This window comes from Orbicella faveolata, unplaced genomic scaffold, assembly GCF_042242905.1.
Source record: "Orbicella faveolata isolate gen_17 unplaced genomic scaffold, um_ofav_v1 contig_1, whole genome shotgun sequence".
In the NCBI taxonomy this organism is placed as follows: Eukaryota; Metazoa; Cnidaria; class Anthozoa; order Scleractinia; family Merulinidae; genus Orbicella; species Orbicella faveolata.
Window position 1 is genome coordinate 35,603,040 of NW_028301536.1, and position 72,089 is coordinate 35,675,128.

General features: G+C 38.9%; 1 long non-coding RNA gene and 6 pseudogenes across 4 annotated transcripts; 5 read left to right on the plus strand and 2 right to left on the minus strand.

The window, feature by feature from the left end:
* Positions 1-2,662: 2,662 nt before the first annotated feature.
* LOC149118890 (uncharacterized) lies at positions 2,663-3,385 on the minus strand (annotated as a pseudogene).
* A 723-nt stretch (positions 3,386-4,108) lies between these two features.
* On the plus strand, positions 4,109-4,900 carry LOC149118891 (uncharacterized; annotated as a pseudogene).
* Positions 4,901-11,602: 6,702 nt separating this feature from the next.
* LOC149118892 (uncharacterized) lies at positions 11,603-12,394 on the plus strand (annotated as a pseudogene).
* Positions 12,395-16,083: 3,689 nt separating this feature from the next.
* LOC149118893 (uncharacterized) lies at positions 16,084-24,115 on the plus strand. Of its 4 annotated transcripts, none has more exons than XR_016202255.1 (5): positions 16,084-17,580; positions 19,750-19,833; positions 20,222-20,345; positions 22,144-22,271; positions 22,712-24,115. It is a non-coding gene; the product is annotated as an uncharacterized LOC149118893 (long non-coding RNA). The 4 variants fall into 4 exon arrangements; XR_016202265.1 differs by having other exon boundaries at positions 20,222-20,319; positions 22,144-22,931; positions 23,245-24,115; XR_016202264.1 differs by having other exon boundaries at positions 20,222-20,319; positions 22,144-24,115.
* Positions 24,116-39,572: 15,457 nt separating this feature from the next.
* Positions 39,573-40,303, minus strand: LOC149118894 (uncharacterized; annotated as a pseudogene).
* A 653-nt stretch (positions 40,304-40,956) lies between these two features.
* On the plus strand, positions 40,957-41,748 carry LOC149118895 (uncharacterized; annotated as a pseudogene).
* Positions 41,749-56,421: 14,673 nt separating this feature from the next.
* LOC149118896 (uncharacterized) lies at positions 56,422-57,213 on the plus strand (annotated as a pseudogene).
* Positions 57,214-72,089: the final 14,876 nt, after the last annotated feature.

Consider the following 72,089-nt stretch of genomic DNA (forward strand, 5'->3'; position numbering starts at 1 on the left):
CTGAAAATTGGTTTGTGCATTTGAAATATCATGCCCTGCTCAAGGAATATGGATACCCCGTTTAAGATCAAGGGTACCAAAATCACAACCCGCCCCTAGGACGGCACATAGCAATATAGGAACTTCATAGGAGTACCCCTCACGTGCACCCCTAGAACAGCAAGTTATAGCTACAATACTCTATATTAATACGTTTCAACTACTGACTACGAGAAAAAAATTATCCGTCAGCGATTGAAGCATGCAAATATTTCTATTTTTGTCCGAGTAGTAGTTACATTATTTCTACCCAGTAACGTCAGCAATGTTGAGGGAACACTATGTTGAAACTAACAGTCCTTTTTCTCGAAATTCTTAGAGATCTTACTCTTTCATGGTCACCTGACTCTAAGAGAAGTTATTTGCTTCCCGTTCACCTGATATGCGACATTACAGTTCGTATAATAGTCAAGGCTTAATTACTTTGATATAAGAAGAAGATACGCAAAGTAAAGAAGTGAAGAAGCGTACAGTGAAGTAATGAGTATTAACATCATGGTTATCAGTTTATGAAAGTTTATTCTGTCCTGACAGGACTCCTCTAACACTGCCGTGACCTTACTCTGATTATTTTTCCCGTGGAAAAAAACAAAAACAAAAAAAAACAAGTTCAACAGCAAAAGCTCTACATACTAACGGATGGTTAGAAAAGGTTTACTTGTAAATTCTGGAGAAATTATGACATTTGAGCCTCTACATTTCAACCGTTAGTACGTTGCGACCTGTTTCATTCGGCTCGGCAACATTGCTCCTAATTTTCGTTTGCATTAAAACTGGACTGAGATAATGGTTTTGTTTAGTGAAAAAACAGACTATGTTCGTCAACTAAGTACTGTCATCAGAACTGACTGGAGGAAATGGTGTATTTTAACATTTGATTAGCCTCGTCTCCAAGCCATCCTTTGCCACGAGATAGGATTAACCGTTATTTTCATGGCTGATGGAAGCGTACCAGTTAGCGTACAGATGCGTCAACCTATTATTACATGTGATCAAAAACCCTCGGAAGTAACTGCTGTAACTGGTTTCCATACAAGTATCTTTCGTGAAATGATTTTAATAGGGACGATAAATTATAACAGTTATGCAAGTAGTTGAATGGCCGATGCGCATGCAACCTGCGGCGAGAAATAATCATATAGAATGATTCCTTATTTCAGCACTTTGACAATCGCAAAATCAGTTGAAAAATTTAATCCTAGGAAATGGCAGGCAACATTGTTCTTTTACTAAGAGAGCAAATTATATATAAATGACTTCGATATACGTTCACTTTATTAAGACAATAAACAAAGTAAAGAAGTGAGCAAGCGTACACTGCAGTAATGAGTATTAATACCATGTTTATTAGTTTATGAAAGTTAATTCTGTCCTGACAGGACTTCTCCAACATTGCAATGACCTCAGTCTGATTATTGTTTTCCCGTGCGAAAAATACAACAAAAGCTCTACATACTAAAGGATGGTTTAGCAAACGTTTAGCTGTAAATTCTAGAGAAATTATGACTTTTTTGGGACAATTATAATAATTAAACTAGTAGTAATCAAAGATTATGGGCGCTTTCCATTCGATCAAAACTTACGGTGTGAATTTCCTGGAATGTCCATGGATGAATGGTAAAGACTCTCCAGTGTGGAAAACGATAAGCCGCACAGTTTTATTCGCTTGGAAATTTTCAATGACTTCGAGGTGTAAATCGCAAATATAGAAGCAAACAGATCACTGATAAGTCGACATCGTGACTTTTTATAGACCACGGCAGCAGGGACCTTATACAAACCACAACGGCAGCGAAAACAAAGAGTTTGAATAATGAGTCATACAATGGTTCTGCAAGCGTCATAAATCTTTCGTACATTTCCTAGCCAACCTATGCAAAAGAAAGGACCCGTCAACACGTATCCGAATATTTTTGAATCCGCAACTTTTTAATTTCTTTCCGGATACGGCTTCCGTCCACACGCATCCGGCGAATTCGGCAGCGAATCCGGATATTCTCGAATCTGCTCTCCAGAGTCACGGTGATAACGATAACGTGTGGACGGTGAATCCATACCATCGGATGCGTGGAGACAGGCGAAATCGATTTGAATACGCTACGTGTGGACGGGGAAATTTTTGTATCTCGGGAGGAAAAAAGTTGCGGATTCAAAAATATCCCGATAAGTGTGGACGGGGGCAAACAAGTACACCACGGGAGCACTATTTCAATAAAACGCTTTCTTGACGAATTTAGCTGTAGCTAATATTTATCGACATATAAGTGGAAAGGTTCTAAAGTAAAATATTAATCCATTTTCGAATATGCGTCGCCGTCATCCTTGCTTGAGATCTCCACCTTGCTATGATCGCGGTCAAAAGAACTAGCGCTGAATAGAAAATTGCGAATTTGCACCATTTCCGAAAAAGAGGACAACCTCGTGAGGTATACTCAAATATTGAACATTTTTACCTGGAAATTTCCGTTCCATTTGATTTTCAGAAGTAAAGGCTTTTTTAAAACAATTTGAAGTAAAAACTAATGGTAAAAGCGCCCGACGTTTCGACCGAACTTCGGTCATTTTTAAGCTTAAAAGTTTTGCATACGTATAAGTATAAAACAACGAAGTAAAAGTATGTAAACTACAAAAATGTAAAAAAGGTTGTTAAGTACAATAAAATCAATGCAAGAATAACATAATTAAAAATAATTAAAAATTTTGCACGATTTGAGCCTGACTGTACATTGAGACTTGGTCTCAGTTCATTAATAAAAAATACATTTCATAAATGAGACAGTCAAACTTTTTCTTGCACTTTTTTTAAGGTAGTAAAATTCTTGGTAAGATCCTTGGGCACATAAGAATGTTTTACACGAAAATGTTTTCCAGTGGAGAAAGACGCATTCTTAAGCTTGTCTACGCGTTGATGCAAATGCTGCCGCGTGTAACCAACATAACCTACATCACACAGGTCAAAATTAAATTGATAAACAAGGGATTGTTGGTTAACAATAGACGGCTTGATTTCGCGCCGTTTCAGATGTTGTTTGATCTTGTGACTAACAAACGTGGGCTGGACAGTCACTTGAATTTTCTGGCTCAGATCTTTGAGTTGTGCTCGTACAATGTCGGCTGAAGCTTGGTCTTTAAATGGCAGAACAACGCGAACAGGATCTAATTTATTGTTAACAGCTGGTATCTCGGGAACAGGTTGATCAGAAGCTTTGACTGCAATAAAACGCGAGATGGTGCAATTAATTAACCTGTCTGGGTAACTCAGTCGAGAAAACTCTATTTTGAGGCTAACACATTCCTCGGAAAAGTAGGACCAGTTGGAAGAGACGCGCAAGGCAAGATCAAGCATAGTTTTTAGTAAGCCGCGCTTGTAGCGATCATCAACATGGCTCTTGTAATGCAGCAGAAAGCCAGTGTTGATAGCTTTGACGTATACTTTGGTTTGGATTTGTATAGGTCTGTTAAGGAGCTGTGTGCCAAGAAGCGGAAGACTGGCACTCTTCGGTTAAGTTCACTAATAATAATAATTAATAATAATAATAATAATAATAATAATAACAAAAACATATTTATACAGGATTGCTGAATCAGTATTAAGGAAAAAACTGCTATCAATGTAGGTCCTGTGTAAAAAATAAATAATAAATAAATAAATAACAACTAAGTAAAACTAGAAAAAAGTTACATTAAAATTAGGTTACAAATAAAGGAATTATTAGATTCATACGAGCAGGCCTGAGCTGTGTTGGAGGAGCGGTTTGACCGTGTAGACATAGTTGAGTCAGCTGCGAAGAAGCGCATAGATCAATTTCCGACCATAGTGAAAGAAGTCAGTGTGCAGATCAGGCCGTATCAAGAAATAGCTTCAAGATTAATAGGCATTTTCAAGGAGTTCAACTTCCTTCATGAGCTTTACTCTAAAGTCCCCGAGGCAACTTAAGCTAAACTTTCTGCACGCCTTTGCGGTAGATGGGCCGAGTTTGATGAAGGAAAACCAAAAATATAAACGTAAAATTCATTTGTAAATTAGCTGGAAAAAGAGGCAAAAATCAGTGAGTCCAAGCAGCGGAGGATGCCGGAGAAGAAGTGGAAGCGTCCAGATACTTCTAAAGGCGATAGGGGTAAGCCAGTAGACAAATCTCAATCTGGGCTATCTGCAGGAGCCACAGGAGAATCTCTAGGCACCAGTTATGCAACAAAGAAGTGCCCAATTCACCAGTCTACTAAACACGCTTAGCAAGAGTGCAAACGTTTTGAGGGAATGTTGCCTAGCAAAAAGGAGAAAGTTGTTGAGAAACACAAACTATACTTATAATGTCTATTACCTGGTCATCGTCTGAGTAAATGTTATAGTAGAAATAAATGAAGAGTTCAGAACTGTGACATGCGTCATCATACCCTCGTACATAAAGTCGACTTGAAATTTATTAAACAAGCAAAAGCAGCCCGTGAATCAGAAAGAGTGCCTGAAGTTGAGAATGATTTAGCACCAGTCCAGTTCTGGAAAGCGAAGACTCCTCACCACGTCAGGCTGTGGAGCCACAGAAGGGGTATCGCCAATCAGCGCACACAGAGTTGTGTGACTGGTGGTCCTACTTTCGTTGAAGTACTTCCCATTTTTGTCTTTCGAGAAAAAGGAAAACAACAGGTGATGGCATTGCGTGACTCAGGCTGTGAGTTGAAGTTATATGCGACAGACGCTAATCCTGCAGATGACATCACCCAAGAGCTAAGTCCTACAGAGCTTGGATTGGGCTTTCGATACAATAATATACCCAATTTCCTGTACAAGTCAGCAGAATTCTGGCCGGAAAATAGAGTCAAAGTATCCTGCGAGAAAGACGACGTGAGTGAGAAGAGGTAGGGAAGATGGGCTGGAGCAGCTCAGGAAAATGAGGTCCTGTTAGAGGTGGATGGAATACTGTTTCAAGCTGTAGCGATCCTGATACCTCTAAACGCATCGACGAAAGAAATCTTAGCCCACCGAAGAAAACTATTTTGGTTCCCACGGCAAAACTATTTTTGAACCCAGCAACAAAATTACCCTCAACCCAGCGATAGGAGAATATAATTCTGGCCGAGCTGCAAAACAGTTCGGAGGGTAGCTAAAATATTTTGAATCTAGGAACCAAAACAACTCGAAGCCTAGCGATTAGCGACAGAAATCAACTTGAATACTATATCACAACAAAGCAATTCCCGACCATACGACAGAAGTCTATTTGAACCTCAACAGCGCGGATAAAACAACTCGGAGTGTAGCGATCAGCCTAGAAAATAACTCAACAAAACAACAGCTCAGAGCGATCAGTGGTCGGCGACAGAAATAATGTTGAATAGCGGTACAGTGACAAATTGAAAAGAGCTCGCCGTGAAGCGACCTGCGACAGAAATAACTTGGACTCCAGCAACAAAACAGCTCGAGGTGGGACGACCATTGACCGTCAGAAATAATTTTGAATACAATAACAAATACCTTAGAGTAGCGCTCAGCGAGAGAAATCATTTTAAATGCCGGCACAGCGATTAAACAACTAGAAGCATGGCGATCATGGGAATGTAGCAACAGAACTAGTTGTGAATACTGATACAGCGACAAAACAACTCCTGTAGCTCGGAGCGAAGCGATAACCGAAAGAAACCCGGGCAGAAATAATTTTGAATTCACAGAGAAACAGAACAACTCACAGCGCGGTAGTGATCAGCGACAGAAACAATTTTTCTGTTCAACGACAAAACAACTCGCATTCAAGCGACAAAAAATGATTTTGTACTAGCGACTAAAGTACATTGAACTGAGCGAAAGGGACAACTTCTTCTGACTGCTTTTCCAACAGAGAAAACCGGAAAAAACGGAGGTGTCATCTTCATTTGATCATGTTCATGCCACGTTTTCTTCACCTTCGGTTAATTTGCACTAATGTAAGCTTTCTCTCTTCGGTGTGGGGAGAAAATCTCATTGTCCTTGCCAACATCAATGTCGAAGTCCATCGGCTTGTAAACTCCATTTGAAAAAGCCACAGTGCATAGTCCATAACAGCAGCCACGACCTTTATAACATGCTCCGCCGGAATGTTTTGTTGACCACTCAGAACTACATTTCCGCTCGTCTGCATGTGCCATTTTATTCCCAAGTAGATATAAAAATATATCTCCCACATTGATTTATCCAGCCAGAAATACCAACCGTCTCTAATGTACCCGTAAAAGGCGCTTCTATCGAAAAAGCGTATTTCCCCGTGGACCGCCGTTACTAAATTGCCTGATCACCTAAAGAATAATGGTATCATGCGGACGTAAAAGGAAATGCACTCCCGCTGTTTTCGGCAACCCTAAAATAACTTTCGTAGAATTGACATATCCCAAGGCCTGGACTGGGAGCCTCCCTCTCTGTCCCTCATTTTCTCTTGTCTGCACGGTTATAAATGACAGTGACGATGAAGCTGTCGACGTATAATTGACTAGTTGAGCAAATAAAGCGAAAATGATCCCTTTTACAAGGTTACCGATTCGGGCATGGAAGCTAAAAGAAAAGTCATTTTCTCCTCACTTAATGTAGTTACAGCTGGAGTTGTTTTGCTTTTTTACATTCAAATCCTATTTGAACATTTGGCTCTTAATCCAAAACTAAATATGGGCATTGTCCCTAGTAAGTGACCCCTCAAACACCCTCCAGTCAGCTACCGAAAGGAAAATTACGTCGAATCTTTACGGTAGTACCATTGAAGATAGAAATTCAACCAAAGGAAACACAAACACTTACAGTACCACCAAGGACGTCAGGTTATCAAATATTCCAGGCGGAAGGCTGCTCAGTTCGTTTTGGTAAAGATCCCTGAAATTCAATGACATTTTTTCATTTTAAAGAAGTAAGCAGTAAACAGTTTCTTAAATACTCGTGATTTTACTAAGACCGCCATGGAATACATGTTACTTAAGTGATAAGTTAATAAGGATGGTGAATTTTAAGCTCGGTAATGAAATGTGAAGGTAAGTTAATCAACATGACACGAGCGTGGGACAAAGAAAAATTCTGAGTCCCTGACAGGAATCGAACCCATGATCTCCTCCCATTCACCTTCACATTTCATTACCGAGCTTAAAATTCACCATCTTTATTAACTTATCACTACTCACGATGACTTCGATAGCGTTGATCCTAGCAGTATGCAGGACACCTGTCATATATGAACTCAGTTAAATGACCTTGCTCTCCATGAGTTCTCGTAGCTCAGTGGATAGAGCGCCCGCCCGGTGTTCGGGAGGTCATGGGTTGGATTCCTGTCGGGGACTCAGAATTTTTCTTTGTCCAACGCTCGTGTCATGTTAAATTAAATCAGCGAGCTAACCTTCTTTACTGCCGATGTCAAGCGTATATAACATAACTTTTCAGATAAATTAAACAAGACCTTACAACTTCAGAACCATTCCCTTTAGCTCTTTACTCACGGAGAGTATTATGGAGTTGTCCGAGTTATACAGTTGAACATTTAAGAATTCTGGTTTAAAGAACGAGTAACTGACTAGAAAAGCCTAGAACAGCAAGTTATAGCTACAATACTTTTTATTAATACGTTTCAACTACTGACTACGAGAAAAAAATTATCCGTCAGCGATTGAAGCATGCAAATATTTCTATTTTAGTCCGAGTAGTAGTTACATTATTTCTACCCAGTAACGTCAGCAATGTTGAGGGAACACTATGTTGAAACTAACAGTCCTTTTTCTCGAAATTCTTAGAGATCTTACTCTTCATGGTCACCTGACTCTAAGAGAAGTTATTTGCTTCCCGTTCACCTAATTTGCGTCATTACAGTTCATATAATAGTCAAGGCTTAATTACTTTGATATAAGAAGAAGATACGCAAAGTGAAGAAGTGAAGAAACGTACAGTGAAGTAATGAGTATTAATATCATGGTTATCAGTTTATGAAAGTTTATTCTGTCCTGACAGGACTCCTCTAACACTGCCGTGACCTTACTCTGATTATTTTTCCCGTGGAAAAAAAAAACAAAACAAAAAAAAAAACAAGTTCCACAACAAAAGCTCTACATACTAACGGATGGTTAGAAAAGGTTTACCTGTAAATTTTGGAGAAATTATGACATTTGGGCCTCTACATTTCAACCGTTAGTAAGTTGCGACCTGTTTTATTCGGCTCGGCAACATTGCTCCTAATTTTCGTTTGCATTAAAACTGGACTGAGATAATGGTTTTGTTTAGTGAAAAAACAGACTATTTTCGTCAACCAACTACTGTCATCAGAACTGACTGGAGGAAATGGTGTATTTTAACGTTTGATTAGCCTCGTCTCCAAGCCATCCTTTGCCACGAGATAGGATTAACCGTTAATTTCATGGCTGATGGAAGCGTATCAGTTAGCGTACAGATGCGTCAACCTATTATTACATGTGATCAAAAACCCTCGGAAGTAACTGCTGTAACTGGTTTCCATACAAGTATCTTTCGTGAAATGATTTTAATAGGGACGATAAATTATAACAATTATGCAAGTAGTTGAACGGCCGATGCGCATGCAACCCGCAGCGAAAAATAATAATATAGAATGATTCCTTATTTCAGCACTTTGACAATCGCAAAATCAGTTGAAAAATTTAATCCTAGGAAATGGCAGGCAACATTGTTTTTTTACTAAGAGAGCACATTATATACAAATGACTTCGATACACGTTCACTTTATTAAGACAATAAACAAAGTAAAGAAGTGAACAAGCGTACACTGCAGTAATGAGTATTAATACCATGTTTATTAGTTTATGAAAGTTAATTTGTCCTGACAGGGCTTCTCCAACATTGCAATAACTTCAGTCTGATTATTGTTTTCCCGTGCGAAAAATACAACAAAAGCTCTACATACTAAAGGATGGTTTAGTAAAGTTTAGCTGCAAATTCTAGAGAAATTATGACTCTTTTTGGGACAATTATAATAATTAAACTAGTAGTAATCAAAGATTATGGGCGCTTACGGTGTGAATTTCCTGGAATGTCCATGGGCGAATGGTACAGACTTTCCAGTGTGGAAAACGATAAGCCGCACAGTTTTATTCGTTTGGAATTTTTCAATGACTTCGAGGTTTAAATCGCAAATATAGAAGCAAACAGATCACTGATAAGTCGACATCGTGACTTTTTATAGACCACGGCAGCAGGGACCTTATACAAACCACAACGGCAGCGAAAACAAAGAGTTTGAATAATGAGTCATACAATGGTTCTGCAAGCGTCATAAATCTTTTGAACATTTCCTAGCCAACCTATGCAAAAGAAAGGACCCGTCAACACGTATCCGAATATTTTTGAATCCGCAACTTTTTAATTTCTTTCCGGATACGGCTTCCGTCCACACGCATCCGACGAATTCGGCAGCGAATCCGGATATTCTCGAATCTGCTCTCCAGAGTCACGGTGATAACGATAACGTGTGGACGGTGAATCCAGATACTTTCGAAATCAGATGACGTAGCAAAATCGTGTCCACCCTCTTACCGAACAGTAAACCAATATGGCGGAACAACGTGTAGGTCTAGTTTCTCTGGATGGAATCCGGACACCATCGGATGCGTGGGGACAGGCGAAATCGATTTGAATACGCTACGTGTGGACGGGGAAATTTGTGCATCTCGGGAGGAAAAAAGTTGCGGATTCAAAAATATTCGGATAAGTGTGGACGGGGGCAAACAAGTACACCACGGGAGCACTATTTCAATAAAACGCTTTCTTGACGAATTTAGCTGTAGCTAATATTTATCGACATATAAGTGGAAAGGTTCTAAAGTAAAATATTAATCCATTTTCGAATATGGGTCGCCGTCATCCTTGCTTGAGATCTCCACCTTGCTATGATCGCGGTCAAAAGAACTAGCGCTGAATAGAAAATTGCGAATTTGCATCATTTCCGAAAAAGAGGACAACCTCGTGAGGTATACTCAAATATTGAACATTTTTTCCTGGAAATTTCCGTTCCATTTGATTTTCAGAAGTAAAGGCTTTTTTAAAACAATTTGAAGTAAAAACTAACGGTAAAAGCGCCCGACGTTTCGACCGAACTTCGGTCATTTTTAAGCTTAAAAGTTTTGCATACGTATAAGTATAAAACAACGAAGTAAAAGTATGTAAACTACAAAAATGTAAAAAAGGCTGTTAAGAACAATAAAATGCGTGCAAGAATAACATAATTAAAAATAATTAGAAAATTTTGCACGATTTGAGCCTGACTGTACATTGAGACTTGGTCTCAGTTCATTAATAAAAAATACACTTCATAAATGAGACAGTCAAACTTCTTCTTGCACATTTTTTAAGGTGGTAACATTCTGGTAAGATCCTTGGTGACATAAGAATGTTTTACACGAAAATGTTTTCCAGTGGAGAAAGACGCATTCTTAAGCTCGTCTACGCGTTGATGCAAATGCCGCCGCGTGCAGCCAACGTAACCTGCATCACACAGGTCACAGTTAAATTGATAAACAAGGGATTGTTGGTTAACAATAGACGGCTTGATTTCGCGCCGTTTTAGATGTTGTTTGATCTTGTGACTAACAAACGTGGGCTGGACAGTCACTTGAATTTTCTGGCTCAGATCTTTGAGTTGTGCTCGTACAATGTCGGCTGAAGCTTGGTCTTTAAATGGCAGAACAACGCGAACAGGATCTAATTCATTGTTAACAGCTGGTAACTCGGGAACAGGTTGATCAGAAGCTTTGACTACAATAAAGCGCGAGATGGTGCAATTAATTAACCTGTCTGGGTAACTCAGTCGAGAAAACTCTATTTTGAGGCTAACACATTCCTCGGGAAAGTAGGACCAGTTGGAAGAGAGGCGGAAGACAAGATCAAGCATAGTTTTTAGTAAGCCGCGCTTGTAGCGATCATCAACATGGCTCTTGTAATGCAACATGGCTCTTGTAATGTTTGGATTTGTAAAGGTCTATTAAGGAGCTGTGTGCCAAGAAGCGGAAGACTGGCACTCTTCGGTTAAGTTCACTAATAATAATAATAATAATAATAATGATGATGATGATGATAATTAAAACATATTTATACAGGATTGCTGAATCAGTATTAAGGAAAAAACTGCTATCAATGCAAGTCCTGTGTAAAAATAAATAAATAAATAAATGAATGAATAAAAACTAAGTAAAACTAGAAAAAAGTTACATTAAAATTAGGTTACATATAAAGGAATTATTAGATTCATACGAGCAGGCCTGAGCTGTGTTCGAGGAGCGGTTTGGCCATATAGACATTGTTGAGTTAGCTGGGATGAAGCGCATAGATCAATTTCCGACCATAGTGAAAGAAGTCAGCGTGCAGATCAGGCCGTATCAAGAAATAGCTTCAAGATTAATAGGCATTTTCAAGGAGTTCAACTTCCTTCATGAGCTTTACTCTAAAGTCCCCGAGGCAACTTTAGCTAAACTTTCTACACGCCTTTGTGGTTTATGGGCCGAGTTTGATGAAGGAAAACCAAAAATATAAACGTAGAATTTATTTGTAAATTAGCTGGAAAAAGAGGCAAAAATCAGTGAGTCCAAGCAGCGGAGGATGCCGGAGAAGAAGTGGAAGCGTCCAGATACTTCTAAAGGCGATAGGGGTAAGCCAGTAGACAAATCTCAATCTGGGCTATCTGCAGGAGCCACAGGAGAATCTCTAGGCACCAGTTATGGAACAAAGAAGTGCCCAATTCACCAGTCTACTAATTACGCTTAGCAAGAGTGCAAACGTTTTGAGGGAATGTTGCCTAGCAAAAAGGAGAAAGTTGTTGAGAAACACAAACTATACTTATAATGTCTATTACCTGGTCATCGTCTGAGTAAATGTTATAGTAGAAATAAATGAAGAGTTCAGAACTGTGACATGCGTCATCATACCCTCGTACATAAAGTCGACTTGAAATTTACTAAACAAGCAAAAGCAATCCGTGAATCAGAAAGAGTGCCTGAAGTTGAGAATGATTTAGCACCAGTCCAGTTCTGGAAAGCGAAGACTCCTCACCACGTCTGGCTGTGGAGCCACAGAAGGGGTATCGCCAATCAGCGCACACAGGGTTTTGTGACTGGTGGTCCTGCTTTCGTTGCAGTACTTCCCATTTTTGTCTTTCGAGAAAAAGGAAACCAACAAGTGATGGCATTGCGTGACTCAGGCTGTGAGTTGGAGTTATATGCGAGAGACGCTAATCCTGCAGATGACATCACCCGAGAGCTAAGTCCTACAGAGCTTGGATTGGGCTTTCGATACAATAATATACCCAATTTCCTGTACAAGTCAGCAGAATTCTGGCCGGAAAATAGAGTCAAAGCATCCTGCGAGAAAGACGACGTGAGTGAGAAGAGGTAGGGAAGATGGGCTGGAGCAGCTCAGGAAAATGAGGTCCTGTTAGAGGTGGATGAAGTATTCGTCACTGATCAAACTAAGACGAATTACAGTTTATGTGATGCGACTCGCACACAATAGAAAAGCTAAGGGGGAACCAAGTCTACTAGGTTTACTTAAGTCGAAAGAAATGAGAACTTCTCAGGATTAAATTGTAAAGAGGGCGCAAGTTGAGTCATTCAGCGAAGAGATACAGTTTCTGGAGATGGGCCACCACTCGCCACCTGAGCCCTTGAGCACAATCAAATTAGGCAAGAGTATTGGATCATCCATGGCCGCCAGGAGGCGCGAAACGCGTCGTTCAAGTGTAACTACTGTTATCGCCAGACAGTAAAGACTCAAGAGCAGCAAATGGGAAGTCTGTGAGAGTGGCAACTTGAGCCAGGAATGGTGTTTAGGAACACTTGAGTTGACTTTTTGGACCTATGTTAGTTAAGGAAAGACGTAGTAAAATTACTTTGTACGGCGTCTTTGTTCACTTGCATGAGTACTAGACCGTGTCACCTTGAACTTGAATTGTGGATGATTTTTCAAAAGATCATTTCATTATGGTATTTAAGAGATTCATTGCTCGACGTGGATGACCGCAGAGCATCCACAGTGGTAATGGAACGAACTTTGTCGGTGCAAATAATGAGTTGCGGAAATGTATTGTATTAAACTATTGTGGGCATAAAAAGACCAAGTGGAAATTTCAGCTGCCTAGCGCCCCGCACTTTGAACGAACATGGGAGGGACTAGGAAAGTGCAAAAAGAAAACGCTGAAAGCCATTCTGAAACACAGGACTGTTTTCAAAGTAGTACTGAGAACTGCACTTGTCGAGACAGAAGGGATACTAAACAGTTCACCGATTATTCAAGTATCCAATGATGCAGAGGACATTGAAGAGTTAACGCCAAGGCATTTTTTTGTTGTTGGGGGCGAATCCGACTTATAAAGATGCTGAAGTTAGTGACAGAGCGATCAACTCGACAAAGATGTGGCGACAGTCCCATGCGCTAGCTATATATAATTTCTTCTGCAGACGTTTTACCGGGGAGTACCTTCCTAGCCTGACAGAAACATGGAAGAAGCGACAACCGATAAAACAGAACCTCAAAGAAGAAAATGTTGTCTTAGTTGCTGAACTAAATTAGCCGTAAGGCGTATAGCCGTTAAGCAGAATCTTGTCCACTCATGCTGGGCAGGATGGGTTGGTTCGGGCAGTTACAGTGCGCACTCAGCACGGGGAGTACAAAAGTCCGATTACGAAACTTTGTTTATTAGAGGAAGCGGAAGAGTAGACTTGTTAATTGTCTCAACAAAGATTATGTCTCTAATAGGGACGGGGATGTGCCTCCCGCTTCTTGAACTTTCATTTTGGGTCGCGTTACTATGTTATAAATGACAGGCCAGCTCGTTGCTAGAAGCCACGTGCGAGCGTGTGAGATGAGTTGAATTGTAAAACATGTGCGGTGTTGTTGTACGTGTGAAGCCCGCGAATAAAGTTGTCAAACTATAATAGCAAATTTTAAACGTCGTCAAGCAACAATAAGTGTCAAGCGTATGTAGCAGTTTAGTATAATTTCAAAGCTGAACAAAGAGTTTCCAGCAATCTGATTGGTCGAGCGATTCCTTATATGACGCTATATTCACCGCTCCAGGCAGTGAATATAATAACATTTTCGAGGCCCGGATTCTAAGCTCGCCAACTTTGCCATCTCGGCAAGTAGACATGGCGGACAGTTGCTGAATCAAATTTTCATTTATTCGAAAGACATCACTTCAAGTCCAGGATATTTGGAAGGAGGGAGAATTTTCAAAATGACTGCTGTCAACCTTCGACCAAAAATCCTTTGAACAACTCGTAATCAAGGAATTTTAAGAATCGCAAACGCAATGGTTACGTTGATCGCCAGCAGATCAGATCGATTGACCGAAATTTATTTTTCTTCAAACTAAACTACTCATTTTTAGACAATGATGACAGCTGTGAATGAGGTCAACAACGATAAAACAAAGGCACGGGATGAATTTACTTCTCGTAGTGTTTCGCTTGTTTGTTTAACTGCCGAACTTGATATGTAAATTGATTCACAATCGATGTAAGCTTACATGTAAGCTTATTATTAAAACTACGGCTCCATGCGTGTATGAAAACGAACAGTCTGTTCTAGTCGTTACTCTGTGTTTCACCCCTGAAAATTATACTAAAACAACTATTCGCCTCAGGCTCGGTGAACATTGGTGAATATTCACCTCGACTTCGTCTCGGTGAATATTTACCAATGTTCACCATCGAGAGAGATCTAAGTTTAAAACAGATAATTACCGAACGCAAATAGATCTGTGGCAAACGGTTTGTTTACCTCTAAAAAGTACTAAATATAGAATTCTCATGGCGTTCGAGGTGTTATCTTTTAAAATCGAACTTTTCGATCGCTCGCCCGATAAGCGAAGCTAGCACGTGCGAGGCTCCTAACTATTATACAAGAAACTAATTGAATATCCAGAGGCTGCTCACCGAGAGGTAGATATTGCAACATTTGGATCGATTTTCCGGAATAGTGTTGCACAAGCTTAGCCTGGAACCGGCGCACAAGCTCGGTGTCAAGTTATGACCCTAAATCATAAAGCGCAGCAACAAGAAAGCAATAGAAAAATTAACTGAGAACGTCAAAATTATTTGCCTTCAAACACCCATTTGGAAGGTAAGCTGTCATCGAAGTATTATCTCAGGTTTACTGGGTAGTTTTAATGGGAAGTGGTAGGGTTTTTCAATGGTTTGCTCAGAAAGCGAGCTAAGGCTAGTCGCATTGTTTACATTTCCTGGTTGAACAAAATCTCTTCGAAAGGTCAAATTGGGTCAACTTGTATAGAGCCGCTCGCCTCAGAAATAAATTTTGCCAAGAAAAAGTTACATCACGTTCAAAACCAGCTCTTGTACTTGCTAGAATTGAATTTTCAAAGAATTCTACATAATACCGAGTGTGTTTTGAGATGTTTGAAAACGGTTTGGAATTTTTGATTTTCAAAGTCTAAAAATTTGGGTTCTCTTTAGTTGCTCTCCAGGAATTCGGAAATACAATAGTAAGTCTAAAATATCATCAAGGCAGCTTAGCAATACCTCCTAAATAAAATTATAAACTACGGAAAGCCAAAATTTGCTATGCGTCTTCACGTGATTTCGATTATTTGATCATAAAATTTGACCTCATTTCTGTGATTTTTTCGGCTTCACGGGTTGTCGGTGGTTTTTCGTAATTTTCTCAAAAATGTAAAAACTCTAGAACCTAAGAGTTATATCACGATTCTTAGCATACCATAGGTTATCTCTGGACGAAATATCAAGGGGTCCATTTTTCCAACCCTGTGCCACATTTTTCCAATCTCACTCGGTCCCTATAAATAGTCGCTCTCAAGTACTTTTGGCAGTTTCATCAGACTCTATTCTGATCCCTTGCAGACGGCCAGCAGAGAAAAAAGTCTTTCAAAAATTGATAGGCAAACATATTGGAGGACTCAACACCCTCCAATGGAAAGTTGAACTTTCGTTGAGGTTCGTTTTCACACAACATGAAATACTACACTTTTGCTAGTGTTTGCTTAGCAAACGGTATCTGCTTAATATGATGTCCTCTTAATTAATGCAGGTTTCAATGTTATACTTTATAGCGGAGCTCCGGCGGCCCGAAGGGCCGCCAAGCGGAGCCCCATACTCATATAGGAGAGAAAAGGAAACCCATGAGTTGATTTTCTCATGGTCATCATGGCTAGCGGTATTGCTCGTGGGCGCGTACGCACGACGGCGACGACGACGACGACGACGACGACGGAGTCGCGCAACATGGCCGCCATACTCCAAATAATAGGTTGACAGAGACATGCAGTCTTGGTTTACCGTGTACTTCTTTGATATTGGACACCCATGTTACGATCAATTGACACCTGTCAAACAAAGGTATCCGCTGACCAGTATCACGTGACCATATCGCGGGCTCAAGTTTACAGCTTATCGAGGTCGCGTGTTTTTTTAAAGTTGACCGCTGACCAAGTGCTGGTTTTCGATTGGATCGCGGGCTCATCTGAGGTTAACTTGTTGAAAACAGGGCAGGACTGTTCGGAAGTCGGTTAACGCTAACCAAGGATTAAAAGTTAACCGAATTATAACTTTTTTTTCTATACAAATGTTTTTTGGCTGCTTTGGTTTGTGTATATAGTGATTATTAAAACTCAAAACAGAAGGCCAAACAATATACAGAAAACCGCGCCGCAAAGCTACAAAACTGAAATCAAAATTCTACCTTTCTCCTGGGTTATTTGACTCTGAACAACGCGGCCCAGGAGCTACGCTTTTAGGCTGGCCTAAATCTATATATTAGCGGAGCTCCGGCGGAGCCCCATACCCATATAGGGGAGAAAAGGAAACCCATGAATTGATTTTCTCATGGTTATCATGGCTAGCGGTATTGCTCGTGGGCGCGTACGCACGACGGCGACGACGACGACGACGGAGTCGCGCAAGATGGCGGCCATAGTCCAGCTAATAGGTTGACAGAGACATGCACCCTCAGTTGGTAGCGGGTGAATGCCATTTTTCTTGGCGGGATTTTTAAAGAAAAACGATAGCGGAGGTTGATTTAATATTTTTAAGACAGGGTTGCGCTGAAGCAAAAGACAGAAAGCAAGAATTAACAGGCAAAGAAGTAGCGAAGAATATCGCGAAAAAGACTGAGCGGGCCAGCGCTGGGGAAGGAGGCGAAACAGTACTGAACAATGCCGTGAATTATAGCTAGTCAAGGGCTAGAGAAAGGAGGTGAAATAATACCGAACAATGCCGTGAACCAAAGCTAACGAGGGCTATAGAAAGGAGGCGAAAGTACCCGACAAATTGATTCAGAAGACTGCCGAACTCCCCATGGCCAAGTTCAAAATTCGCGCGAACGTGATGCTGTGCAGCCGTGCAAGAAAATTCAAAAGTCACCTGATTTGGTCAGGTGATGAACATTAGAGAAATCAAACGTACCCGAGTGTTTTAGAGAAATTGCAGAACACTAAACGTAGCGGAAAGAAGTGGTTGATTCGTTAACTTCAGTTTAGTCTTCACAACTTTTGCTGCAAGTTTCTGCCTGGAAGATTTACACTGGCCGAACTGAATTGCCAACTTGCGGTAAGTGACTTTTGTTGTTGCGTTTGGTATGAAAATTAACAAGTTTCCTCGGCGATATAAGCTTATTTTCAATTGGAATCCATTAAAAGTCTTCCTTATTTGAAGCCATGCTGTAAGAGATTTTAAAAATTGCATCGTTTTAATTTCGCTCGTCTCTAAACAATAACACGTGGGTCGCTTTGGAGGTTGCTGTAAGTTGTAAACAAATTATGTTTTCTATCGATTTTCGTCGTCAATTTAAGCTTATAACCTCACATCTAAAAATAAGCTTAACCAACATCGTACTTGTAAACACGGCCGGGCGAGTTTTGAAGTTTTCTCTGATTTAGTTAGCACTGCCGCTTCGTAGACTGCTAAAATTTGTTCTTCTGTTGTTGAAAACTGAACCAAGAAAGGTCTACAAACCATTTTAAGCCGAAGCGAACAGGATTTGCTAAATTTACTTTTGTTCCTATGTGAATATTTGCATATTGTGATTACAAAGTATGGAGATTTCCTCGTTTTGTTAGTTCAATTTATTCGGTTTGGCGAAATGCTTTTGTGAATTCCGAGGTTAAATTGGGTGAAGACTGGTAAAGCTACTGCCAATGAAATGACTGCATAGCTAAATTAACCCGTCGGCAAAAATACAGACTCTCAGTAATATTCAAATTTAAGCGTGAATAATTTTTCAACTTTAACACCGCAAGCTTAAACGAATTTTCTTTACCCTCTCTTTTATTCGGTCACCGTTCACTGAAAAGGGATTTGCTGTTGATACTCGAGCTCAGATGTAGTGATATGCATCTTGTGTTTATAATGTAGATTTCCTCGTTTTATTTTGTTGTCTGTCCAATTAGTTCGGTTTGGTGAAATGCTTATATAGTCCAAAATGTCGAGTAGACGATTATGCATGGCAATCCTGTCTGCAAATGAAGCTCTGCTTTGATTTTGATTGGCTATTTCATGTTATTTGTGCCATTGCTTTTGGTTGGGGGTACATGGACCGTATTTTGTTAATAAGAGGTTATTCCCCAATGCGGTATTTACACTTAATATGGAAATGTTCCAAAAAAGTGAGATAGTACTAATTGACTCGGTAAATTGAACAGTGTAATAGAAGTTCTTGCCCTGACCATTTCTCAGTAATAAGAAGAACTTTTACATACATATATACACAATTTAGTTGGAGAGAGTGCTCTCCTATCTCCACTCTCTCTCTCTCTTTACTCTCTTCTTCACACTAATTTTTTATTTACTAACTTATTAAATGAATGTCACTGACTGTTTTCTTTGTTGTACATGCATACTTTTTTGCTGGTCGAAGAAAGTTTCAGTTTCTTCCTGGCTGTACAGTTTCCTTTCTCCTGTCCTGTACCAATTTGTTTGTGATATAACTTCGTGAATTCTCTATTCTCCTTAAATTTTATCTCATCAGGTTGATAGAATGCACTCTCAGAGTGTTCCATCATTGTCTTCAGTCGTTACAATTTTCCGGAAAAAAGCAATAGTTTTCTTAATTTCCTTTTACTTTGTGTTAGGACTTTTTAGCCTGCCTGTAATTGGCCCATGGGCATTACGGGAGAATAATTTTCAAGTAAAGAATTACATTCGTTTTAGTGTTGAGTATTTTAAATTGTTATGAATTAGGCATTTCTTTTTATTTTTTATATTTTTTATTTTAGTCCCACGCAATGTTTTATGGTTTTACCGAGGTATACCATGTAAATGTAAATAATGCACTGGAATTGGCGAATCAGAGTGTGCATTATATCGGCTTTAAACACAAACCACATATTATAAATGACTCATGTAAATGATATTTTTATTACAGAGAACTGGACAGGGTAAGAACTTCTCCTTCTTTTGTGAATTTATATATTAATTCCTCTCAGTGCTGTCAAAATGTCTCAGGAACCTTCATTTCTGATAATCTATTATTTTCCACCATACCTACAGCACAGAAGCTCACCAAATCCTAACTGATAACTAACATGTGTGTATCTCTAGCCTTTGCTGTGTGCTACATGTATATTCTGTTATCCTGCCTTAACTGCCAGGAAAAATTTTGGCAGAGCTGTTTCAACAGTTTCACTTAAATTGATTTCCAGTAACAGCGCTACATGTAGCAGTGTTATTGAGTGTGAACTTTATGGGGGATTTTAAATTTTTATTTTTTTATGATTACAGATGACAACAAATATACATGTGTATACATAACCTGATGTTGGTGTTGGTTACAAACTGTAGTTCATAATAGTCATCCTATTACAGGTAAGGCGGAAAAGTTCAGAGAGTTTAGAACATTTCTTCCCCCAGCACACCTTCTGTCTATAGGTGCAATAATTGAGAGGTTATATATATGTACGAAGAGTAATGTAAAGTTACTGTATAAACTTAGCATTAAAATCTGACATTTGAATGCCTCCTTTGCTAAAATTAGTCATGATTTAATTGTTATCACTCCCTGTGAATTCATAGAGATTCCAGAGGCAATTATAACCTAATGTGGAAGTCCTGTCTTCAAGTGACGGAAAATGACACAAAAGAGTTACAATGAAAGTAAAGAGAATTGTGAATGTTGATATGGTGTACATTATACATCTTGTAAAGGCATTTGGTGAGTGCCAAAGGCATAACATTTCATGTATTGCTTTTTCAGGACAAATTATATAACAGTGACGTTTTAAAAGGTGTGATCAGAAAAATAATGAGTACATTGTCCAGGCAGCATCAGTTTATGGACAGCATATGCAGACGGTAAGAGGAACTGTAAGCACTACCATGTAAGTTAGTTTTATGCTTATGACTTCTTGGTCTTGAATTTTGTGTCATTTCATCACAAGAATAGGTAACGAAAGATGCAATAGTTGTTGCAATATATTTTTGAAGGAAAACTTATAAGTCTGCCTATGCTGGATAACAGCCATGTGTAAACCGAATGTGAAGCAAACAATATGTTAAATATGGGGCAACCCTAAAACCCAGAAACCGGAATCTGGAATCTGGAACCAAAAACCGGAATCCAGAAACTGGAAACCGGAATCTGCAAATCAAAGAAAATAAGTTCTTCAAGTATGCAAAAATTGTTTTGCTTAGCTTTTCGACTGTAAAAAGTAAGCTGCCAAGTAAAAAGGACCTCAAACTTAACCTTTTTTGAAACAAAAATTCCCCGTCTGTTGAAATTGTGCAACCGTTATTTTTAGTGAGGGCTATGATTATGAGAATCTCAGTAAAGTGCATCTTAATTTTATTCCAAGCACCTCGAGAGTGTCTAAAATAAGCTTGCTGGTAATTGCCATTTCGTTTAATAAGTGATCTTCAATTTACCGGAAGTATAAATTTATCCTTTATTTCTAGTACATACTGAACAAGATAGAAAATGTCATAGAGAACAGGATATCCATCAGTGGCAGCCCCCTGTACATTGACGGTCACGCCCCCCAATTTCGAAGTCCAAGGGCTAACCCGTCTGGTCTAAATATGAAATTTGATTTTTCCAACAGATACGAGACCAATTCCAGATTAACACAATTTCCACACATACTGTGACAAATCAGCATTTCATATTCTTGGCGGCCATCATATTAAAACAATTTGTAGAAATGTTGCACACTTACTTCCGTCTGCTTCTCACTTGTTAACAGATCAGACCACATGCTGTTCAAAGATGCTAAAAGACTGCCAGAAACTCACTGCAATAGCCTATAATAGCTTGTTGTTAATGTGCTGCTCACCAGTCTTCTCAGAGCAATTTGATCTAGACAAGAACCGGGCTCTCACCAGGGCCAGCTTGAACAAAAGATGGGTAACTTAATTAGTCTATGAGCAGGCTCTCGTGTTTGGGCTGGGGGCGTGAGTGGCAAAACCGCATGAAGGCTCTTGGTGACATGCCAATGCAGAAAAACACCAGACACCTATTTAGCCTGCTCAGACACTAGAGACAGATACTAGAGCCTGCTTGCAGGCTATGAGTAACTCTATCCACCCAAAAAATCAGCAACCCTGACTGGATAGTGATGTACCCAATGAATAGCTTTATGCAGCTTTTGAACGACGGGGCCAGATATATAGCTAAGGGTTGTTCAGAACTAGTCAATAATTTTTTAGCAATTACAGTCTGTGGCTGAAGTAAAGCCAAGAAAATAAATAACAACAAAATGATTTTTGCTCATATTTATTTATTAGACATTGCTGAAGTGAATTATTTCTATCATCATTCATAATATCTGGATTCCAGATTCTGGTTTTTGGTTCCAGATTCTGGATTCCAGATTCTGGATTCCGGATTTCGGTTTCCAAATTCAGTGTTTTAGGGTTGCCCCAGATGATGTATGTGCATATGTTAATCTTGAATAATCTGAAATTTCAGAGAGTTTAAAAATATCATATCATATCTGTGATGGTTCTGAGGTGGAGGGCTGTTACATGTACATGTAAATGTCTCATGCACGATTTTTCACTCATTATGTTTCAGGTGCAAATAGTTTCTGTATCTGTTGATGTGCAACAATCTACACCAATATTTCAACCTAATAATGTACAGTGTATATTAATTAACCAAATTATGCTGTTTGTTTTTAGTTGGCCAGTGCTACTACATAGTAATGTGATGTTGAAGTGCACAAATTTACAAACATGCCCAGTGTCAACTTGTCAAATACATGTATATGAACTGGCCAGACAGTGTAGATTACAAAATTCTCTGAAAGGTAAGATGTTTCTTAAACATTATTTTGTAATTAATGATTTCTCAGACATTGTTTTCTTCAAGAAAAGATTCATACCCCACATGGAGGTTTTTTCTCTATTAGAGCTCTTGATTCCTGATACTTTAATTTGGAATTTCTAAAGACTGGCCGTGAATGGGTGTTGGGTGTGAATATCTTCTGGAACTGCACATTCATTCATTGAGTAAGCAAGAACATCAGTATTTATCCTGACAAACTCTGATTTTCTTCTGGAAGCTGAACTCATATACAGTTGTGCAGTTATATGTACAACCAAACAGCCTGGATGACCCTGTGATTGGGACTGTGCACATTGTTGTAACCATCAATGTTCCAGTTGCTTGTTTGAAGCAAATTGCATTTGCTCTCGAAAGCAAGTGGCGAAGTTCATAACAGTTATGTAAGTTTGCTTTGTATCTCAGGGCAGAGCCTGCCACAGTGAAAGTTGGAGTACCAACCCCTAGCATTTGATTCACTACTAACACTCAGTAAACAGCTAACAATGAAGTACACTGTATATCAAAGAAAGGAATTACATGCCTGTTCCTGTCAGTCAATATATGAACAGGTTACAGATGGGGAGCCTGTATTAACACATCAAAGATTTTCAAAGCAACCATGGCCTGGTGAGATATTTCTGAGGTAATATAAATTTAAGGTCCTTATGATTGCTTATAGGCATTGATTTTTATTGTAAACAATATCTTACTGAGTGTATTTTTCTTGTGTGCTAATTGTTGGAGAACACAGAGGTCACTGTTATGACAGAGATATTAATTTGTGAAAAGTTCTATAAACAAATGCATCTGGGAACAAATTAATTTATCATGGATGCAGCTTCTGGGAGATCCCCAATATTAATGGAACATACACTGTTCATACAGTACATGTAAAAGAGTTTAGTAATTCATTACTTATGATTGTAATGCTTTGTTTGGTTTCTCTGTATTTACAGACAACTTGATGGGATTATAAATTCTGCACCAAGTTCTTTGAATAAACTGACTTGGAGGTTCAGTTCTGCAACCCATCCTGTTTGTAGTAATATTATAGCAGCAACATTGTGACAGATACACTGCATTACATTATTAAGAAACACATATTAACTAATTGTTTTTACGTGCCTGTTAATTTAATCAGTTTTTCTTAGAGATAATTTACTCATGGTTTATTTAAATAATTGGCTTTTTGGCTTTAAAATGATATTTATTGAGCTTTTAAATCAATTTTGTGATAATCTGCATTGGACATGGCATAAATTGATATTTTGCCAACACGAAATGGAGAACTGGGTCTTAAGCAAAGTTGCAGGATTAGCATTTTTGTAGAAAGAAAGGGTTGAGAAATTTGTGACATTCTACAGACAGCCTTGCCATTCGCAATGTCCGATAAGGTTAATTTGTTCTATTCTGTTGTAGAAATAGTGTTCTCTAATTTATAAATTATTTCAATCTGTTGTTTAAACGATTGCCTTATAACCCCATGTCTGGCTTTGGTGCATGTAGGATATTGATGTTTTTTTTATCCATTTTGCTGTAAATTATCTTAATTGATGTGTCAATCAAAACATATCTTGGATATGCTGGGCTCTTCTGACAAATGTACCTATGCCTCATAACCTTTGAGTGCATTTGGCTGTGTAGTGCAAACAAAATACATGTACATAATATAACTTCCTCTTAGCTCACTCATAATTCTTGGTATAATTTAATCATAGCAAAATTAATCAATGGAACCCAATCGCAGCTCTTGTAGTCCACAATGCCAGTCGAGAAAAAGAACAAATCACATTGAAATTGAATAATAAAATTATTATTAGAAGCCCATGCAAGTATTCATGATCAGCAAAAAAAAAACATCGTTATTACCATTCATGCGAGGGTGATTTTGCTTATTGCAAACCCTTCTAGCAGGAGGAGACTCCATACAATAGTGAAGATGGCTAAATGTATCTTTGGGGACAAGTTAGAAAACAAAACTTTCCAACTTTTCACATATGTATACTGTTTTGGTATTTTTGTGAGATTTCATTTGGTAGAGATTCAGGGACTGAGTATATTGTAACCACTACATTTCAATCAGTCCCCACAACGAAAAAATGTGTAAACTTCTTTTGTGTGGGAGTCCCCATGTTAACAAAGGAAGAATATAATGATTAATAACAATGCCTTGTCTTTCTCAATAAGGTAGGAAAGAACAAGAAATGCCACCAAAAAGCACAGAAGACAGTTCTGTTATGTGATCAAGATTTTTGGTAGCTTCCCAGAAATCCTTGAAATCGTGGCTCTATATTTCATAATCACACCATCTTACACCTCGATCTGCTGATGTAATACTAGTTCCAGCTGAAACTATTTTTTTTTTTTTTTCAACATTTTGGGTTATAATACATACAATACAACACAAGACATAACACTAGTTACAATACTTACAATACGTCATAACTACAATAGATTACATACAACAAATTATAATTACTAATCGTAGCCTAATTATACCTAAAGAATATACAATGCGTTGTTTACAATAGTGCAGCTACCCAAATACAGAAAAAAAAAAAAAAAAAAAAAAAAAAAAGAAAGTAAGTTAGTGACATGCTGAGAAGGAGAAATTACAAATTAAGCTCAACTATTATTAAGAGATGGCATTAGTTTTTCCCACTTTTTGTAATGTTTATAAAGTTGGTTATTTTTGGTAGCTATTTTTTTTTCAATGTAATAAACGGTTTTTGTCTTTGCTAAAAATATTGTTAATGTTGGTTTAATTTTATTTAATTTACATTTATAAATAAAAAACTTTCCTAGCAGTATCAAGTGATTCAGGATAATAAAGTCTTCGTTGTTGTTGAACACTCCAAACAATATATTTTCAAATGTCAAAGTGTCCAAAGATACATTCTGGTTTGAAAGCCAAGAAGAAAAAGCCCGCCAGAAGTCTTTTGTTGTATCACAATAAAAGAGCAAATGTTCGAGGGACTCGACCTCTTTCAAACAAAAGGTGCACATTGGTGATTCAATCATTTTAAAACGGAATAACCTCTCATTTGTGAAAATTATATCGTTTAATAATTTATATTGGAACTCTCTAATTTTTGTTTCAAGTGTGACAGTGAATGGTAAAGAATAAATTTTTTTCCAGTCTTCTATAACCTCTGGATATTTGTCCTTCAACTTCCTTTTGGCGGTTGGAGGAGTTTGTTTCTTTGTTTTAAATCCTTTATACAAAAGTTTTGAAGAGGCTTTTAACAGATCCGATTTGGTTTCGTCGATATAAATATACACTGTATCCAAATGCTGTTGAGGATATAGTTGCTGATGTTGAATATGTGATTCTTTGATAATTAATCTCCATTCTTTTGGTATGGCATCTACAATTCCTATTAATTTGAAGTACTGGATTGGAGATAGATTCGCCTCCAACACTTTAGGGCTTTCAAGAAATTTACCCGTATCGGATAACAAGTCACCAATTTTAACAATTCCTTTAGTAAACAAATGTTTTTCAAAAAGAGATTTTCCGTGTATCACAATATTCCTATTATTCCAAATAATTTGGTCTACAACATCCTCATAGGTGGCTACCTTGGATTTCTTTAAATTACGAAATGCCTCTAGACACTCTTTGTAGAATATTGGAAGATGAACCGGTAGTTTACTAGTTTCAAAATCACAGAACAGGATGAGTTTTCCACCTATATTTCCAAAAAAGAAATCATCTAAAATAGTTTTCCAAGTGCTGTTGCTCTCTCCTAGATACTTTTTTAAGATCATCACTCTTTGAGCCGATATCATGGATTCAATATCAAGCATTTTTAGTCCTCCATTTTCAATATCATTGATAAGCGCGGTCCGTTTAATTTTATCGTTACCTTTCCAAATGAAACCGAAAATCAGTCTGTTTATCTCCTTGACAAGATCGTTTGATATTGAGATTGCAGTCGCTTTACTCAAAAATTTTGGAATAATGAAGGTCTTAACTATTTGAATCTTACCAATCAGGGTAAGACCCCTCCACTTCCACATACTCAGTGTTTTTTTAATAGATTTGAATATTGAGTCGAAGTTTGCTTTGTCTCGTGATGGTTTGTGATAGTCAAAAACGGTACCTAATATCTTGATTGATTTTCGCACTTTGTGAGTAAAGTCATTTTGTACTAGTTTATGTGGGCCGATACCAAAAACTTCTGTTTTATCGTCGTTAATTCGGAGACCAGAATGCAATGAAAAAACCTTTAAAGTTGTACAAAGTCGCGAATATGCATTTATGTCTTTTAGAAAACAAGTCATGTCATCTGCAAAAAGCGTGAGTTTGATCTCCACGTTTTTGACCATTATTCCTTGTATGGTTTTATCCTGCCTGATTTGACATGCGAGAACTTCCAAAGCTAAGATGAATAATAAAGGTGATAGAGGGTCACCTTGTCGTACACCACGATGGATACAGAAAAGATCTGTAGTAAAGCCGTTATTTAAGATACAGCTGGATATGTTTGTATAAAATGTTTTTACCCATTGTAAAAAATACGGTCCAAAATTGAATTTTTCCAATACTTTAAATAGATATGTATGGTCCAGAGAATCAAATGCCTTTTCAAAGTCAATTGCCATTAGAATACCTGTTGTATTTGTGAGTTTTGCCAATTCAAGTAAATCATCGATTGTTCTAACTGCATCAAATGTAGACCTTCCTTTGATAAAACCATTTTGATTATGGTGAATAAGTTCTGGCAGGATTGGCTCCAGCCTTCTAGCAAACGCTTTGGATGCAATTTTAACATCTACGTTGATCAGTGAGATAGGTCGCCAGTTCTTTATAAATCGTCTATCTTTATCTTTTTTCTCCAATAGGGTAATCATTGCCTGCTTTTGCGAAGTTGATAGTTGCCCGTGTTGGTGAGAGAAGTTTAGAGACTTTTCGAGATACTTTGCAACCACGTGCCAGAACGCCAAGTAAAATTCCACAGTTAAACCGTCACTTCCAGGTGTTTTGTTTTTCGGAAATGTCTTCAATGCTTCGTACAGTTCGGATCTAGTAAGTTGTTTATCTAAAGTCATTTTCTCTTCATCAGACAATTTTTTAGTATCCACTTCATTAAGGAAACGATCAATTGAATTCTCACCTAAATTATACGAGTCTCTATCATAGAGTTTTTCATAGAAATCATGAATCTCTTTCATTATTTCTTTTGGGTCTGTTATATATGAATCATTATCCACAGATAATTTCCGTATACATGTCTTTTTCTTTTTAGCACTTTCTAAATTTAAAAAATACTTGCTATTCTTTTCGCCCTCTTCATACCAACTCACCCGAGATCTTATGATTGCTCCTTGTGTTATATAATCATAATGGCGTTCGTATTCTGATTTGAGAACTTCTAAATCGCAGAGATTTTCAGCACTTGGATGTTCGTCACATTTTCGCTGACACTCTTTTAGTCTAATTTCCAAATTTACCAGCTCTGACCTTCTCTCTTTTGCTTTCTTTTTACTATAACCAATCGTTTCATAGCGTATTTTATATTTTAAATAATCCCAGGTAACCCGCGGGTCTTCGATTTCTCTACTTTCGTCTACCCATTCACCGATTTTGTTTCTAATTAGATCTACATATTCTTTATCTTCTGACAAACTTGCATTGAATTTCCAAAAAGACGGTCCATAGGTTGAGTTCTCTATACCATTAATGTACAACGTAATGGCGGAATGGTCAGATCTAATAGCAGGGATAATATCGACCTTATCAACCTCTTCCTGTATATTATTTGATATCAACCAATAATCTAACCGCCGTTGAATCATTGGAGTTTTCTGTCTCCAGGAGAAACGTTTTAATTTTGGGTTTCTGATTCTCCAGATGTCTATTAGGTCAAGAGAAAAACATAGATTTTCTATCTTTTTGGACGATTCTTTCAATTTTGGAGATCCTCCCGATCCATCCAAATCTGGGTCGCGGATAACATTAAAGTCACCACCTATTATTATTTTGCAATCAGTGTCAATTTCCAATTTGTCGAATTCGTTCTGTATTTCGTCGTAAAAGATGCATTGTTCGTTAGTCTTATTTGGCGCATAGATATTCAAAAATAAAAAAGATTGACCTTGAACAAGACCTTTTAGAATGATATACCGACCTAAATTATCTTGTTTACATACCTCAAATTTACAGTCAAGCCCTTCTTTGACTAGTGTTAAGACACCTCTGCTGTGTTCAGAACCATGACAAAAAAACAAGTCTCCTCTCCACTGGGATTTCCAGGTGTTTTCCACCTCGGATGTGCTGTAGGTCTCTTGTAGAAAAATTATATCAGCTTTATCCTTCATACACCAATGAAAAAGTGCTTTTCGTTTATCAAAAGATCTTATACCCCGAACATTTAAGGATAGGATACCAAAATTTAAATTAAGTTTTGTAACTTTTTAAGGACATATTTAAGTGAAAAGGCGAGCAGTTGCAGAGAATGAGATAGTAATCTTTAGTAGATGAGCTAATGAAAAAATTTGCATGTCTCTTGAACAAGAAAAAGGTAAAACTAATTAATATTGAAAAGGAAAAAGAAACAAAAGAAAAACATTTATAACACCTACAACTACAATTGAACATGTATGTAAAACAGTAGCCAGCGATAAAAGCTGTTAATTGCGCTACTAATGGAATAGGTCTTGCACGCATTGCGCTAACTAGATGACACGCATGCAGCTCCATTTTTAAGAACAAGTGTGAATGAGGCTTACATGTTATGAATACCTAGATAGAGAGTTTATGTTCCAAAGAAATTAGAAGATTCGTATACCCTCAATAAAAAGTTTGTCCGGCTCTGATCTTTTGAAGAACGCCGATTTTCCGTCTTCTTTTGCTTTTTTGAACTTAGGCATTAATTCCTTTCTGCGGTCCACAATTTCTTTCGGAAGGTCTGGCGATATTCCGAAACCAGTTCCTTTCAGCTTTCTTGCACTTGACATGACTCGCTCTCTGTCGGAGTATCGCAAAAAACGTGCGATTATTGGTCTTGGTTTTTCTTGCGATGGGCCGCGCTTGCCAATGCGGTGCACTCGTTGATACTCAAAAGAATCCGCCTCGCTGATGTTAAGTTCCTTCTGTATAAAGCCAATTAACACCTCTTTGACATTTTCTTCTGAGAGGTGGAAAGATTCAGCAATGCCGTAGAAGCGAAGGTTTTCCCGTCTTTGATACACCTCCATATACAACTTCTCGTTTCTTAAGGCCTCGATCTTTCCCTTGAATTTGTTTTCGGTGTTTACTGTATTTTCTTGGATAGTTTGTTCCAGAAGGTTTACTTTCTTCTTTAAATTTTCTATCTCTGTATTTGCGAACGACATTCCTTCATCTAACACCTTCAGTTTTGTTGTGGCGTCCCTGCTGAAGCTTTCAAACTGCTCAGCTTTATCCTGTAACTTGTTAACCTTTCCATCGACCACTTTCACAAAACCCTCAAGGATGTCCAATTTGCAGAACAAGGTCTAGCTTCGGCATTACAGAATTAGCCAACTCCACGGCAGCGGCGGTTTCGTCTTCTTCGCTCGATTGCACCGTGTCAGACATGTGCAACTTGACTTTGGCTTTCTTCTCCAAGGGTGAAAGGGATTCTTCTTCCGACGAGTTGGATACACTTCTCCAAGTTGGCCCAGTTCTCTCTACATGAGTTTTTCGTCTGAACTTTTCTCCTTTTCCTGCCATGTAGAGGCCTCCATATACGAATTTTGAGCGGAGCTAGCAAAAACACATCTATACTCTACCCATGCTCGGCCCAATCCCCAGCTGAAACTATTAAATCATTCGCAATTTACCTCATACATGTTGGATTATTTTCATTAGCAACAACATTCCGAAAAATAACTGAGGAGCTCCGCTTTTAGGCTGGCCTAAATCTATATATTAAGCACTAGATGTTGCCTATTTCTACGGGCAGTATGGGAACGGGGGAGGCTGGGCCAGAGCAAAAATGGGATAGGTAATCAGTTTTAATTTAAAATTTCTTTATCTTTTTAATATCATGTTCTGCAAATTTAGTGTAAAGAAATTCTCCACAAGTAAATAGAATTCGCTGCTGAAAATTGGTTTTTGTGCATTTGAAATATCATACCCTGCTCAAGGAATATGGATACCCCGTTTAAGATCAAGGATACCAAAATCACAACCCCTAGGACGGCACATAGCGGTGTAGGTACTTCATAGAAGAAGCCCTCACGTGCACCCGTAGGGGCTATCAAGCTCACCTAGAGCTTGGACGGCTAGAACAGCGAGGGAAAATGAAGAGATAATGATCGACGGGATTACTGATTCGTGCGTCGAAGAAGCTGCATCGTAAAGGTTTGCACGATTATAAATGAGAGTGACGATGAAGCTGTCGACGTATAATTGACTAGTTGGGCAAATAAAGCGAAAATGATCCCTTTTACAAGGTTACCGATTCGGGCATGGAAGCTAAAAGAAAAGTCATTTTCTCCTCACTTAATGTAGTTACAGCTGGAGTTGTTTTGCTTTTTTACATTGAAATCCTATTTGAACATTTGGCTCTTAATCCAAAACTAAATATGGGCATTGTTCCTAGTAAGTGACCCCTCAAACACCCTCCAGTCAGCTACCGAAAGAAAAATTACGTCGAATCTTTACGGTAGTACCATTGAAGATAGAAAAACAACCAAAGGAAACACAAACACTTACAGCCATTTCAAGGATGTCAGGTTATCAAATATTCCAGACGGAAGGCTGCTCAGTTCGTTTTGGTGAAGAGCCCTCAAATTCAATGACATTTTTTTCATTTTAAAGAAGTAAGCAGTAAACAGTTTATTAAATACTCGTGATTTTACTAAGACCGCCATGGAATACATGTTACTTAAGTGATAAGTTAATGAGGATGGGGAATTTTAAGCTCGGTAATGAAATGTGAAGGTGAGTGAATCAACATGACAAGAGCGTGGGACAAAGAAAAATTCTGAGTCCACGATAGGAATCGAACCCATGACCTCCTCTCATTCACCTTCACATTTCATTACCGAGCTTAAAATTCACCATCTTTATTAACTTATCACTGCTCACGATGACTTCGATAGCGTTGATCCTAGCACTATGCAGGACACCTGTCATATATGAACTCAGTTAAATGACCTTACTCTCCATGAGTTCTCGTAGCTCAGTGGATAGAGCGCCCGCCCGGTTTTTGGGAGGTCGTGGGTTCGATTCCTTTCGGGGACTCAGAATTTTTCTTTGTCCCACGCTCGTGTCATGTTAAATTAAATCAGCGAGCGAACCTTCTTTACTACCGATGTCAAGCGTATATAACATAACTTTTCAGATAAATTAAACAAGACCTTACAACTTCAGAACCATTCCCTTTAGCTCTTTAGTCACGGAGAGTATTATGGAGTTGTCCGAGTTATACAGTTAAACATTTAAGAATTCTGGTTTAAAGAACGAATAACTGACTAGAAAAGCCTAGAACAGCAAGTTATAGCTACAATACTCTATATTAATACGTTTCAACTACTGACTACGAGAAAAAAATTATCCGTCAGCGATTGAAGCATGCAAATATTTCTATTTTAGTCCGAGTAGTAGTTACATTATTTCTACCCAGTAACGTCAGCAATGTTGAGGGAACACTATGTTGAAACTAACAGTCCTTTTTCTCGAAATTCTTAGAGATCTTACTCTTCATGGTCACCTGACTCTAAGAGAAGTTATTTGCTTCCCGTTCACCTAATTTGCGACATTACAGTTAATATAATAGTCAAGGCTTAATAACTTTGATATAAGAAGAAGATACGCAAAGTAAAGAAGTGAAGAAGCGTACAGTGAAGTAATGACTATTAATATCATGGTTATCAGTTTACGAAAGTTTATTCTGTCCTGGCAGGACTCCTCCAACACTGCCGTGACCTTACTCTGATTATTTTTCCCGTGGAAAAAAACACAACAAAAAAAAACAAGTTCAACAACAAAAGCTCTACATACTAACGCATGGTTAGAAAAGGTTTACCTGTAAATTCTGGAGAAATTATGACATTTGGGCCTCTACATTTCAACCGTTAGTAAGTTGCGACCTGTTTTATTCGGCTCGGCAACATTGCTCCTACTTTTCGTTTGCATTAAAACTGGACTGAGATAATGCTTTTGTTTAGTCCAAAAACAAGTAGCAAGTAGTTGAACGGCCGATGCGCATGCAACCCGCAGCGAGAAACAATAATATAGAATGATTCCTTTTTTCCACACTTTGACAATCGCAAAATCAGTTGACAAATTTAATCCTAGGAAATGGCAGGCAACATTGTGTTTTTATTAAGAGAACACATTATATATTAATGACTTCGATATACATTCACTTTATTAAGACAATAAACAAAGTAAAGAAGTGAACAAGCGTACACTGCAGTAATGAGTATTAATACCATGTTTATTAGTTTTTGAAATTTAATTCTGTCCTGACAGGGCTTCTCCAACATTGCAATAACCTCAGTCTGATTATTGTTTTCCCGTCCGAAAAAAACAACAAAAGCTCTACATACTAAAGGATGGTTTAGTAAACTTTTAGCTGTAAATTCCAGAGAAATTATGACTTTTTTGGGGACAATTATAATAATTAAACTAATAGTAATCAAAGATTATGGGCGCTTTCCATTCGATCAAAAGTTACGGTGTGAATTTCCTGGAATGTCCATGGGCGAATGGTACAGACTTTCCAGTGTGGAAAACGATAAGCCGCACAGTTTTATTCGCTTGGAATTTTTCAATGACTTCGAGGTTTAAATCGCAAATATAGAAGGAAACAGATCACTGATAAGTCGACATTGTGACTTTTTATAGACCACGGCAGCGGGGACCTTATACAAACCACAACGGCGGCGAAAACAAAGAGTTTGAATAATGAGTCATGCAATGGTTCTGGACGCGTCATAAACCTTTTGTACATTTCCTAGCCAACCTATGCAAAAGAAAGGACCCGTCAACACGTATCCGAATATTTTTGAATCCGCAACTTTTTAATTTCTTTCCGGATACGGCTTCCGTCCACACGCATCCGGCGAATTCGGCAGCGAATCCGGATATTCTCGAATCTGCTCTCCAGAGTCACGGTGATAACGATAACGTGTGGACGGTGAATTCGGATACTTTCGAAATCAGATGACGGAGCAAAATCGTGTCTAGCCTCTTACCGAACAGTAAACCAATATGGCGGAACAACGTGTGGGCCTAGTTTCTCTGGATGGAATCCGGACACCATCGGATGCGTGGAGACAGGCGAAATCGATTTGAATACGCTACGTGTGGACGGGGAAATTTTTGTATCTCCGGAGGGAAATTGTTGCGGATTCAAAAATATCCGGATAAGTGTGGACGGGGGCAAACAAGTACACCACGGGAGCACTATTTTAATAAAACGCTTTCTTGACGAATTTAGCTGTAGCTAATATTTATCAACATATAAGTGGAAAGGTTCTAAAGTAAAATAATAATCCATTTTCGAATATGCGCCGCCGTCGTCCTTGCTTGAGATCTCCAGCTTGCTATGATCGCCGTCAAAAGAACTAGCGCTGAATAGAAAATTTCTAAATAAGTCGGCCTCTTTTTGAGATTTTTATTATTTTTCTTTTGTAAACTTAAGATAAAATGATTGACTTAAATTTTGTCAAATTAAAGAAAATACGATGTTTTGTGCCCTTGAAGGTGGGAAGTAACCTTAAAAGAATAGCAGCAATAAGTTGCCCAGACCAAATAGACTACGAAAAGTCCTAACTGTTTTTTCTCACATATGTTTAAATTAGAGATCTCTTCTAGTCAAAAAGCTTACACGTTATAATGAGGTTTATACAATGATTTTCGATTCCTTAGTGTGATTAGTTATATGGAAACATGCAATAGCCAAAGTAGTTTTGATTTGACCTAAATGCATTAGTTTTTATTGAAACTAATAGTATACGGTATCCCCTTAATATGGTGTCCGCTTAATGCAGATTGCACTGTGATACTTTATAGGTTCTAGATGTTGCTCCTGATGTTGCGTATTCTTACAGACAGTAAGGGAGCGGGAGCGCCTGGATCAGAGCAAAAATACCATTGGTCGTCAGCTAAATTTTAACGTTTTTGTCTTTTCTATATCTCGTTCTGGAAATTTCGTTTAAAGACATGGCTACAAATAAATTGAAGTCGCTGCTGAAAATTAGTTTTTGTGTATTAAAATATGACTGCCCTGCTCCAGGAAATATCTCAACATGGATACCCCGTTCTAGATCAAGGGCACCAGAATGGCAACCCCTAGGACACCACAGACCAGTATACGTATTTTATGAGGGCACCTTGCACCTCTGGGGGCTATCCAGCTTCCGTAGAGCTTGGACGGTTAGACTAGCTAGACTAACTGACAAGCCCGACACCCAATCAGTGGTTAACAAGTTAAAAGGAAATAAGATGCTACAGCGACAGAAAACCAGTTTAAAAACAGTATTTAACTTGGCTTTAAGGGCTTAACTTCTAACATGAGCACGATGAACCCCATATTCTTTCAACTTCGAAATTGTCGTAAGCATGATCAGATCAACTCATATGCAAAATTGAAAAAAAGAAATTTGCAAAGTTACTTAGAGCTACTTTAAATTTTGGAAATTTTAGGTGATTCTGAACCTGTGCCCGTGATTTCTTTTAATCTTTTTGGAAAATTTAAATCGTGATATGTAAATTGCAATTCTATAAAATTAGGCACTTAAAAGTTTGCGTGCTGCAAGAGTCTGTAAGTCAACATTTAAGTAGTTTTGGCAGTTTCATCAGACTCTAGTCTGATCCTTTGCAGACGGCCAGCAGAGAAAAAAGGCTTTCGACAATTGATAGGCAAACATATTGGAGGACGCAACACGGTCTCCAAGGGAAAGTTGTGCTTTCGTTGAGGTTCGTTTTCACACAACATGAAATACTACACTTTTGCTAGTGTTTGCTTAGCAAACGGTATCCGCTTAATATGGTGTCCTCTTAATTAATGCAGGTTTCAATGTTATACTTTATAAGTACTAGATGTTGTGTATTTCTACGGGCAGTATGGGAACGGGGGAGACTGGGCCAGAGCAAACATAGGATAGGTAATCGGTTTAATTTAAACTTTCTTTATCTTTTTAATATCATGTTCTGCAAATTTAGTGTAAAGAAATTCTCCACAAGTAAATAGAATTCGCTGCTGAAAATTGGTTTTTGTGCATTTGAAATATCATGCCCTGCTCAAGGAATATGGATACTCCGTTTAAGATCAAGGGTACCAAAATCACAATTCCTAGGACGGCACATAGCAGTATAGGTACTTCATAGGAGTACCCCTCACGTGCACCCCTAGGGGCTATCAAGCTCACCTAGAGCTTGGACGGCTAGAACAGCGAGGGAAAATGAAGAGATAATGATCGACGGGATTACTGATTCGTGTGTCGAAGAAGCTGCATCGTAAAGGTTTGCACGGTTATAAATGAGAGTGACGATGAAGCTGTCGACGTATAATTGACTAGTTGAGCAAATAAAGCGAAAATGATCCCTTTTACAAGGTTACGGATTCGGGCATGGAAGCTAAAAGAAAAGTCATTTTCTCCTCACTTAATGTAGTTACAGCTGGAGTTGTTTTGCTTTTTTACATTGAAATCCTATTTGAACATTTGGCTCTTAATCCAAAACTAAATATGGGCATTGTCCCTAGTAAGTGACCCCTAAAACACCCTCCAGTCAGCTACCGAAAGGAAAATTACGTCGAATCTTTACCGTAGTATCATTGAAGATAGAAATTCAACCAAAGGAAACACAAACACTTACAGCCATTTCAAGGACGTCAGGTTATCAAATATTCCAGACGGAAGGCTGCTCAGTTCGTTTTGGTTAAGAGCCCTGAAATTCAATGACAGTTTTTCATTTTAAAGAAGTAAGCAGTAAACAGTTTATTAAATACTCGTGATTTTACTAAGACCGCCATGGAATACATGTTACTTAAGTGATAAGTTAATAAGGATGGTAAATTTTAAGCTCGGTAATGAAATGTGAAGGTGAGTTAATCAACATGACACGACGGTGGGACAAAGAAAAATTCTGAGTCCCCGACAGGAATCGAACCCATGACCTCCTCCCATTCATCTTCACATTTCATTACCGAGCTTAAAATTCACCATCTTTATTAACTTATTACTGCTCACGATGACTTCGATAGCGTTGATCCTAGCACTATGCAGGACACCTGTCATATATGAACTCAGTTAAATGACCTTGCTCTCCATGAGTTCTCGTAGCTCAGTGGATAGAGCGCCCGCCCGGTGTTTGGCAGGTCATGGGTTGGATTCCTGTCGGGGACTCAGAATTTTTCTTTTTCCCACGCTCGTGTCATGTTAAATTAAATCAGCGAGCGAACCTTCTTTACTACCAATGTCAAGCGTATATAACAACTTTTCAGATAAATTAACAAGACCTTACAACTTCAGAACCATTCCCTTTAGCTCTTTACTCACGGAGAGTATTATGGAGTTGTCCGAGTTACACAGTTAAACATTTAAGAATTCTGGTTTAAAGAACGAATAACTGACTAGAAAAGCCTAGAACAGCAAGTTATACCTACAATACTTTTTATTAATACGTTTCAACTACTGACTACGAGAAAAAAATTATCCGTCAGCGATTGAAGCATGCAAATATTTCTATTTTAGTCCGAGTAGTAGTTACATTATTTCTACCCAGTAACGTCAGCAATGTTGAGGGAACACTATGTTGAAACTAACAGTCCTTTTTCTCGAAATTCTTAGAGATCTTACTCTTCATGGTCACCTGACTCTAAGAGAAGTTATTTGCTTCTTGTTCACCTAATTTGCGTCATTACAGTTCATAAAATAGTCAAGGCTTAATTACTTTGATATAAGAAGAAGATACGCAAAGTAAAGAAGTGAAGAAGCGTACAGTGAAGTAATGAGTATTAATATCATGGTTATCAGTTTATGAAAGTTTATTCTGTCCTGACAGGACTCCTCTAACACTGCCGTGACCTTACTCTGATTATTTTTCCCGTGGAAAAAAAAAACAAAACAAAAAAAAAAACAAGTTCCACAACAAAAGCTCTACATACTAACGGATGGTTAGAAAAGGTTTACCTGTAAATTTTGGAGAAATTATGACATTTGGGCCTCTACATTTCAACCGTTAGTAAGTTACGACCTGTTTTATTCGGCTCGGCAACATTACTCTTACTTTTCGTTTGCATTAAAACTGGACTGAGATAATGGTTTTGTTTAGTGAAAGAACAGACCATGTTCGTCAACCAACTACTGTCATCAGAACTGAGTGGAGGAAATGGTGTATTTTAACGTTTGATTAGCCTCGTCTCCAAGCCATCCTTTGCCACGAGATAGGATTAACCGTTATTTTCATGGCTGATGGAAGCGTATCAGTTAGCGTACAAATGCGTCAACCTATTATTACATGTGATCAAAAACCCTCGGAAGTAACTGCTGTAACTGGTTTCCATACAAGTATCTTTCGTGAAATGATCTTAATAGGGACGATAAATTATAACAATTATGCAAGTAGTTGAACGACCGATGCGCATGCAACCCGCAGCGAGAAATAATAATATAGAATGATTCCTTATTTCAGCACTTTGACAATCGCAAAATCAGTTGACAAATTTAATCCTAGGAAATGGCAGGCAACATTGTTTTTTCACTAAGAGAGCACATTATATATAAATGACTTCGATATACGTTCACTTTATTCAGACAATAAACAAAGTAAAGAAGTGAACAAGCGTACACTGCAGTAATGAGTATTAATACCATGTTTATTTGTTTATGAAAGTTAATTCTGTCCTGACAGGATTTCTCCAACATTGCAATAACCTCAGGCTGATTATTGTTTTCCCGTGCGAAAAAACAACAAAAGCTCTACATACTAAAGGATGGTTTAGTAAACGTTTAGCTGTAAATTCTAGAGCAATTATGAATTTTTTTGGGACAATTATAATAATTAAACTAGTAGTAATCAAAGATTATGGGCGCTTTCCATTCTACCAAAACTTACGGTGTGAATTTCCTGAAATGTCCATGGGCGAATGGTACAGTCTTTCCAGTGTGGAAAGCGATAAGCCGCACACTTTTATTCGCTTGGAATTTTTCAATGGCTTCGAAGTTTAAATCGAAAATATAGAAGTAAACAGATCACTGATAAGTCGACATCTTGACTTTTCATAGACCACGGCAGCAGGGACCTTATACAAACCACAACGGCAGCGAAAACGTCGCAAAAGGGTTTAAATAATGCGTCATACAATGGTTCTGCACGCGTTATAAATCTTTGTGCATTTCCTAGCCAACCTATGTAAAACAAAGGCCCCGTCCACACGTATTCGGATATTTTTAAATCCGCAACTTTTTCTTACCGGATACGGCTTCCGTCCACACGCATCCGGCGAAATCCGGGCAGTGAATCCGAATATTTTCGCATCCGCTCTCCAGAGTGGAAAAAAATAAATCCGCAACGAATCCGATAACGTGTGGCCGGTGAATCCGGATATTTTCGATTACGATGACGTAGCAAAATCGTTTCCAGTCTCTTACCGAATAGTAAACCAATCTGGCGGCACAACGTGTAGGCCTAGTTTCTCTAGAGTGAATCCGGATACCATCGGATGCGTGTGGACAGGCGAATTCGATTGGAATACGCTACGTGTGGACGGGGAAATTTTTGATCTCCGGAGGGAAAAAGTTGCGGATTCAAAACTATGCGGATAAGTGTGGACGGGGGCAAACAAGTACACCACGGGAGCACTATTTTAATAAAACGCTTTCTTGACGAATTTAGCTGTAGCTAATATTTATCGACATATAAGTGGAAAGGTTCTAAAGTAAAATATTAATCCATTTTCGAATATGCGTCGCCGTCATCCTTGCTTGAGATCTCCAGCTTGCTATGATCGCGGTCAAAAGAACTAGCGCTGAATAGAAAATTGCGAATTTGCATCATTTCCGAAAAAGAGGACAACCTCGTGAGGTATACTCAAATATTGAACATTTTTTCCTGGAAATTTCCGTTCCATTTGATTTTCAGAAGTAAAGGCTTTTTTAAAACAATTTGAAGTAAAAACTAACGGTAAAAGCGCCCGACGTTTCGACCGAACTTCGGTCATTTTTAAGCTTAAAAGTTTTGCATACGTATAAGTATAAAACAACGAAGTAAAAGTATGTAAACTACAAAAATGTAAAAAAGGGTGTTAAGAACAATAAAATGCGTGCAAGAATAACATAATTAAAAATAATTAAAAAATTATGCACGATTTGAGCCTGACTGTACATTGAGACTTGGTCTCAGTTCATTAATAAAAAATACATTTCATAAATGAGACAGTCAAACTTTTTCTTGCACTTTTTTTAAGCTGGTAAAATTCTTGGTAAGATCCTTGGACACATAAGAATGTTTTACACGAAAATGTTTTCCAGTGGAGAAAGACGCATTCTTAAGCTCGTCTACGCGTTGATGCAAATGCCGCCGCGTGCAGCCAACGTAACCTGCATCACACAGGTCACAATTAAATTGATAAACAAGGGATTGTTGGTTAACAATAGACGGCTTGATTTCGCGCCGTTTTAGATGTTGTTTGATCTTGTGACTAACAAACGTGGGCTGGACAGTCACTTGAATTTTCTGGCTCAGATCTTTGAGTTGTGCTCGTACAATGTCGGCTGAAGCTTGGTCTTTAAATGGCAGAACAACGCGAACAGGATCTAATTCATTGTTAACAGCTGGTAACTCGGGAACAGGTTGATCAGAAGCTTTGACTACAATAAAGCGCGAGATGATGCAATTAATTAACCTGTCTGGGTAACTCAGTCGAGAAAACTCTATTTTGAGGCTAACACATTCCTCGGAAAAGTAGGACCAGTTGGAAGAGAGGCGGAAGACAAGATCAAGCATAGTTTTTAGTAAGCCGCGCTTGTAGCGATCATCAACATGGCTCTTGTAATGCAGCAGAAAGCCAGTGTTGATAGGTTTGACGTATACTTTGGTTTGGATTTGTATAGGTCTGTTAAGGAGCCGTGTGCCAAGAAGCGGAAGACTGGCACTCTTCGGTTAAGTTCACTAATAATAATAATAATAATAATAATAATACTAATACTAATAATAATGATAATTAAAACATATTTATACAGGATTGCTGAATCAGTATTAAGGAAAAAACTGCTATCAATGCAAGTCCTGTGTAAAAAATAAATAAATAAATGAATAAATGAATAAAAACTAAGTAAAACTAGAAAAAAGTTACATTAAAATTAGGTTACATAGAAAGGAATTATTAGATTCATACGAGCAGGCCTGAGCTGCGTTCGAGGAGCGCTTTGGCCATGTAGACATTGTTGAGTTAGCTGGGAAGAAGCGCATAGATCAATTTCCGACCATAGTGAAAGAAGTCAGTGTGCAGATCAGGCCGTATCAAGAAATAGCTTCAAGAATGATAGGCATTTTCAAGGAGTTCAACTTCCTTCATGAGCTTTACTCTCAAGTCCCCGAGGCAACTTTAGCTAAACTTTCTGCACGCCTTTGTGGTTTATGGGTCGAGTTTGATGAAGGAAAACCAAAAATATAAACGTAGAATTCATTTGTAAATTAGCTGGAAAAAGAGGCAGAAATCAGTGAGTCCAAGCAGCGGAGGATGCCGGAGAAGAAGTGGAAGCGTCCAGATACTTCTAAAGGCGATAGGGGTAAGCCAGTAGACAAATCTCAATCTGGGCTATCTGCAGGAGCCACAGGAGAATCTCTAGGCACCAGTTATGGAACAAAGAAGTGCCCAATTCACCAGTCTACTAATCACGCTTAGCAAGAGTGCAAACGTTTTGAGGGAATGTTGCCTAGCAAAAAGGAGAAAGTTGTTGAGAAACACAAATTATACTTATAATGTCTATTACCTGGTCATCGTCTGAGTAAATGTTATAGTAGAAATAAATGAAGAGTTCAGAACTGTGACATGCGTCATCATACCCTCGTACATAAAGTCGACTTGAAATTTACTAAACAAGCAAAAGCAATCCGTGAATCAGAAAGAGTGCCTGAAGTTGAGAATGATTTAGCACCAGTCCAGTTCTGGAAAGCGAAGACTCCTCACCACGTCTGGCTGTGGAGCCACAGAAGGGGTATCGCCAATCAGCGCACACAGTGTTGTGTGACTGGTGGTCCTGCTTTCGTTGCAGTACTTCCCATTTTTGTCTTTCGAGAAAAAGGAAAACAACAAGTGATGGCATTGCGTGACTCAGGCTGTGAGTTGAAGTTATATGCGACAGACGCTAATCCTGCAGATGACATCACCCGAGAGCTAAGTCCTACAGAGCTTGGATTGGGCTTTCGATACAATAATATACCCAATTTCCTGTACAAGTCAGCAGAATTCTGGCCGGAAAATAGAGTCAAAGCATCCTGCGAGAAAGACGACGTGAGTGAGAAGAGGTAGGGAAGATGGGCTGGAGCAGCTCAGGAAAATGAGGTCCTGTTAGAGGTGGATGAAGTATTCGTCACTGATCAAACTAAGACGAATTACAGTTTATGTGATGCGACTCGCACACAATAGAAAAGCTAAGGGGGAACCAAGTCTACTAGGTTTACTTAAGTCGAAAGAAATGAGAACTTCTCAGGATTAAATTGTAAAGAGGGCGCAAGTTGAGTCATTCAGCGAAGAGATACAGTTTCTGGAGATGGGCCACCACTCGCCACCTGAGCCCTTGCACAATCAAATTAGGCAAGAGTATTGGATCATCCATGGCCGCCAGGAGGTGCGAAACGCGTCGTTCAAGTGTAACTACTGTTATCGCCAGACAGTAAAGACTCAAGAGCAGCAAATGGGAAGTCTGTGAGAGTGGCAACTTGAGCTAGAAATGGTGTTTAGGAACACTTGAGTTGACTTTTTGGACCTATGTTAGTTAAGGAAAGACGTAGTAAAATTACTTTGTACGGCGTCTTTGTTCACTTGCATGAGTATTAGGCCGTGTCACCTTGAACTTGAATTGTGGATCATTTTTCAAAAGATCATTTCATTATAGTATTTAAGAGATTCATTGCTAGACGTGGATGACCGCAGAGCATCCACAGTGGTAATGGAACGAACTTTGTCGCTGCAAATAATGAGTTGCGGAAATGTATTGTATTAAACTATTGTGGGCATAAAAAGACCAAGTGGAAATTTCAGCTGCCTAGCGCCCCGCACTTTGAACGAACATGGGAGGGACTAGGAAAGTGCAAAAAGAAAACGCTGAAAGCCATTCTGAAACACAGGACTGTTTTCAAAGTAGTACTGAGAACTGCACTTGTCGAGACAGAAGGGATACTAAACAGTTCACCGATTATTCAAGTATCCAATGATGCAGAGGACATTGAAGAGTTAACGCCAAGGCATTTTTTTGTTGTTGGGGGCGAATCCAACTTATAAAGATGCTGAAGTTAGTGACAGAGCGATCAACTCGACAAAGATGTGGCGACAGTCCCATGCGCTAGCTATATATAATTTCTTCTGCAGACGTTTTACCGGGGAGTACCTTCCTAGCCTGACAGAAACATGGAAGAAGCGACAACCGATAAAACAGAACCTCAAAGAAGAAAATGTCGTCTTAGTTGCTAAACCAAATTAGCCGTAAGGCGTATAGCCGTTAAGCAGAATCTTGTCCACTCATGCTGGGCAGGATGGGTTGGTTCGGGCAGTTACAGTGCGCACTCAGCACGGGGAGTACAAGAGTCCGATTACGAAACTTTGTTTATTAGAGGAAGCGGAAGAGTAGACTTGTTAATTGTCTCAACAAAGATTATGTCTCTAATAGGGACGGGGATGTGCCTCCCGCTTCTTGAACTTTCATTTTGGGTCGCGTTACTATGTTATAAATGACAGGCCAGCTCGTTGCTAGAAGCCACGTGCGAGCGTGTGAGATGAGTTGAATTGTAAAACATGTGCGGTGTTGTTGTACGTGTGAAGCCCGCGAATAAAGTTGTCAAACTATAATAGCAAATTTTAAACGTCCTCAAGCAACAATAAATGTCAAGCGTATATAGCAGTTTAGTATAATTTCAAAGCTGAACAAAGAGTTTCCAGCAATCTGATTGGTCGAGCGATTCCTTATATGACGCTATATTCACCGCTCCAGGCGGTGAATATAATAACATTTTCGAGGCCCGGATTCTAAGCTCGCCAACTTTGCCATCTCGGCAAGTAGACATGGCGGACAGTTGCTGAATCAAATTTTCATTTATTCGAAAGACATCACTTCAAGTCCAGGATATTTGGAAGGAGGGAGAATTTTCAAAATGACTGCTGTCACCCTTGGACCAAAAATCCTTTGAAGAACTCGTAATCAAGGAATTTTAAGAATCGCAAACGCAATGGTTACGTTGATCGCCAGCAGATCAGATCGATTGACCGAAATTTATTTTTCTTCAAACTAAAACTACTCATTTTTAGACAACGATGACAGCTGTGAATGAGGTCAACAACGATAAAACAAAGGCACGGGATGAATTTATTTTTCGTAGTGTTTCGCTTGTTTGTTTTACTGCCGAACTTGATATGTAAATTGATTCACAATCGATGTAAGCTTACATGTAAGCTTATTATTAAAACTACGGCTCCATGCGTGTATGAAAACGAACAGTCTGTTCTAGTCGTTACTCTGTGTTTCACCCCTGAAAATTATACTAAAACAACTATTCGCCTCAGGCTCGGTGAACATTGGTGAATATTCACCTCGACTTCGTCTCGGTGAATATTTACCAATGTTCACCATCGAGAGAGATCTAAGTTTAAAACAGATAATTACCGAACGCAAATAGATCTGTGGCAAACGGTTTGTTTACCTCTAAAAAGTACTAAATATAGAATTCTCATGGCGTTCGAGGTGTTATCTTTTAAAATCGAACTTTTCGATCGCTCGCCCGATAAGCGAAGCTAGCACGTGCGAGGCTCCTAACTATTATACAAGAAACTAATTGAATATCCAGAGGCTGCTCACCGAGAGGTAGATATTGCAACATTTGGATCGATTTTCCGGAATAGTGTTGCACAAGCTTAGCCTGGAACCGGCGCACAAGCTCGGTGTCAAGTTATGACCCTAAATCATAAAGCGCAGCAACAAGAAAGCAATAGAAAAATTAACTGAGAACGTCAAAATTATTTGCCTTCAAACACCCATTTGGAAGGTAAGCTGTCATCGAAGTATTATCTCAGGTTTACTGGGTAGTTTTAATGGGAAGTGGTAGGGTTTTTCAATGGTTTGCTCAGAAAGCGAGCTAAGGCTAGTCGCATTGTTTACATTTCCTGGTTGAACAAAATCTCTTCGAAAGGTCAAATTGGGTCAACTTGTATAGAGCCGCTCGCCTCAGAAATAAATTTTGCCAAGAAAAAGTTACATCACGTTCAAAACCAGCTCTTGTACTTGCTAGAATTGAATTTTCAAAGAATTCTACATAATACCGAGTGTGTTTTGAGATGTTTGAAAACGGTTTGGAATTTTTGATTTTCAAAGTCTAAAAATTTGGGTTCTCTTTAGTTGCTCTCCAGGAATTCGGAAATACAATAGTAAGTCTAAAATATCATCAAGGCAGCTTAGCAATACCTCCTAAATAAAATTATAAACTACGGAAAGCCAAAATTTGCTATGCGCCTTCACGTGATTTCGATTATTTGATCATAAAATTTGACCTCATTTCTGTGATTTTTTCGGCTTCACGGGTTGTCGGTGGTTTTTCGTAATTTTCTCAAAAATGTAAAAACTCTAGAACCTAAGACTTATATCACGATTCTTAGCATACCATAGGTTATCTCTGGACGAAATATCAAGGGGTCCATTTTTCCAACCCTATGCCACATTTTTCCAATCTCACTCGGTCCCTATAAATAGTCGCTCTCAAGTACTTTTGGCAGTTTCATCAGACTCTAGTCTGATCCCTTGCAGACGGCCAGCAGAGAAAAAAGTCTTTCAAAAATTGATAGGCAAACATATTGGAGGACTCAACACCCTCCAATGGAAAGTTGAGCTTTCGTTGAGGTTCGTTTTCACACAACATGAAATACTACACTTTTGCTAGTGTTTGCTTAGCAAACGGTATCTGCTTAATATGGTGTCCTCTTAATTAATGCAGGTTTCAATGTTATACTTTATAAGTACTAGATGTTGTGTATTTCTACGGGCAGTATGGGAACGGGGGAGGCTGGGCCAGAGCAAAAATGGGATAGGTAATCAGTTTTAATTTAAACTTTCTTTATCTTTTTAATATCATGTTCTGCAAATTTAGTGTAAAGAAATTCTCCACAAGTAAATAGAATTCGCTGCTGAAAATTGGTTTTTGTGCATTTGAAATATCATACCCTGCTCAAGGAATATGGATACCCCGTTTAAGATCAAGGGTACCAAAATCACAACCCCTAGGACGGCACATAGCGGTATAGGTACTTCATAGAAGTAGCCCTCACGTGCACCCGTAGGGGCTATCAAGCTCACCTAGAGCTTGGACGGCTAGAACAGCGAGGGAAAATGAAGAGATAATGATCGACGGGATTACTGATTCGTGCGTCGAAGAAACTGCATCGTAAAGGTTTGCACGGTTATAAATGAGAGTGACGATGAAGCTGTCGACGTATAATTGACTAGTTAGGCAAATAAAGCGAAAATGATCCCTTTTACAAGGTTACCGATTCCTGCATGGAAGCTAAAAGAAAAGTCATTTTCTCCTCACTTAATGTAGTTACAGCTGGAGTTGTTTTGCTTTTTTACATTGAAATCCTATTTGAACATTTGGCTCTTAATCCAAAACTAAATATGAGCATTGTTCCTAGTAAGTGACCCCTCAAACACCCTCCAGTCAGCTACCGAAAGGAAAATTACGTCGAATCTTTACCGTAGTATCATTGAAGATAGAAATTCAACCAAAGGAAACACAAACACTTACAGCCATTTCAAGGACGTCAGGTTATCAAATATTCCAGGCGGAAGGCTGCTCAGTTCGTTTTGGTCAAGTAACCTGAAATTCAATGACATTTTTTCATTTTAAAGAAGTAAGGAGTAAACAGTTTATTAAATACTCGTGATTTTACTAAGACCGCCACGGAATACATGTTACTTAAGTGATAAGTTAATGAGGATGGTGAATTTTAAGCTCGGTAATGAAATGTGAAGGTGAGTGAATCAACATGACACGAGCGTGGGACAAAGAAAAATTCTGAGTCCACGATAGGAATCAAACCCATGACCTCCTCTCATTCACCTTCACATTTCATTACCGAGCTTAAAATTCACCATCTTTATTAACTTATCACTGCTCACGATGACTTCGATAGCGTTGATCCTAGCAGTATGCAGGACACCTGTCATATATGAACTCAGTTAAATGACCTTACTCTCCACGAGTTCTCGTAGCTCAGTGGATAGAGCGCCCGCCCGGTTTTTGGGAGGTCGTGGGTTCGATTCCTTTCGGGGACTCAGAATTTTTCTTCGTCCCACGCTCGTGTCATGTTGATTAATTTACCTTCACATTTCATTACCGAGCTTAAAATTCACCATCTTTATTAACTTATCACTGCTCACGATGACTTCGATAGCGTTGATCCTAGCAGTATGCAGGACACCTGTCATATATGAACTCAGTTAAATGACCTTGCTCTCCATGAGTTCTCGTAGCTCAGTGGATAGAGCGCCCGCCCGGTGTTCGGGAGGTCATGGGTTGGATTCCTGTCGGGGACTCAGAATTTTTCTTTGTCCCACGCTCGTGTCATGTTAAATTAAATCAGCGAGCGAACCTTCTTTACTACCGATGTCAAGCGTATATAACATAACTTTTCAGATAAATTAAACAAGACCTTACAACTTCAGAACCATTCCCTTTAGCTCTTTAGTCACGGAGAGTATTATGGAGTTGTCCGAGTTATACAGTTAAACATTTAAGAATTCTGGTTTAAAGAACGAATAACTGACTAGAAAAGCCTAGAACAGCAAGTTATAGCTACAATACTCTATATTAATACGTTTCAACTACTGACTACGAGAAAAAAATTATCCGTCAGCGATTGAAGCATGCAAATATTTCTATTTTAGTCCGAGTAGTAGTTACATTATTTCTACCCAGTAACGTCAGCAATGTTGAGGGAACACTATGTTGAAACTAACAGTCCTTTTTCTCGAAATTCTTAGAGATCTTACTCTTCATGGTCACCTGACTCTAAGAGAAGTTATTTGCTTCCCGTTCACCTAATTTGCGACATTACAGTTAATATAATAGTCAAGGCTTAATAACTTTGATATAAGAAGAAGATACGCAAAGTGAAGAAGGGAAGAAGCGTACAGTGAAGTAATGAGTATTAATATCATGGTTATCAGTTTAAGAAAGTTTATTCTGTCCTGGCAGGACTCCTCCAACACTGCCGTGACCTTACTCTGATTATTTTTCCCGTGGAAAAAAAAACAACAAAAAAAACAAGTTCAACAACAAAAGCTCTACATACTAACGGATGGTTAGAAAAGGTTTACCTGTAAATTCTGGAGAAATTATGACATTTGGGCCTCTACATTTCAACCGTTAGTAAGTTGCGACCTGTTTTATTCGGCTCGGCAACATTGCTCCTACTTTTCGTTTGCATTAAAACTGGACTGAGATGATGCTTTTGTTTAGTCCAAAAACAAGTAGCAAGTAGTTGAACGGCCGATGCGCATGCAACCCGCAGCGAGAAACAATAATATAGAATGATTCCTTATTTCCACACTTTGACAATCGCAAAATCAGTTGACAAATTTAATCCTAGGAAATGGCAGGCAAGATTGTGTTTTTACTAAGAGAGCACATTATATATTAATGACTTCGATATACATTCACTTTATTAAGACAAGAAACAAAGTAAAGAAGTGAACAAGCGTACACTGCAGTAATGAGTACCATGTTTATTAGTTTTTGAAAGTTAATTCTGTCCTGACAGGGCTTCTCCAACATTGCGATAACTTCAGTCTGATTATTGTTTTCCCGTCCGAAAAAAACAACAAAAGCTCTACATACTAAAGGATGGTTTAGTAAACGTTTAGCTGTAAATTCTAGAGAAATTATGACTTTTTTGGGGACAATTATAATAATTAAACTAGTAGTAATCAAAGATTATGGGCGCTTTCCATTCGATCAAAAGTTACGGTGTGAATTTCCTGGAATGTCCATGGGCGAATGGTACAGACTTTCCAGTGTGGAAAACGATAAGCCGCGCAGTTTTATTCGCTTGGAATTTTTCAATGACTTCGAGGTTTAAATCGCAAATATAGAAGCAAACAGATCGCTGATAAGTCGACATTGTGACTTTTCATAGGCCACGGCAGCAGGGACCTTATACAAACCACAACGGCAGCGAAAACAAAGAGTTTGAATAATGAGTCATACAACGGTTCTGCACGCGTCATAAATCTTTTTACATTTCCTAGCCAACCTATGCAAAAGAAAGGACCCGTCAACACGTATCCGAATATTTTTGAATCCGCAACTTTTTAATTTCTTTCCGGATACGGCTTCCGTCCACACGCATCCGGCGAATTCGGCAGCGAATCCGGATATTCTCGAATCTGCTCTCCAGAGTCACGGTGATAACGATAACGTGTGGACGGTGAATCCGGATACTTTCGAAATCAGATAACGTAGCAAAATCGTGTCCAGCCTCTTACCGAACAGTAAACCAATATGGCGGAACAACGTGTGGGCCTAGTTTCTCTGGATGGAATCCGGACACCATCGGATGCGTGGGGACAGGCGAAATCGATTTGAATACGCTACGTGTGGACGGGGAAATTTTTGTATCTCGGGAGGGAGAAAGTTGCGGATTCAAAAACATCCGGATAAGTGTGGACGGGGGCAAACAAGTACACCACGGGAGCACTATTTTAATAAAATGCTTTCTTGACGAATTTAGCTGTAGCTAATATTTATCAACATGTAAGTGGAAAGGTTCTAAAGTAAAATAATAATCCATTTTCGAATATGCGTCGCCGTCATCCTTGCTTGAGATCTCCACCTTGCTATGATCGCCGTCAAAAGGACTAGCGCTGAATCGAAAATTTCTAAATAAGTCGGCCTCTTTTTGAGATTTTTATTATTTTTCTTTTGTAAACTTAAGATAAAATGATTGACTTAAATTTGTCAAATTAAAGAAAATACGATGTTTTGTGCCCTTGAAGGTGGGAAGTAACCTTAAAAGAATAGCAGCAATAAGTTGCCCAGACTAAATAGACTACGAAAAGTCCTAACTGTTTTTTCTCACATATGTTTAAATTAGAGATCTCTTCTAGTCAAAAAGCTTACACGTTATAATGAGGTTTATACAAGGATTTTCGATTTCTTGGTGTGATTAGTTATATGGAAACATGCAATAGCCAAAGTAGTTTTGATTTGACCTAAATGCATTAGTTTTTATTGAAACTAATAGTATACGGTATTCCCTTAATATGGTGTCCGCTTAATGCAGATTGCACTGTAATACTTTATAGGTTCTAGATGTTGCTCCTGATGTTGCGTATTCTTACAGACAGTAAGGGAGCGGGAGCGCCTGGATCAGAGCAAAAATACCATTGGTCGTCAGCTAAATTTTAACGTTTTTCTCTTTTCTATATCTCGTTCTGGAAATTTCGTTTAAAGACATGGCTACAAATAAATTGAAGTCGCTGATAAATATTAGTTTTTGTGTATTAAAATATGACTGCCCTGCTCCAGGAAATATCTCAACATGGATACCCCGTTCTAGATCAAGGGCACTAGAATCGCAACCCCTAGGACACCACAGACCAGTATAGGTATTTTATGAGGGCACCTTGCACCTCTGGGGGCTATCCAGCTTCCGTAGAGCTTAGTCGGTTAGACTAGCTAGACTAACTGACAAGCCCAACACCCAATCAGTGGTTAACAAGTTAAAAGGAAATAAGATGCTACAGCGACAGAAAACCAGTTTAAAAACAGTATTTAACTTGGCTTTAAGGGCTTAACTTCTAACATGAGCACGATGAACCCCATATTCTTTCAACTTCGAAATTGTCGTAAGCATGATCAGATCAACTCATATACAAAATTGAAAAAAAGAAATTTGCAAAGTTACTTAGAGCTACTTTAAATTTTGGAAATTTTAGGTGATTCTGAACCTGTGCCCATGATTTCTTTTAATCTTTTTGGAAAATTTAAATCGCGATATGTAAATTGCAATTCTATAAAATTAGGCACTTAAAAGTTTGCGTGCTGCAAGAGTCTGTAAGTCAACATTTAAGTAGTTTTGGCAGTTTCATCAGACTCTAGTCTGATCCTTTGCAGACGGCCAGCAGAGAAAAAGAGGCTTTCGACAATTGATAGGCAAACATATTGGAGGACGCAACACGGTCTCCAAGGGAAAGTTGTGCTTTCGTTGAGGTTCGTTTTCACACAACATGAAATACTACACTTTTGCTAGTGTTTGCTTAGCAAACGGTATCCGCTTAATATGGTGTCCTCTTAATTAATGCAAGTTTCAATGTTATACTTTATAAGTACTAGATGTTGTGTATTTCTACGGGCAGTATGGGAACGGGGGAGGCTGGGCCAGAGCAAAAATAGGATAGGTAATCGGTTTAGTTTAAACTTTCTTTATCTTTTTAATATCATGTTCTGCAAATTTAGTGTAAAGAAATTCTCCACAAGTAAATAGAATTCGCTGCTGAAAATTGGTTTTTGTGCATTTGAAATATCATGCCCTGCTCAAGGAATATGGATACCCCGTTTAAGATCAAGGGTACCAAAATCACAATTCCTAGGACGGCACATAGCAGTATAGGTACTTCATAGGAGTACCCCTCACGTGCACCCCTAGGGGCTATCAAGCTCACCTAGAGCTTGGACGGCTAGAACAGCGAGGGAAAATGAAGAGATAATGATCGACGGGATTACTGATTCGTGTGTCGAAGAAGCTGCATCGTAACGGTTTGCACGGTTATAAATGAGAGTGACGATGAAGCTGTCGACGTATAATTGACTAGTTGAGCAAATAAAGCGAAAATGATCCCTTTTACAAGGTTACCGATTCCTGCATGGAAGCTAAAAGAAAAGTCATTTTCTCCTCACCTAATGTAGTTACAGCTGAAGTTGTTTTGCTTTTTTACATTGAAATCCTATTTGAACATTTGGCTCTTAATCAAAAACTAAATATGGGTATTGTCCCTAGTAAGTGACCCCTCAAACACCCTCCAGTCAGCTACCGAAAGGAAAATTACGTCGAGTCTTTACGGTAGTACCATTGAAGATGGAAATTCAACCAAAGGAAACACAAACACTTACAGCGTCTCCAAGGACGTCAGGTTATCAAATATTCCAGGCGGAAGGCTGCTCAGTTCGTTTTGGTGAAGAACCCTGAAATTCAATGACATTTTTTCATTTTAAAGAAGTAAGCAGTAAACAGTTTCTTAAATACTCGTGAGTTTACTAAGACCGCCATGGAATACATGTTACTTGAGTGATAAGTTAATAAGGATGGTGAATTTTAAGCTCGGTAATGAAATGTGAAGGTGAGTTAATCAACATGACACGAGCGTGGGACAAAGAAAAATTCTGAGTCCCCGACAGGAATCGAACCCATGATCTCCTCCCATTCACCTTCACATTTCATTACCGAGCTTAAAATTCACCATCTTTATTAACTTATCACTACTCACGATGACTTCGATAGCGTTGATCCTAGCAGTATGCAGGACACCTGTCATATATGAACTCAGTTAAATGACCTTGCTCTCCATGACTTCTTGTGGCTCAGTGAATAGAGCGCCCGCCCGGTGTTCGGGAGGTCATGGGTTCGATTCCCTTCGGGTATTCAGAAATTTCCTTTCTCCCAGGCTCGTGTCATGTTAAATTAAATCAGCGAGCGAACCTTCTTTACTACCGATGTCAAGCGCATATAACATAACTTTTCAGGTAAATTAAACAAGACCTTACAACTTCAGAACCATTCCCTTTAGCTCTTTAGTCACGGAGAGTATTATGGAGTTGTCCGAGTTATACAGTTAAACATTTAAGAATTCTGGTTTAAAAAACGAGTAACTGACTAGAAAAGCCTAGAACAGCAAGTTATACCTACAATACTTTTTATTAATACGTTTCAACTACTGACTACGAAAAACAAATTATCCGTCAGCGATTGAAGCATGCAAATATTTCTATTTTAGTCCGAGTAGTAGTTACATCATTTCTACCCAGTAACGTCAGCAATGTTGAGGGAACACTATGTTGAAACTAACAGTCCTTTTTCTCGAAATTCTTAGAGATCTTACTCTTCATGGTCACCTGACTCTAAGAGAAGTTATTTGCTTCCCGTTCACCTAATTTGCGACATTACAGTTCATATAATAGTCAAGGCTTAATTACTTTGATATAAGAAGAAGATACGCAAAGTAAAGAAGTGAAGAGGCGTACAGTGAAGTAATGAGTATTAATATCATGGTTATCAGTTTATGAAAGTTTATTCTGTCCTGGCAGGACTCCTCTAACACTGCCGTGACCTTACTCTGATTATTTTTCCCGTGGAAAAAAAAACAAAACAAAAAAAAAAACAAGTTCCACAACAAAAGCTCTACATACTAACGGATGGTTAGAAAAGGTTTACCTGTAAATTCTGGAGAAATTATGACATTTGGGCCTCTACATTTCAACCGTTAGTAAGTTGCGACCTGTTTTATTCGGCTCGGCAACACTGCTCCTACTTTTCGTTTGCATTAAAACTAAACTGAGATAATGGTTTTGTTTAGTGAAAAAACAGACTATGTTCGTCAACCAACTACTGTCATCAGAACTGACTGGAGGAAATGGTGTATTTTAACGTTTGATTAGCCTCGTCTCCAAGCCATCCTTTGCCACGAGATAGGATTAACCGTTATTTTCGTGGCTGATGGAAGCGTATCAGTTAGCGTACAGTGGCGTCAACCTATTATTACATGTGATCAAAAACCCTCGGAAGTAACTGCTGTAACTGGTTTCCATACAAGTATCTTTCGTGAAATGATTTTAATAGGGACGATAAATTATAACGATTATGCAAGTAGTTGAACGGCCGATGCGCATGCAACCCGCTGCGAGAAATAATAATATAGAATGATTCCTTATTTCAGCACTTTGACAATCGCAAAATCAGTTGACAAATTTAATCCTAGGAAATGGCAGGCAACATTGTTTTTTTACTAAGAGAGCACATTATATATAAATGACTTCGATACACGTTCACTTTATTAAGACAATAAACAAAGTAAAGAAGTGAACAAGCGTACACTGCAGTAATGAGTATTAATACCATGTTTATTAGTTTATGAAAGTTAATTCTGTCCTGACAGGGCTTCTCCAACATTGCAATAACCTCAGTCTGATTATTGTTTTCCCGTGCAAAAAAAACAACAAAAGCTCTACATACTACATAAAGGATGGTTTAGTAAACGTTTAGCTGTAAATTCTAGAGAAATTATGACTTTTTTGGGGACAATTATAATAATTAAACTAGTAGTAATCAAAGATTATGGGCGCTTTCCATTCGATCAAAAGTTACGGTGTGAATTTCCTGGAATGTCCATGGGCGAATGGTACAGACTTTCCAGTGTGGAAAACGATAAGCCGCACAGTTTTATTCGCTTGGAATTTTTCAATGACTTCGGGGTTTAAATCGCAAATATAGAAGCAAACAGATCACTGATAAGTCGACATTGTGACTTTTTATAGACCACGGCAGCAGGGACCTTATACAAACCACAACGGCAGCGAAAACAAAGAGTTTGAATAATGAGTCATACAACGGTTCTGCACGCGTCATAAATCTTTTGTACATTTCCTAGCCAACCTATGCAAAAGAAAAGACCCGTCAACACGTATCCGAATATTTTTGAATCCGCAACTTTTTAATTTCCTTCCGGATACGGCTTCCGTCCACACGCATCCGGCGAATTCGGCAGCGAATCCGGATATTCTCGAATCTGCTCTCCAGAGTCACGGTGATAACGATAACGTGTGGACGGTGAATCCGGATACTTTCGAAATCAGATGACGTAGCAAAATCGTGTCCAGCCTCTTACCGAACAGTAAACCAATATGGCGGAACAACGTGTAGACCTAGTTTCTCTGGATAGAATCCGGACACCATCGGATGCGTGGAGACAGGCGAAATCGATTGGAATACGCTACGTGTGGACGGGGAAATTTTTGTATCTCGGGAGGGAGAAAGTTGCGGATTCAAAAATATCCGGATAAGTGTGGACGGGGGCAAACAAATACACCACGGGAGCACTATTTTAATAAAACGCTTTCTTGACGAATTTAGCTGTAGCTAATATTTATCGACATATAATTGGAAAGGTTCTAAAGTAAAATATTAATCCATTTTCGAATATGCGTCGCCTTCATCCTTGCTTGAGATCTCCAGCTTGCTATGATCGCGGTCAAAAGAACTAGCGCTAAATAGAAAATTGCGAATTTGCATCATTTCCGAAAAAGAAGACAACCTCGTGAGGTATACTTAAATATTGAACATTTTTTCCTGGAAATTTCCGTTCCATTTGATTTTCAGAAGTAAAGGCTTTTTTAAAGCAATTTGAAGTAAAAACTAACGGTAAAAGCGCCCGACGTTTCGACCGAACTTCGGTCATTTTTAAGCTTAAAAGTTTTGCATACGTATACGTATAAGTACAAAACAACGAAGTAAAAGTATGTAAACTACAAAAATGTAAAAAAGGGTGTTAAGAACAATAAAATGCATGCAAGAATAACATAATTAAAAATAATTAGAAAATTTTACACGATTTGAGCCTGACTGTACATTGAGACTTGGTCTCAATTCATTAATAAAAAATACATTTCATAAATGAGACATTCAAACTTTTTCTTGCACTTTCTTTAAGGTGGTAAAATTCTTGTAAGATCCTTGGGCACATAAGAATGTTTTACACGAAAATGTTTTCCAGTGGAGAAAGACGCATTCTTAAGCTCGTCTGCGCGTTGATGCAAATGCCACCGCGTGCACGTCACAATTAAATTGATAAACAAGGGAATGTTGGTTAACAATAGACGGCTTGATTTCGCGCCGTTTTAGATGTTGTTTGATCTTGTGACTAACAAACGTGGGCTGGACAGTCACTTTCTGGCTCAGATCTTTGAGTTGTGCTCGTACAATGTCGGCTGAAGCTTGGTCTTTAAATGGCAGAACAACGCGAACAGGATCTAATTCATTGTTAACAGCTGGTAACTCGGGAACAGGTTGATCAGAAGCTTTGACTACAATAAAGCGCGAGATGGTGCAATTGATTAACCTGTCTGGGTAACTCAGTCGAGAAAACTCTATTTTGAGGCTAACACATTCCTCGGAAAAGTAGGACCAGTTGGAAGAGACGCGCAAGGCAAGATCAAGCATAGTTTTTAGTAAGCCGCGCTTGTAGCGATCATCAACATGGCTCTTGTAATGCAGCAGAAAGCCAGTGTTGATAGGTTTGACGTATACTTTGGTTTGGATTTGTATAGGTCTGTTAAGGAGCTGTGTGCCAAGAAGCGGAAGACTGGCACTCTTCGGTTAAGTTCACTAATAATAATTAATAATAACAATAATAATAATAATAATAATAATAATAATAACAAAAACATATTTATACAGGATTGCTGGATCAGTATTAAGGAAAAAACTGCTATCTATGCAAGTCCTGTGTAAAAAATAAATAAATAAATAAATAAATAACAACTAAGTAAAACTAGAAAAAAGTTACATTATAATTAGGTTACATATAAAGGAATTATTAGATTCGTACGAGCAGGCCTGAGCTGTGTTCGAGGAGCGGTTTGACCATGTAGACATTGTTGAGTTAGCTGCGAAGAAGCGCATAGATCAATTTCCGACCATAATGAAAGAAGTCAGTGTGCAGATCAGGCCGTATCAAGAAATAGCTTCAAGAATGATAGGCATTTTCAAGGAGTTCAACTTCCTTCATGAACTTTACTCTCAAGTCCCCGAGGCAACTTTAGCTAAATTTTCTCAACGCCTTTGTGGTTTATGGGCCGAGTTTGATGAAGAAAAACCAAAAATATAAACATAGAATTCATTGTATATTAGCTGGAAAAAGAGGCAAAAATCAGTGAGTCCAAGCAGCGGAGGATGCCGGAGAAGAAGTGGAAGCGTCCAGATACTTCTAAAGGCGATAGGGGTAAGCCAGTAGACAAATCTCAATCTGGGCTATCTGCAGGAGCCACAGGAGAATCTCTAGGCACCAGTTATGCAACAAAGAAGTGCCCAATTCACCAGTCTACTAAACACGCTTAGCAAGAGTGCAAACGTTTTGAGGGAATGTTGCCTAGCAAAAAGGAGAAAGTTGTTGAGAAACACAAACTATACTTATAATGTCTATTACCTGGTCATCGTCTGAGTAAATGTTATAGTAGAAATAAATGAAGAGTTCAGAACTGTGACATGCGTCATCATACCCTCGTACATAAAGTCGACTTGAAATTTACTAAACAAGCAAAAGCAATCCGTGAATCAGAAAGAGTGCCTGAAGTTGAGAATGATTTAGCACCAGTCCAGTTCTGGAAAGCGAAGACTCCTCACCACGTCAGGCTGTGGAGCCACAGAAGGGGTATCGCCATTCAGCGCACACAGGGTTTTGTGACTGGTGGTCCTACTTTCGTTGCAGTACTTCCCATTTTTGTCTTTCGAGAGAAAGGAAAACAACAAGTGATGGCATTACGTGACTCAGGCTGTGAGTTGGAGTTATATGCGACAGACGCTAATCCTGCAGATGGCATCACCCGAGAGCTAAGTCCTACAGAGCTTGGATTGGGCTTTCGATACAATAATATACCCAATTTCCTGTACAAGTCAGCAGAATTCTGGCCGGAAAATAGAGTCAAAGCATCCTGCGAGAAAGACGACGTGAGTGAGAAGAGGTAGGGAAGATGGGCTGGTGCAGCTCAGGAAAATGAGGTCCTGTTAGAGGTGGATGAAGTATTCGTCACTGATCAAACTAAGACGAATTACAGTTTATGTGATGCGATTCGGACACAATAGAAAAGCTAAGAGGGAACCCAGTCTACTAGGTTTACTTAAGTCGAAAGAAATGAGAACTTCTCAGGATTAAATTGTAAAGAGGGCGCAAGTTGAGTCATTCAGCGAAGAGATACAGTTTCTGGAGATGGGCCACCACTCGCCACCTGAGCCCTTGCACAATCAAATTAGGCAAGAGTATTGGATCATCCATGGCCGCCAGGAGGCGCGAAACGCGTCGTTCAAGTGTAACTACTGTTATCGCCAGACAGTAAAGACTCAAGAGCAGCAAATGGGAAGTCTGTGAGAGTGGCAACTTGAGCCAGGAATGGTGTTTAGGAACACTTGAGTTGACTTTTTTGGACCTATGTTAGTTAAGGAAAGACGTAGTAAAATTACTTTGTACGGCGTCTTTGTTCACTTGCATGAGTATTAGGCCGTGTCACCTTGAACTTGAATTGTGATTTTTCAAAAGATCATTTCATTATGGTATTTAAGAGATTCATTGCTCGACGTGGATGACCGCAGAGCATCCACAGTGGTAATGGAACGAACTTTGTCGCTGCAAATAATGAGTTGCGGAAATGTATTGTATTAAACTATTGTGGGCATAAAAAGACCAAGTGGAAATTTCAGCTGCCTAGCGCCCCGCACTTTGAACGAACATGGGAGGGACTAGGAAAGTGCAAAAAGAAAACGCTGAAAGCCACTCTGAAACACAGGACTGTTTTCAAAGTAGTACTGAGAACTGCACTTGTCGAGACAGAAGGGATACTAAACAGTCGACCGATTATTCAAGTATCCAATGATGCAGAGGACATTGAAGAGTTAACGCCAAGGCATTTTTTTGTTGTTGGGGGCGAATCCGACTTATAAAGATGCTGAAGTTAGTGACAGAGCGATCAACTCGACAAAGATGTGGCGACAGTCCCATGCGCTAGCTATATATAATTTCTTCTGCAGACGTTTTACCGGGGAGTACCTTCCTAGCCTGACAGAAACATGGAAGAAGCGACAAGCGATAAAACAGAACCTCAAGGAAGAAAATGTCGTCTTAGTTGCTGAACTAAATTAGCCGTAAAGCGTATAGCCGTTAAGCAGAATCTTGTCCACTCATGCTGGGCAGGATGGGTTGGTTCGGGCAGTTACAGTGCGCACTCAGCACGGGGAGTACAAGAGTCCGATTACGAAACTTTGTTTATTAGAGGAAGCGGAAGAGTAGACTTGTTAATTGTCTCAACAAAGATTATGTCTCTAATAGGGACGGGGATGTGCCTCCCGCTTCTTGAACTTTCATTTTGGGTCGCGTTACTATGTTATAAATGACAGGCCAGCTCGTTGCTAGAAGCCACGTGCGAGCGTGTGAGATGAGTTGAATTGTAAAACATGTGCGGTGTTGTTGTACGTGTGAAGCCCGCGAATAAAGTTGTCAAACTATAATAGCAAATTTTAAACGTCCTCAAGCAACAATAAATGTCAAGCGTATATAGCAGTTTAGTATAATTTCAAAGCTGAACAAAGAGTTTCCAGCAATCTGATTGGTCGAGCGATTCCTTATATGACGCTATATTCACCGCTCCAGGCGGTGAATATAATAACATTTCCGAGGCCCGGATTCTAAGCTCGCCAACTTTGCCATCTCGGCAAGTAGACATGGCGGACAGTTGCTGAATCAAATTTTCATTTATTCGAAAGACATCACTTCAAGTCCAGGATATTTGGAAGGAGGGAGAATTTTCAAAATGACTGCTGTCAACCTTGGACCAAAAATCCTTTGAAGAACTCGTAATCAAGGAATTTTAAGAATCGCAAACGCAATGGTTACGTTGATCGCCAGCAGATCAGATCGATTGACCGAAATTTATTTTTCTTCAAACTAAAACTACTCATTTTTAGACAACGATGACAGCTGTGAATGAGGTCAACAACGATAAAACAAAGGCACGGGATGAATTTATTTTTCGTAGTGTTTCGCTTGTTTGTTTTACTGCCGAACTTGATATGTAAATTGATTCACAATCGATGTAAGCTTACATGTAAGCTTATTATTAAAACTACGGCTCCATGCGTGTATGAAAACGAACAGTCTGTTCTAGTCGTTACTCTGTGTTTCACCCCTGAAAATTATACTAAAACAACTATTCGCCTCAGGCTCGGTGAACATTGGTGAATATTCACCTCGACTTCGTCTCGGTGAATATTTACCAATGTTCACCTCGCCTTCGGCGAATAATTGTTAAATATAACTTTGCAGATAAATTAATCAAGGCCTGACGACTACGGAGCCATTCTTTTTAGCTGTTAAGTCATGGAGAGTATTATGGTGAGAATTCTGGTTTAAAAGAACAAAAAACTGACTAGAACGGCCCGGAACAACAACAAATAGCTACAAAACTCAATTTTCATACCTTTTAACTGTCAATTCCAAGCACGCCCATCCCCTCCTGCCCCACCCCTCGGTGCATTTTACGGCATTTGACAGGTTGGTGGTCCCCACTATGGGGCATTTGGTCGCTTCCCGGGGGTGGGGCATATGACAATTGAGACAAAAACAAAGACTTATACGTCAGCGCTTTGTACAGGCGCAAACCTGCTTTAATAAACATCAAAGGATTTAACCCTACGTAGAAAACGTAGTTGTAAATTCTTTTTCTGACATTTAACCCACTGGAAACTAACTCGTGCCCTACCACCACCCTTATAAATTCATGTTGGTCTTCCACATGCGAGAAAATCGAAATTGAGTCGAGAAGCGATGGCGAAGACGATAGACGACAATCATGTGTAAACTTATATGATATAAAACAAACAGGGGTAAGCCATCTTCCCATGAGTTTTCTCTACAAACATCGTCTTTGTGAAGATCGGTGTGCACTACTTTTGACCATGTTTGAATCAATTTCAATACGCTTTATCTAAAAACATTGATTACATCAATAACAGTCATAATCAAACTCTAACAGAAGTTGCTGTCTCACGTTAACGGTCATGAGGGCCGGCAATGTCTCTATATAAGCTTAACTGAAGAACGTAAAGTGTTGAGCTTTAACTTTTAATACTGGGTATTTTCTCTGTTGTCACGGCCCTACCGTGGGGATTTTTTTGTTTTATCACGGTGGGGTATTTGCCACATTATGAAAAGAAAATGTCAAATGCTCGTCCAATGCCTGGGGGTATGAGCGGGCTTGAATTGACAGAACGATAAGTGGAAGAAAATTTATCCGGCAGCGAGTGAAGAATGCAAATAATTTTATCCTATGCCGAGTAGCATTCACATTATTTCTACTCAGTAACGTCAGGAACGTCAAGAGAACATTCTATGTTGAAACTAACGGTCCGACGATCAACAAAGTAAAGAAGCAACAAAGTAAAGAAGTGAGCAAGATGGGTGTGCACTGTAGTAATGAGTATTAATATCATGGTTATCAGTTTATGAAAGTTAATTCTGTCCTGACAGGGCTCCTTCAAAACTGCCATGACCATACTCTTTATATTTTTTTTCCCGTGGAGAAAAAACAACAATCTCAACAAAGAAAAGCTCTACATACTAAAGAGTGGTTTAGAAAACGTTTACCTGTAAATTCTGGGGCATAAAATATTCATTACTAGCTGACCGTGACTTTAGCTGACATCAATGCAACCGTGACAATCTGATGTCATTATTAACATCAGCGCTTTTGAAACAACTCCAAAGAGCTAGTTTGGGAGAACAAGAAATGCTATGGGAAAACGAGCCGGAAGGCAAGTGTTTCCACAGCTTTTCCGAGTTCTCCCAAACTTTCACGAATGTTTCTATAACTCGATAGAAACACGGAGAACATGTTGTCTATTTCTTTAGAAAATTCGGCGACCAGAAAAAGGAAAACAACTTTTTTACTTTGATCATCAAGATGTAAATTCTCATTGCTCACGCCATCATTGCTCCAACAGCTCGTGCTAGTTCTCTGTTTCTAACAAGTTTAGTAGAATTCTACTAGTATACTAATGCAAATGCTGCAATCTGATTGGCTGAGCTACTCGTATACTATCAGCCATTAGAATGCAGTAGCTGTCGGTCGTGCACGAAATGCAACGTTTTTATTGTTTTTCCGAAGTTTTGGGAGAAAGTTTAGGTGTAAATGGATAATTAAATTCCTGAGAAGACTGAAAAAAGGACATAAACGGATTCTTGACTTTAAAAACTTGAAATTATTCAAAACCGGTGCGCTTAAGCAACCGCAAATTTACCAAGGACAATTCAATACGTGCCATTTTGTTAAAGAGTAAAGTTCAATAATGTGTCGAAAAATATTTCGAAAACATTATTTGCGTTAATATAAGTTAGAATTCTACTAAAACAATTAGATTATTCGCTGTCGATTTCTATGAGGCGATAGTTGATTCGGCCTTCGGCCTCATCAGCTATCACCTCATAGAAATCTCGAGCTCATAATCTAATTGTTAATTAGTATAAATCACTAGCGTTTTATCACGAATGCCGTTCTGTGATTGGCTACGCTAATCACCATCTATTGTGAAATAGTGATAGATAGTGTGATAGAAATCTCGAGCTCGTAATCTAATTGTTTTGATAGAAACTCGATTTTAAGCCCATCAGCGCGCATATTTTCTTTGGGCTATTTTCTAATAGCATTTGAAAAAACTGCCTACATTAGGCTCAGTTCCGAGTTAGTTCCGATCCACTGCTAAGAATACGAAAATGGTCTATTAGCACAGCAGTGCTGAATACCATGACACTTGAAAAAGTCAATCATTTGTTATTCCTCGTATTTGCCCTATATTTATTTAATGTCACTTACAGGCCTTTGACGCATTCAAGTTTTTGTGATATCAAATCTATTCAAATATTGTTGTTAACTGCAGCTAAGAATGAAACTAACCCTAGAAATGTGACGACAAAGAAGTTAAGAGATGGGAATTCTATGAAAAGTAACATCGAAGACACGTCCATCGTTTTTCATTATCTGACAATCGCGAGGGCTCTTAATCGGTTAGGATTGCCGTTTCATCAGTGTAAAACTGCTAGTTCACTCTTTGGAATTGGACATCCTGCGCCATTCGCACATTAATTGCTTGCGTTTTAATGCCCCTCTTGTAAATCTTATAAAAAATACAAACCTTTACGCTCGAAAGAAGTTCTTGACAGCCATTGCTTGTAAATATGAAGAATCCGACGACAGGTCGGAAAATTTGGATTTTCTTTTATTGCCTCAAAAAGACCCTTTTGGTGAACTATTTTCAGAAATATACTTCCAAAGTTCCAGCGAGTTCACATTTTTGTGAAATCTAGGAAAGTTCGAAAGACCGCTCAATCAACCAAAATGGTCGTTGGAATTTATGCAAAATTGCACATTTTCAACAGGCCAGTACAGAAACAAGGGAGCTTGCCTGGATTTCATATTCATGCAGTTTGTAATTTACACTTTGATCATTCTTCTGAGCTAAAATTCATCTTGAAGTAAACACGTTTTGTCTAATTCTCCGCCGTTTGAAAAATACAACTATAACAATTTAATTTACATGTACAATTTCAACTGATTTTAGAGGGTCATAATTCTCCTAGGATACCAATCTCTTGACAAATAAAAGATTCTAAAGAAAGAGCTATGCTATGGGTATACAATATCTAAATGGCTAGTTTGGCCCGTGAAAATTAAGCGCGCTAGACGAAAAACTATAAAGGGTATTTTGACCAATTGCGCCATTCTAAGAGGACCAAGCTGAAAATTTAACGTCGAATTTGTAGTCATCTTTGTGAACATAATTCGACATGTTTCATTACACAAATTATTCTTTGACATTGTGTATCACACAAGTAAGCAATGATTTAAATCATACCTCAGAAATGGCCTTGGTTATAGATGGCAAAGTCCTGTAGAAATCTGAGTGAGAAGACGACTTGACTCTTGTGACGGGCCATAAAGTCATGAACGAGAGTTTCACAATCGAAATCGCCGTAAATTTGACAGATAAAACCGAGAAACGCTGCTTCTTTTTTGGCCATTTTCCCTATGTATCTTTTTCTAAAACAATGTAGAGGAAAAATTTCAAATGCAGCGGTTTAAAACTGTGACTGGTCAGCCAGCGTGTTAGATATGTTGTCGCGGTGTATTGCATGGCGTGACACCGAGACAAAGAGAACAATGGGGAATAATGACAATAATGTTGTGTACACAAACGTTACATGTACACTTGCGTTTCGTTCCGAGCAAAACCTGAAACGGTTCTATTAATCGTTGCAGTCGGGATTGGTTCCCCTTTAATAACAAGAGATATCCAAGGAAGAAGTAGCGATGCCTTTTCTCCATTTATTCGCCAAAGGTGCTCAAGTTTTGAATGCAGGACTTACCGTTCCACCATGAAGGCCGACATTTTGCCAAAATCGTCTGCTTGGGCGGCTGATTTGTAGAGGACTGTACCATCTATAACCAAGGCTTATTCTGAGGTATTATTAAACTCCTGCTTAAGTCTATAATACACGATGTCTACGAATAATTTGTGTCATGAAGCATGTCGAATTATGTTTATAAAGATGACTGCGAGTTCAAGTTCTTGTTCGCTCGTCCAAAAATGGCGCAATTGGTCAAAATACCTTCATAGTTTTTCGTCTAGCGCGCTTAATTTTCACGGGCCAAACTAGCCATTTAGATATGGTATACCCATAGCATAGCTCTTGTTTTAGAACCTTTTATTTGTTGAGAGATTCGCATACTAGAAGAGTTATGACCCTCCAAAATCAGTTAAAATTTTACTCGTAAATTAAATTGCGATAGTTGTATTTTTCAAACAGCCAAGAAATAGACAAAATGTGTTTACTTCAAGATGACTGTTAGCTGTGTAAATTACAAACTGTGTGAGTATGAAATCCAGGCAAATTCCCTTGTTTCTGTACTGGCCCGTTGAAAATGTGCAATTTTGCGTAAATTCCATCGGCCATCTTGGTTGATTGAGCGGTATTTAGAACTTTCCTAGATTTCACGGAAATGTGAACTCGCTGGAACTTTGGAAGTATATTTCTGAAAATAGTTCACCAAAAGGTTCTTTTTGAGACAATAAAAGAAAATCCGAATTGTCCGACTTGCCGTCGGATTCTCCATATTTACAGGCAATAGGTCTTAAGGACGTTCGCGCAAAACTTTTCCAGTCAATAGATTTTTTAAAATTTTTGCTGCAGTCAGATAATGAATAACTTGTGTCAGAAATACAGAAAACAATGGGAGTCACCGACTTCGTTTAAGAGATAGAGCGTGTGGAAAACTACCCTGATTTTGAAAAATCGGCGCACGTAATTTAACATGGTCTAGAGGGATTTATAATTTAAAACATCGAAGGTGAGTCAACGAAGGGAAACGGTCTTAGTCATATTTTGTAGAAGTGGGTCTGTTGCGTAAATAATTCCAAATGTTACCAACGTTTCTACAATACTTAACCCTTCAAGAGACATTTGAAACCGTCACACAGATAAACGAAGAGCTAAAAAGAACGAATTTCGATGGTACATTTTGCAAAAAGATCAAATTTCTAGGGAATGGATTTTTTCGTTCTTTTGCTAAACGTAGAAAATCGGTAGAGAAAATGATCCATCAAAAGAAAAATAGGGGTCACCGAACGTCCAAGATCGTTAAATCCAGGTAAAGCAATGGCATTGGCCATCTGCCCTACCACTGTTTATTTTATTACTTAGCGCGCGCTCTTATGCATGACGTGCGTTTGAATTTGCGCGCGCAGTAAGGATGCGCACAAACAATTGGCGCGAACGTCCTAAAGTTATTGATATGAACTCATGTCGCACAATTCAGACAGGGGCGGATCCAGGATTTTTCTAAGGAGGGGGTGAGCCACTAAGAAATGGCGTAACATAGGTTTTATTGCAGAATACCAGTTATATTAGGAAGCCGCACGTCATCTCGGGGGTGGGAGGGGGGAGTGGGGGGAGGTGCGCAAATGAAACCAAGAATACATTACATTCATCTGACACCACGTTATTTGATACCACACAAACATTCGCGCACAACATGCGAATATAATATAAACACAGGAGCCATAATCGGGGACTGAGACCGTAAGCGCGCGCCATTTCTAGTATTGGGGCTGTCCCTATGATATGGGACAATTTTGCTATTTTTAGAACAAATTACGCCATCGTGTGTAGCACACGCGGGTACACGCTGCGAGGATTTTTGCGGATGTAACGCGGGGAAATGGCGTCCGAAATTCCCGAAATGTTTGATGCTTTTGGCCCACAACTCAATACGTTCATGTCAGTTAGAATTTTACTGCAATATTTTCGCCGTAAGCCACTTCAGTTTGAGTGAAGTAAGACGGTGTCGAATTTAGTTATATCCCGCTTTATATCACTGACCAAGTTGTGTTTCGTTGCTAAGTTACAAGAGCTCCGCATTGCTCCACTGTAAGTTTCACATATGTTGAAGATTAACAGCTTTTCCATAACACAGCAAAAAACCAGTTGGATATATTTGGATATAGCAGTGTTTCAAGACTTCAAAGTTTCCCTCCTCTTGCCACACGCTTGCGAGGATTTCGCCAGAGTCTACCGAAAAGTAAAAATAAAAAAATAAAAAAATAATTGCAAATTTGAGTTTCGCCTGAATTGCAAGCAACGCTTGATGTTTAATCAAGGCCCAATAAATGACAATAAGTTCATGTCTGTAGATGCTGCTTGGTTTTGTCTGTGTAAAAATCCAATAAATTGTCCGTTGTCGATGAATGCGAATGAGAGCGCCCGCCGATGCGTGTTTTGTACAGTCAGTAAAACATGGCAAATTGGACTTCCGCACTTTCGTGTGGAAACGTACATCGAACTCATATAATATCTCTAGTTTTGAAATATGTTTAAAGTTGATAAATGTTTGGAAACATATCAAAAGCTTATCCGAAAATATGTGAATACAGCAGAAATAATCAGCAAAGTTACGATGACGCTTTCATTAATCAACTCGAACAACAATTTCGATTTTGTTGGTTGAGTTATCAAAACTCCTCCTCTATTTTATTTTAGCAGTGTAAAATTTCACTAAGTTAGTAGCCTTTTGGCGTTGATGAAAATTGTTGCAGCATCTCAATACAAAAGATAACGACAAGAAATCTTTGTCAAGATTTGTTGACAATTGTAAACATCGACTGGAACTTGAAAGTGCACGCGCTGCAATATGCAAATGAGGCACTTGTACGCGTCAGACTTTCCTTTTAAAAACTTTTGAAAACTCGCCAAGCAAGCAGAAACGATAAGAAACTATCAAAAACAGGTTTTGGTTATGATTTGAGAAACTCACGAATTAACTCGATACCAGAGTAGATTGTTTTCTTACATAAGTTAATTTTTCTTTACAGAACAAACGAAATCTTACCCGTACAACTAGGGCGAGCATTATTCATTCACAGCGCGAAATTGAAGTCTTGTTTTCGACCCTGAAAAACTTACCTTTTCCATTAGCTCAGAGCATAAAACTACATATAAGAGCCCTGGTTCTTATTCACTCCCATATTCCCTGCCATCGCTGTGAAAAATCTGCAAGAGAATCTCGCAACTCTCACTATTTGATCACGCAACGTGATAACATCCGCGCGAGAACCTCCGACATGTGCGTGGGTCCGCGCGGATATATGTCGTCAGGATGGCCCAATTTGTTCTAAAAATAGCAAAATTTTCCCATATCATAGGTGCGCGCGAATCCCAAGACTTACGGTCTCCGTCCCCGATTATGGCTCCTGATACACAAAAAAGCAACAAGACTAATGGCAGAGATAGAAAAATAACGGCTGATAATGTCCTCTGTTTGAGCAAAAACATAATAGATATAATAATCATGACCGAGGTCACATAAATACAACAATTACGTTTCCCCTTACTCAGATAAAAGCCACTCTTGTAGTCAGACCTGGCATCTTTCTTTTTGTTTCCTAGAGTTTGATCACGATACACAATGTCTTTATCACCACCTAAAACTTTGGTAATGTTCCTCTGTCGTCTGTAGTAACACTCTCTCCACATTTTCTGTTCATTGATTACTCATGTAAGTCATTTGATTTCTGGTTTGGTTCCAGTGAGACCTTTGCTAAAAGATCTTTCGATTCTTTTGCTATTTTGAGTTCACGGAACGACCCGTTTAAATTTATGCGCACACTTGCTACTTTTACCGCGAACGGTGTGCCAGTCTGTATGTTTGAACGTAGAAAAGGTGGCGCCTATTCGACATATCTTTTCCTTTCGGCATCGACTTTTATTCGACATCGTGGAAAGAAGGTTGAGCCTTTATTACGTGTCTGCGGTATTACCCATTGCACGTGATTGAGCTACTAGGGTAAATTTATAGTCGGTCGCCCGACAAATGAGAATTTCGTCCAGCCGGCCAAAGGGTTCTTAACCAACGATATTACAATTAAAAATCCCAAAAGTTGTTGTCACTGACTTAAAAATCTTAAAATAGACGTTTCGGCTAAAATACTATAACCTTCCTCAGTGATGAAATGAATGTTAACGGCGTCTAAATGTAAATGAGATGTTTATAAGAACGTGAGGAACTCGCTAGGGATTAATTTAGCATTTTGTAAATGTCTGAAATATGCGCGTGGTCATTAATTGAGTTCGGTTCGCGAATGGAATGCCACGCTTCCAAGAACAATCTACGCGACCACAAGGGACAGCGGTCTATGACCTTGACATTATTAAAATCAAATTCGTGGTTGTTTTTCACACAGTGTTGCACCAAAAGAGAGTTCTTGACATATGTGAGGACGGCTCTTTTGTGTTCTTTTGTTCTGGATCTCAGTGCTCTGGATGTTTGACCGACGTAAAGTTTTTCACAGTTTTTACAATTGATTTTATACACGACACCAGTTGACAGGTCTTGATCGAATTTGTCCTTCGGTTTCTTCAGGATCGAACCAACCGTCTCGACGGGTTTATGAGCAACATTTACGTCGAATTGTCCCAAAGTTCTTGCAATTTTTTCAGAGATTCCTTGAAAATATGGCAAAGTAACAAAGCCTCTGTGGCTTTGTGGCTGATTATTTTGGGGCTGATTTAATACTTTAGGTGGTTTGGTTCTTTGGCAGCTTTTTAAGAATTGGGCCGTGTAACCATTGGTTTTGAGTGCGTCCATCACGTGTTGTACTTCGGACTTTTTGTCTTCGTCAGTCGACGGAATATTCTTTGCTCTGTCAAGAAGGTTCTGGCCACTGAGCGCTTGTGTTGCAAAGGGTGGTGAGAGCTGAAATGGAGATACTTGTCGGTATGGGTTGCTTTTCTGTAAACACTGGTTTTAATTGATCCATCAGTATTTCTAGTTGTCTTCGTGTCAAGGAATGCGATGGATCTATCACTCTCTTCTTCGACTGTGAATTTGATGTGATGACGTCGAAGAGATAGCGTTAAGTACTGCACCACACCCCCCTAAATGGTGGTACAGATATGTCGACGATAGCCACGTTTGCCTCGCCCGTGAGCATCTCACTGAATTTCACTCCCATCTTAACTCGATCAACCAGCACATCAATACACAATTCCCCGCACCATAGAAGTTTAGATTTTCCCGCACAATTTACCTCAAAAATCACACGTTATTTTTTCTCCTGCACCCTTTTAGAAAGCCAACTAACTTGGTGGTAAGATATTTAATACAAGTTACCGAACGTCTTATCTTTCCAAATTTGGAGATCGACATATTTCCCGCGGTGCAAGAAACAAGTCGCATGTTTTTAATGAGCTACCAGTCCAAAAACAGTCGTTTTCGTGTTTAGCTCGTTTTATTCAAGTATGATTTGCTTTACTGCAATGTTCTAAATAATAACAGCAGTAGCCCCATGCAGTCATTGACTGCCTATTTTTTTGTCAGTGTTTTCGTAGATTCAACTCATACCGCGATCGGCTCAGTTGTTATCTCACGAGAACGTTTCGAGCTTGACCTTTGCTTACCTGGCTGGCTTTCAAGCAATATAATTCGGGGACCAACCCTTTCCAAAAACGATCGACATCTTTGTATGCAAGATGAACGTATAAGTCGCGATTCTCACCAAAATGTTCTGCGCAAAACACTGCGTTCTGTCACGAAGAGCGAGCAATGTCGCGTTACTCGTCCCCAGTTTCCATGGTCTACGCATGGAACGCCTGGGACTATGACCCCCCTTTTGGCGACAAAACGCTCGCATTTTATGACTCGGGCTCTCCTACGGAAGCCCGAGTTAAAATGGAAAGTTACCTAGAAGTACTTTAAATTTTGGAAATTTTAGGTGATTGTGAACCTGTGCCCATTATTTCTTTTAACCTTTTTGGAAATTTTAAATGGTGATATGTAAATTGCAATTCTATAAAATTATGCACTCACAAGTGTGCGTACCGCAAGAGTCTGTAAGTCAACATTTAAGTACTTTTAGCAGCTTCGTCAGACTCTAGTCTGATCCTTTGCAGACAGCCAGCAGAGAAAAGAGGCTTTCAACAATTGATAGGCAAACGTATTGGAGGACTCAACAGTCTTCAATGGAAAGTTGTGCTTTCGCTGAGGTTCGTTTTCACACAACATGAAATTCAACACTTTTACTAGTGTCTGCTTAGCAAACAGTATCCGCTTAATATGGTGTCCGCTTAATTAATGCAGGTTTTAATGTAATACTTTATAGGTACTAGATGTTGCGTATTTCTACGGGCAGTAGGGGAGCGGGGGAGGCTGGGCCAGAGCAAAAATAGGATAGGTAATCAGTTTAATTTAAACTTTCTTTATCTTTTTAATATCATGTTCTGGAAAATTAGTGTAAACCAATTCACCTCAAGTAAATAGAATTCGCTGCTGAAAATTGATTTTCGTACATTTGAAATATCATACCCTGATCAAGGAAATATCTCAATATGGATACCCCGTTTAAGATCAAGGGGACCAAAATCACAACCCTTAGGACGGCACACATCAGTATAGGTACCTCATAGGAGTACCCCTCACACTTAAAGGCTGTCAAGCTCACGTAGAGCTTGGACGACTAGACCAGCTAAGGAAAACACGGCGATAATGATCGACGGGATTACTGAATCGTATATGGGCTTAATGTCTTCGATATACGATTTCTTCATTAAGACGATAAACAAACTAAAGAAGTGAACAAGATGACTGTACACTGTAATAAGAATATTAATATTATGTTTATCAGTTTATGAAAGTTAACTCTGTCCTGACAGGGCTCCTTCAACACTGCCATAACCTTAGTCTGATTATTTTTCCCGTGGAAAAAAAACAACAACAAGTTCAGCAACAAAAGCTCTACATACTAAAGGATGGTTTAGAAAACGTTTACCTGTTAATTCTGGACAAATTATGACTTTTGGGCCTATGCATTTCAACCGTTGGTGAGTTGCGACCTGTTCTATTCGGACTCGGCAACATTACTCCTACTTCTCACTTGCATTAAAACTGGATAGAGATAATGTTTTTGGCTAGCGAAAAAACAGGCTATGTTCGTCAACCAACTACTGCCATCAAAACTGTCTTTAGGAAATGGTGTATTTTAACGTTTGATTAGTTTCGTCTCCAAGCCATCAACTGCTTCTTAATAGGATTCACATTATCATGGCTGTAGTAAGCTATCACTTTCAGACGCGTCAACTTAGTATTGTACTCAAAACGCCCCGGACGTAACTGCTGTAGCTGGTTTCCATACAAGTACTTGTCATGAAATAATTTTAATAGGGACGGTAAATTATAACAATAATTATACAAGTGCTTGAACTGCCAATCCCACCCGCAGCGAAAAATAATATTATAAAATGACTCTTAATTTTAGCACTTTTGCAATCGCAAAATTGAAAACTTTAACCTTGAGAAACAGCGGTCAGCATTAATTTTTATTAAGAGGACACATAATATGTTATTGGCAGGAATTTACTAAACGCACACCCAGATTAAAACTACCTGCGCAAATTGATGCCTACACCAAATCACCCACACCTCCCTCTCTCTCATTCAAAAGTCAAATTGTCCACCCTTGATAATTTTGTCTTTAGCGGTCTTTGTATGTTAAGTTCTCTGCCCTACTAACTGTGTTTGTCACCAATCTATTCAGTTCTAAAGATAACTACACGCATGGAATCATAAACTGCACAAAATCGATGTATTTACAGGATCTCCAATTTGTGAGACCATCAAATATTCCTGGAGCCAGTTCCTTGATTTTGTTTTCCTGAAGGTACCTGCGATTAATTTCAACAATACCAGACGCATTAAATTTCGTGCTATACGTTATTATTACAGTTTCATTAAACATGAAAGGAATATAAGGTAAACTACATAATTTGAGGCTGTGTAAAGCACCCTTTCGAGAGCAAATTGATCTAAGCTGGTATATCCACATGCACATAGTTAATGAAGAGACGAGGAGATTGAATTAACTTTTTGGGTCTTGGTTTGTGTAAACAAAGCAAGTCTAGTTTCAATCACCGATCGTCAGTCTCTTAACACATTGTCTCCGAACGCGACAGCTGATGCATTGTCAGAAATCTTCCAGCAACTTAGATGGATAGCTACGTTACAGGCATTCCATCACAGACAACGACCAAGGTATATTTTTGCCAAAATTGCAACAAAACTTGCACTCCACCCATCAAACGTCTCAGTAATCATCAGGCATTACAAACTGCCGGGCTTGTTTTCCTTTAATGCGCAGAAAACAAGGATATCCACACATGAAACACACATTTCACAATTTGCGCGATCAAAGCGCTAACTCTAGAAACATTAACTTCACAAACTTGTTACGGCGGTAAGTTAACCTTTACAAAT